Source organism: Quercus suber, unplaced genomic scaffold, assembly GCF_002906115.3.
Source record: "Quercus suber isolate HL8 unplaced genomic scaffold, Cork oak 2.0 scaffold_229, whole genome shotgun sequence".
Classification (NCBI taxonomy): domain Eukaryota; kingdom Viridiplantae; phylum Streptophyta; class Magnoliopsida; order Fagales; family Fagaceae; genus Quercus; species Quercus suber.
Genome location: NW_027069687.1, coordinates 614772 through 686860, shown reverse-complemented (window position 1 = coordinate 686860; position 72089 = coordinate 614772). Strand labels below are relative to the sequence as shown.

At 36.6% G+C, this 72089-nt stretch overlaps 3 protein-coding genes across 5 annotated transcripts in view; 1 reads left to right on the top strand and 2 right to left on the bottom strand.

Moving 5' to 3' along the window:
* Positions 1-6225: 6225 nt before the first annotated feature.
* LOC136070383 (uncharacterized) lies at positions 6226-7074 on the top strand. Its single transcript, XM_065780270.1, has one exon. The coding sequence runs from the start codon at positions 6226-6228 to the stop codon at positions 7072-7074; it is 849 nt and encodes a 282-aa protein (XP_065636342.1).
* A 13099-nt stretch (positions 7075-20173) lies between these two features.
* On the bottom strand, positions 20174-44938 carry LOC111999454 (MADS-box protein JOINTLESS). Of its 3 annotated transcripts, none has more exons than XM_065780253.1 (8): positions 44563-44938; positions 33095-33173; positions 22814-22878; positions 22652-22721; positions 22486-22527; positions 21651-21689; positions 21437-21564; positions 20174-20348 (listed from the first exon to the last, which is right to left on the bottom strand). In XM_065780253.1, exons 1-8 carry the CDS (start codon positions 44742-44744, stop codon positions 20327-20329), a joined length of 627 nt encoding a protein of 208 aa, XP_065636325.1. In that variant the 5' UTR covers positions 44745-44938; the 3' UTR covers positions 20174-20326. The 3 variants fall into 3 exon arrangements, with proteins under 3 accessions (XP_065636325.1, XP_065636324.1, XP_023887353.1); XM_065780252.1 differs by having other exon boundaries at positions 20177-20348; positions 22622-22721; positions 44563-44936; XM_024031585.2 differs by lacking the exon at positions 20174-20348 and adding an exon at positions 20657-21001 and having other exon boundaries at positions 22622-22721; positions 44563-44930.
* Positions 44939-66914: 21976 nt separating this feature from the next.
* Positions 66915-72089, bottom strand: part of LOC112000277 (MADS-box protein SVP) — a 5720-nt gene continuing 545 nt past the window's right edge. The window contains exons 1-6 of the mRNA XM_024032379.2: positions 69261-72089; positions 69070-69169; positions 68935-68976; positions 67931-67969; positions 67713-67840; positions 66915-67269 (exon numbers count right to left, since the gene is read on the bottom strand). The exon at positions 69261-72089 is cut by the window's right edge and continues 545 nt beyond it. Of these exons, the coding sequence (XP_023888147.1) occupies positions 67251-67269; positions 67713-67840; positions 67931-67969; positions 68935-68976; positions 69070-69169; positions 69261-69301 (369 nt within the window). The 5' untranslated portion in view covers positions 69302-72089 and the 3' untranslated portion in view covers positions 66915-67250. The remainder of the gene's footprint in view (positions 67270-67712; positions 67841-67930; positions 67970-68934; positions 68977-69069; positions 69170-69260) is intronic.

Sequence of the window (72089 nt, the reverse complement as noted above, 5' to 3'; positions counted from 1 at the left end):
TGCATGGTAGTTCTTAGATGAACGCGAACAATGATGCTCTTCGGCCTTTCTCTTGGGAACTTGCAGTTCTTATGACTTCCTTCCTGATTGGTTACAGTTGCTCCCCTCCTTTTTTTCTCCTTCCTTCCCTCTTCCAAGAAGGGTCCCTTACATTATATACTCCTTTCCCCATTGATCCTAGCCCTATATTTGTTGAGCAACTAGGCCACTACTTGAGTACCTGTCCCATCAGCCTCCTCCCCATGCTTTCTGTGGGTTGCAGCAACCAAGGCAACACTGTTCTGTAATCCCCTCCTCATTAATGCGGCCAAGACGTTAGTTGTGGGCATTTAATGTGGAGGTGACAGCTCGTCTTGGACTTGCTCCTCCGCCGTGCTCCCATTATTGAAGCGTGGCACTTGCTCTTTCCTCCTCGGATATTCAAGAAGATCCCCCTTGATGGTGTGCTGCTTGTGTACTTCAATGGTCTCGATGTCCGAGGATGGAGTCGTCCTCGGATCAGTTCCTTGGGGACTAGACTTCTTACTTTTATCCTTGGACACTACATGCATCCTCGGCATGGGCTTTTGGACCTGATTTGAAGTGGGCCGAGACTGCCTCACTTTCTGGCCCTACAACTATATATATTATTTAAGTTCCTTTATTTACTCTTTTTTTTTTTTTAAAAAAAGTTCCTTTATTTACATTTGAATCTAGTTTTCTTGTCATAAAATTTTTTTTTTTTTTTTAAAAAAATCTAGTTTTTCCATCTATCTCCATTTGATTATACCGTTAAGTCATATTTCTCTCCAATAGAAAAATTACGTCATTTTCTGGAAGAATTACATTGAAAGCATATATAATTTAAATGACTGAATTACAAAAAAAATTAAAACCATAAGAACAAAATTGAAAACTAGTTAAGTTTAGATGATGCAATTTGTATTTAGTCTTTTAAAAAGTTAGGTCAAGTCTTCAGGAGCCTTATGAGTAACTAATATTACCCAATTCTTTCATAGAGGAGAATTTAAATTCAAATCTCTCTCTCTCCCTCTCTCTCTCTCTCTCTCTCTCTCTCACACACACACACACACACACACACAGAGACACACACACATATATATAGGGTTGGGTTCAAGTTACAGAGTAGGTGTAATTTTAAGTAATGTTACACCATTCAATAACTTGTTAAGGAATTTATATTTTGAAAATTCTACTGTTAGATTACATGTTCTATATGTTCTAAACATACATGCCAATTTTCATACCACTCGAATATTATTTATCATTCGATCCATAAACTCGTCTTTTATACATTATTTTAAACTACAAAATCTTAAATTTATACAATTGATAGAGACATAACTATTAATCTTTGATCACCTTGAAATTTTGCAAGTATGAAAAATATACAAAGATAATATAGTCCAACAGTCGATTTGTCAAAATTCCCATCGAATTAAAAAATATTGATTGGTGTAACATTACTTAGAGTTATACTAGGTATAACTTGAAACAATATTACACCACTTAATATTTGCAAGTATGAAAAATATACAAAGATAATATAGTCCAACAATCGATTCGTCAAAATTCACATTTAATTAAAAAATATTGATTGGTGTAACATTGTTTAGAGTTATACTAGGTATAACTTGAAACAATGTTATACCACTTAATATTTTTTTATTAAATGCGAATTTTGACAAATCCACCGTTAGATTACATCATTTTTGTATATTCTCCATATTCACAAAATTTTAAGGTGATCAAAGATCAATAGACATATCATCAATCAAATGTTTAAATTCAAATTTTTGTAGTTTAAAATAGTACATAAAAAATAAGTTTATGGATCAAATGATAAATGACATCCAATTGATATGAAAATCGGCATGAATGTGAAAAACATATACAACATGTATTTCAAAGGTGGGATTTTCAAAATATAAATTTTATAACAAGTTATTGGGTGATATAACATTATTTAGAATTACAACAGGTGTAACTTACACATGGTATGGTATAACTTTAAAGAGTTATACTTTTTTTTTTAATACAAAATAGAATTTCTACTCTAGCCTAATCTAAATGTATATGTGTGTGAAACTCCCTCTTAGAGACTTGAACCTCGGCCCTTACCCCTCACACCCCACAAACACTTATACTTGTAGAGTGATCACCATACCAAAGATGCGCAGTGGTGAGTTACACTTTTTATAAACTATTGGATTTAAGTAGATCCAACAATAAATATATATATATATATATATAAAACACTCATTAATGCTAATATTTTGATTAGGATCTCATTTATTATTCTTTATTTATGACATTCCATGCCTATCTCTATTCCTAAAATAATTCTCTCTCTCTCTCCTCCACCGAATGATATGTAGAAGAACACTAAATTGATGGATACCAAAATGATCATCCCAATTATAGGTAGCACTGCACTAGTGCATAAAGTGGTCATGGTGATCATGTGAATGAGTTTTTATTTTACTATGTTGACAGCAAGGGAAAAACAAGATAGAGAATTCATTGTAATCCAATAATGCTTGGGATTTTTGCATATACATGTTCCATATATACAAGTTTTACTACAAGTTTTATGTCAAAAGTCAAAACTAATTAAAAAAAAATTATAGTCTATATTTAAATAATTTAAAATAAACAATAATTTTTTTGTAGTAATTTAATCTTATTGAAATCTAGGTAATAGAGTTTCGCTTAAAATTTAATTAGTTTATTTACTAAAAAGCTGTGACAGAGAAAGAGAAAGAGAGAGAAATAGAATGTCATAAATAAATTATATTAAATGAGTTCCTAATCAGAATATAAGTATTAATGAGTGTCTTTTTTTAAATCATAGGATCTATTTAAATCTAATAGTTTAAAAAATATGTAATTTGAACCCATTTATATATATATATATATATATAACTCTAGATAGGTGGTGTGCGATTGAATTTGAAAACTAGAGGGACTAAAATAAAGTTCAATACAAGGTTATTTAAAGCTAGACACAAAAAGGAAAGGCTTTTTATTTTTATTTACTTTTTATTTTATATGAAGAGGAGGCTAAATAAAGTTAAGAACAAATTAATACTGTTTCTAAATAATTTGTAGCTATTAGTTTCATCCTTGAACTACTTCTCAAAAAAGAAAAAAAAAATTCATTCTTGAACCAATGCTTGTGTTTACTTAATTATTCAATGTTGTTTCTAAAAAAACAATAATAACAATTAATCCCATGTTATAATTTTTCCACATTCCTTTTAAAAATTGAATCTAGTGTGACTTTCATTTTCATTATATTGCTTTACAAAAGCATAAACTAAAGAGTTCAAAAGAAATTGGAAAACTACCGTTTATGTATCTATGGTTTGGCTTTATTATAACTTAGGTCATAAACTTTTTATTGTTATATTCAACACCATATATTTGGACTAAAATGAAACCAATTAGCATTTTTTGATTAAATTATTTATTCCCTTTTGGTTTGCGTGTATTACAACTTAGTCTCACAAACTTTTCAATTACTATATTTTCACCCCTAATTTTTTTAAAATAAAATCTAAAACTCAAATTTGAATGGAATTCGATTGATTTCATTTTAGTCATCTAATGGGTAAAATGTAATAATTGAAAGATTGTAAAATTAAATTGTAATTGGACAACATCATAGGTGGATATTCTAGCAAAGGATCAAAGGGGCCGCCAAAATTTTTAAAACATCTTGAATTTTTTTTTTAATCCTTAAAAATTTTATCCAAAAAAAAAATCTTTTATATTAAAAATTTTATCCAAAAAAAAAAAAATCTTTCATACACACACACACATATATATATGAAATGGCAAAGTAGCTTGACTTCTAACATCCTAAATCTTAGTTAAAATGTTTAGATATCTATAAATAAAATTAATATTTTTTAAGTATATAATTTATTTAAGAAATTATAAGGTTATTTATATTTATTTAAATAGAATCACAATTTCATTAGGATTGGACATTTATAAATTATAGTGAACATGGTTATGAGAACAATTATCTCGAGTAATAATGAGAAAACAAACAAGGGTTTTGTTCTTACACTTTTGCAGACACCTAATATTATAATCTATATTTAACCTCATCTGGAAACAAAAGAGTAATTTTACATCTCGAAGGTAAAATTGTAACTTTTAACTGTAATTTCATTCACTTCATATAAAACAAATCTTGAAATCTTAATGTGGGGGGTAGAAACCCAGAGCTATTTCATGGGCCTGGGACTCCCTGTTAAGGACTATTATATTTTCGAGAAGCAATAGGTGGTTGGGACGGTCCATCTGAAGGCAGGAAGCCCAGAAGTAAAGGGGGAGTACCGTCCGAAGAGGTCACCACTGGTCCGAAGAGGTTACTCCTCGGCCACAAATAGCCTTGATCAAACAAACGTGTGGAAGGTCCGAATAATCTTCCTAACAATCCCAATGATAATGATAAGTTCTGGGTGGATCCAGAGATGATCAGAACTAAAAAATATCTAAAGGAAAAGCTGCTACAACCGTATTTAATGCACTGCAACAGCTTTTCTGGCCGCATTTATGTGGAGAAGACCCCTAAACAGTGTAACCTCGGCTACCGCCACTCACAAAGAACTAAAGTAGACGCATGACGTGACATGCACTTGATTAGATACGCAGATGAAGAACAGGTGGACGATGGAGATGATAGGAGAGGATGCTATATAAAGAGGAGGGGTCCCTGATAATAGGGGGACGGAAGAGAGAGAAAAAGAGAGAAAAGCTTTACTGTAGCTCTGAATGTTGTAATCACTGTTCACTTAATAAAACATCTCTTCGAACATTCATTCATGGAGTTGTTCAGGCATCATTTCACGTTATCATCACTGCAATTAACCTAGCCAACCATTGTTTACTTCATAACCAGCCTAGCTCTTTCGCCCACTCTCTACAAATTTATTGTCCTAGGTTCGTTGGGCCTTCAACCCATATCTTTTGGGCTTGGGTTACAAAAAGAGACCCTACAATTGGCGCCGTCTATGGGGAGAGCTTGTGCAGGGGTGGAGACAACAGTAGGTGATGGCTGGACACGGTCAACAAGAAGTGGAGTCTAGGGCATCTCAGCACGTTGACCCCTTTCTTAACCTAGAGGGGAGACAGGACCGCGAGGGTAGCGTGCACACCGTGCCCTCTGGTCAGAACCAATCACATGAGGGGAGTCACATGTCCCATGCAGAGAAGAACCGAGATTTACAGCGGGAGATTGAAAAGCTAAAAAGGGAGTTACGCCATGCAAAGAGGAAATGGGCTCCCTTGTACTCTAATGAGGACCCTGAGGACAAGTCGGACGTCACTTATCAACATAAATCCAGGACACCGGCCAGCGAGTCCTATACCTATGAAGAAGAATCTCATTGCAAGGTGCAACGCAGAAGTCCACCACATGGAGACGTGGGAAACCACGCCATGAGCAGGGCTCTAAACCAGATTTCTAGGTCACCCTTCACGCGCAGGATTGAAGAGGCGAGACTTCCTCAACGTTTTAATCAACCAACGTTCACCATCTACAACGGTAAAACAGACCCCGTGGAACATGTGAGTCATTTTAACCAAAGGATGACTGTCTACTCCAAGGACGAAGCGTTGATGTGTACGGTCTTCCCTTCCAGTCTTGGGCCAGTTGCCATGAGGTGGTTCGATGGGCTGAACCCAAATTCCATCAGCTCTTTCAAAGAGCTCACCCAAGCTTTTGGTTCACGATTTGTCACCTGCCGAAGAATGGCCCGACCTTTGTCTTCTCTACTGTCTTTGAGCATGCAGGAAGGAGAGACACTGAAGGTGTATTCGGACAGATATTGGGAGATGTTTAATGACATGGAGGGCAATTTTGATGCAATGGCCCTAGAAACGTTTAAGCTCGGCCTCCCTACTGATCATGGTTTAAGGACATCCTTATCTGGTAAACCCGTTACTAGCATGCGTCAGCTAATGAACCGCATTGAGAAGTATAAGAGAGTTGAAGAAGACCAACAACAAGGAAAAGGCAAGGAGAAGGTTATCCCCTAGGAGAGGAGGGATTTCAAGTCGGATCGATGCACCAACAGCAAACCGAAGAGAGATTTTCTTGCGCAGCTAGGAGCAGCCAATCCCTAGACTGTCAACACCGTATTCAGAGACTTGGTCCATCAAGTTTTAGAAAAAGTCAAGAACGAGCCGTTCTTCAAGTGGCCGAACAAGATGGCAGGGAATCCTGACAGACGTAATCGTAATCTCTACTGCCAATACCACCAGGATCATGGGCACACGACTAAGGACTGCAGGAACTTGTGGGTTCATTTGGAACAACTAGTCGGCAAAGGGAAACTGCGACATCTCCTACATCACACCGATGGCCGAGGAGGTCTGATGAGTGCGGAGTCCCGAAGGGACGATCCTCTAAAATCCCCTCTGGGAACTATCAATGTTATCTTTGCAGCCCCAGGGAGAACAGGATCCTGGCCATCCAAGGTCATGTCGGTGGATCAGTTACCTGCGGGGGAATCTGGCCCAGGTCCGAAGAGGTGCAAACTGGATGATCAACTAGTTTTAGGTTTCTCGAACGCAGACAAGGTGGGCACTGTCCAGCCTCATGATGATGCGTTAGTCGTCACCCTCAGAATTGGGGGGTATGATGTGAAACGGGTGATGGTTGACCAAGGTAGCGCTACAGAAATAATGTACCCTGATCTCTACAGAGGGCTGAACCTCAAACTTAGTGACTTGACACCATATACTTCTTCGCTGATCCGTTTCGAAGGAAGAGTTGTTACCCCAAAAGGCCAAATACGACTACCTGTGCAGACTGGCTCAGAGGTGGTGGAGGTGGATTTCATAGTTGTGGATGTCTTTTCACCTTATACGGCAATTGTAGCCAGACCTTGGCTTCATGCACTAGGGGCGATTTCTTCCACCTTGCATCAGAAAATCAAATACCCATCCGAAGGCCGGGTTTGCGAAATCCGAGGGGATCAATCCATAGCTAGACAATGCTTAGTGGCTGCCATTCAACATGAGCCAGGAGCCGAGTCGTCAACTAGGGGCTTATAGCAACCAAAGCACCAATCATCGCCCACTAAAGATCCAGACAAAGGCGCAGGGTGCGAAGATTTGACAAAAGTCATCATTGGGGATAATCTCGAAAAATTCTTTCAACTCGGATCCAAATTGCCGTTGCAAGAAAAAGAGGAGTTAGTGCAACTTCTCAAGGAAAACCTCGACGTATCCGCTTGGAACGCTTATGAAGCCCCTGGAGTGGATCTGAAATTTATATGCCACCATTTGAAAGTAAACCCCATGATCACCCATAAGAAGCAACCTCCTCGGCGTCTATCTAAGGAACACGCTGAAGCAGTCAGAGAAGAAGTAGCAAAGTTCAAACAAGCTGGGGCTATTAAAGAGGTTTTCTACCCAGAGTGGTTAGCAAATATTGTGGTGGTGAAGAAGAAGAGCGGGAAATGGCGAGTATGTGTGGACTTCACCGACTTAAATAAGGCATGCCCTAAAGATCCATTCCCCATGCCTAAAATCGATCGGCTAGTAGATGCCACCGTCCGACACCCCCGAATGAGCTTCTTGGATGCATTCCAAGGCTATCATCAGATACCCTTAGCCCTGGAAGACCAAGAGAAGACTGCTTTTGTGACTCCCACGGGTAACTACCACTATAAGGTGATGCCGTTCGATTTAAAAAATGCGAGTTCTACTTACCAAAGGATGATGACGAGGATGTTTGAACCACAGCTGGGAAGAAATATTGAGATTTATATAGATGACATGGTGGTGAAGAACAAAGTGGTGGCCGAGCACGTGAAGGACCTGGAAAGCACCTTTGAAGTTCTCAAGAGGTACAAGCTACGCTTGAACGCTGCTAAGTGCTCGTTTGGTGTGGGGTCAGGCAAGTTTATGGGATATATGATGACTCACAGGGGAATTAAGGTCAACCCTGATCAGATAAGGGCCATCAATGAGTTGCAAGCTCCTCGAAATCCCAAGGAGGTTCAGAAACTGACAGGGATGACGGCAGCCCTGAATCGATTTATCTTCGATCAGTGGATAGGTGTCGGCCCTTCTTTCCCCTGATTAACAAGTGGAAAGGGTTCGAGTGGATAGAAGAGTGTGCTGTGGCCTTCCAACAGTTGAAAGATTATCTAGCTCGACCACCAATCATGTCCAGCCCTGAGCCCGACGAGGTCTTGTTTGCGTATATCGCTGTAGCTACCCATGCTGTAAGCTTGGTACTGATCCGAACAGATGGCGGTGTGCAGAAACCCGTTTATTGTGTAAGCAAGTCGTTGCATGAAGCCGAGGTCCATTATTTACCGTTGGAAAATGCTATTTTAGCAGTGGTGCTCGGTACACGAAAGCTCCCACATTATTTCCAAGCCCATACGGTCGTCGTCCTCACCCAGCTTCCGCTCAGGGCTATACTCCGAAGTGCAGACTACACTGGAAGAATTGCAAAATGGGGGACGATCCTAGGGGCTTTTGATATCAAGTATATGCCACGCACCTCGGTCAAGGGCTAGGTGTTTGTTGATTTGGTAGCCGAGGTCACGGAGCCCCGACTAGAAGAAGTAAAGCTGACATCAGAAGTAGATGAAAAATCGGTTGGCATGATTTCCCAACAAGGCCCTTCCCATTGGGAGGCGTACATGGATGGTGCTGCAAATCAGAGAGGCTCTGGAATAGGGCTAGTGCTGATATCCCCCGAGGGAATCATTATTGAAAAAGCATTAAGGTTGGGCTTCTCAGCAACAAATAATGAGGCGGAATACGAAGCCCTATTGATGGGGATGAGTATGGTCCAAAAGATGAGGGGAAAAGCAGTAAAGGTATTCTCAGACCCAAGGCTGATCGTGGGTCAAGTACAGGGGGAGTTTGAGGCAAAGGACGATAGAATGCAGGGATACTTGAGCCGAGTCAAACATCTGCAGTCAGGGTTCGAGTCTTTCAACTTGCTGCATATTCCCAGGAATAATAACTCACACGCTAACTCCTTGGCCACTTTAGCCACCTCTTCGGCACAAGATTTGCCAAGAGTTATCCTCGTCAAGGACTTGCATAAACCTACCAAAGTAGGAAAAGAAGTAGTTCAAGTGCATCAGGTCAAGGCTGGACCCAGTTGGATGGACCCTTTAGTTAAGTTTCTAAAGGAAGATATCTTGCTTGAAGAGAAGGGAGAAGCCGATAAAATTCAGAGGAAAGCAGGCAGGTTCTGGTTGTTTGAGGATCAGAAACTATACAAACGTTCCTATTCAGGACCGTACTTGTTGTGTATGCATCCTGAAAAGGCTGAGTTGTTATTAGAGGAACTGCATGAAGGAATCTGTGGAAGCCACATTGGAGGTAGATCCTTGGCTCACCGAGCCATCACTCAAGGTTATTAGTGGCCAAACATGCAAAAAGAAGCCCTGGACTATGTTAAAAAATGTAATCAGTGTCAGCGATTTGCCCCACACATTCATCAGCCAAGGGGGACTCTCAACTCGCTATCCAGCCCATGGCCTTTCGCCCAATGGGGCTTGGATATTGTGGGACCATTCCCTAAGGCTGCAGGAAACAAGAAATATCTGCTGGTCGGTACTGACTACTTCACCAAGTGGGTCGAAGCAGAACCTCTTGCCAACATCCGAGACATAGACGTGCAAAGGTTTGTATGGAAGAGTATAGTTACTCGATTTGGAGTCTTAAATGCTCTCATCTCGGACAATGGCCTGCAGTTTGATAGCAAAGCATTTAAGAGCTATTCTAGCGAGCTGGGAATCATAAATAGGTACTCCACCCCAGCTTATCCCCAGGGCAATGGCCAGGCAGAAGCTGTCAACAAGGTCATTGTGAATGGCTCAAAAAAGAGATTAGATGACGCGAAGGGTAAATGAGTAGAAGAATTGCCACAAGTGCTTTGGGCTTACAGAACCACTCCACATAGGTCTACTGGAAAGACCCCCTTCTCAATGACTTACGGGGCTGAAGCTGTCATACCTTTGAAAACTGGATTCCTGACACTGAGAACTAGCTCGTTCAGTCCGACAGGTAACAAAGAACAGCTAGAGAAGAGTTTGGACCTAATTGATGAAAGGAGGGAGAATGCAATGGTCCGATTAACGCATTACCAACAAAAGTTTAGACAGGGTTACGACGCCAACGTAAGGCTCAGACCTCTAGAACCTAGTAATCTGGTACTAAGAAAGGTGGTTGGCACTGCAAAGAACCCAGTTTGGGGAAAATTAGGGCCTAATTGGGAAGGGCCATATCGTATTACTTCTGGAGCTGGCATTGGGGAATATTTCCTTGAAGACCTGGATAACCATGTGATACCACGCTCGTGGAATGTAAATAACCTTAAAATGTATTATTATTAATCAAACTTTTCTTTTAATCAGCATATCGATCTGTTACAGTTCCTTTAAGTGTTTAAACTTAAATCCATTCATGTCTGTAGTCCTCAGACCAGATGATATGGGTTAGTTAGCACTATGTTACGATTCCTTTATGTGTTTAAACTTAAATCCATTCATGCCTGTAGTTCTCGGACTAGATGATATGAGTTAGTTAGCACTCTATTACGATTCCTTTAAGTGTTTAAACTTAAATCCATTCATGCTTGTAGTCCTCGGACTAGATGATATGGGTTAGTTAGCACTCTGTTACGATTGCTTTAAGTGTTTAAACTTAAATCCATTCATGCCTGTAGTCTTCAGACCAGATGATATGGGTTAGTTAGCACTCTGTTACGATTCCTTTATGTGTTTAAACTTAAATCTATTCATGCCTGTAGTGCTCAGACCAAATGATATGGGTTAGTTAGCACTCTGTTATGATTCCTTTATGTGTTTAAACTTAAATCCATTCATGCCTGTAGTCCTCGGACCAGATGATGTGGGTTAGTTAGCACTCTGTTACGATTCCTTTAAGTGTTTAAACTTAAATCCATTCATGCCTGTAGTCCTCGGACCAGATGATATGGGTTAGTTAGCACTCTGTTACGATTTCTTTATGTGTTTAAACTTAAATCCATTCATGCCTGTAGTCCTTGGACCAGATGATATAGGTTAGTTAGCACTCTGTTACGATTCCTTTATGTGTTTAAAATTAAATCCATTCATGCCTGTAGTCCTCGGACTAGATGATATGGGTTAGTTAGCACTCTGTTACGATTCCTTTAAGTGTTTAAACTTAAATCCATTCATGCCTGTAGTCCTCGGACCAGATGATATGGGTTAGTTAGCACTCTGTTACGATTCCTTTAAGTGTTTAAACTTAAATCCATTCATGCCTGTAGTCCTCGCACTAGATGATATGGGTTAGTTAGCACTCTGTTACGATTCCTTTAAGTGCTTAAACTTAAATCCATTCATGCCTGTAGTCCTCGGACCAGATGATATGGGTTAGTTAGCACTCTGTTACGATTCCTTTAGGTGTTTAAACTTAAATCCATTCATGCCTGTAGTCCTCGCACTAGATGATATGGGTTAGTTAGCACTCTGTTACGATTCCTTTAAGTGCTTAAACTTAAATCCATTCATGCCTGTAGTCCTCGGACCAGATGATATGGGTTAGTTAGCACTCTGTTACGATTCCTTTAGGTGTTTAAACTTAAATCCATTCATGCCTGTAGTCCTCAGACCAGATGATATGGGTTAGTTAGCACTCTATTACAATTTCGTTAAGTGTTTAAATTTAAATCTAGTTATGACCGTAGTCCTTGGACCAGACGACTTGAGTAAGTTAACACTCTCTCACAGCTATCTGACTGCTTGAATCTAAATCCAATGTAACGGTTTCTATTGAAATATCACTCTCTGATGAGCCATGATTGAGATTCCCGAATGTGTTTAAATTAAACCTAACCTATATTGCCTCTTATTCTTTTGTGCACATTTGGAAAGGCTTGTGGAGCTTTTTACTATAACCCCTGTAGTTTTCGTTGTTTAGTAATAGTTCTCATACATTCTGCCCCTTTCTAATACCAATCTTAGTCATGCACGTTGTTAACATGATATCAGGATCACAATAAAGTTAAAGTACAGGACTTTAATAATAATAGTAAGTTGTATTACACGCAGCAAAGCAAATAAATGCGAAGGAGAAACTGCTTCATTAATAAAAAGAGTAGCTTACAACCTCTCATAAAAAGAAAAACACAAAAAAAAGGGGTCTTATGTATCTACTCTTGAGCTGAAGGGACCACAGGGTCAGCAACCTGGCCTGTCTGAGCAGCAGCTTCTAGGGCCTGGCTCTGGGACTCAGCAGGAGTCTTCTTTTTGTCCAACCCTTGACCTCTGTCTTTGGCTGGTTCAACTGGCTGACCAGCCTCTCTGGGTGCATCAAGGGCAGATGGGGAAGCTACACTAACTAAGCTTTGCTCCGTAGCCTCAAAAAGCTGTGGAGCAGGAGGAGGGTCAGTCTCTAGGAGCTCTCGAATCTCTGGATCATAGTATATGCTCTCAGGTAGCCTCAGGGGAGCGTCTGAAGGGACCCCAGCGACGTCCAGTGCCTTTTGCCAGGTTACGTCGCAGTACTCACTAGCAGCCGAAGCAAATTGCTCCGTAAGCAGCTTCCCAATCTCATCCACTCCCAGCTGATATGCCGCTTTTCTCTCAGTTTCAACTGACTCCTTGGCCAGTTGAACATCCTGCTCGGCTGCTCAGGCGCCCTCCCTGGCTTTTTGGAGTTTAGCCCTGAGACCCTTTACCAGCTCCCTTTCGGTCGCTAGGTTGATTTCTGACGCGCGCAATTGTTTACGCTGCTCCTCGGCCTGGTTCTCGGTGGTTTGGAGACCGGCCTTGTAGTTTTCCCTCTGCCTGGTCACGATTTTAAGCTGCTCGGACGCGCAAGTGTATTCCTCCTTCAGCTGGCCAAAAGCTTTCTTTGCCTCGGATTGAGACTGGACTGCTGCTTGAGCCTCGAGGTAGGACTTCCTGTTCCACTCCTCGGCCACGTAGATTTGCTGAGTAATCTGCATGACAACATTTTCGACATAGGATGGAGAAAGGGAGTAGAGCAAATTAAAAATAGAACCTAAATTAAGAGAATGAGTTTATTTACCATGGCTATATCCCTCTTAAGGGATAAGAAGAGCTCCTGCTGGTTGAAACGCCTGTAGGACTCCATATCATGAGGGAGGAGGAGTGGCTACTGTAGGGCCTCAGCAACATACCCTGCCCTTCCCCCATCATAGTTCGTGAGGGATGTATCCCAAGGAATAGAGGCGCCATCCAGCTCTAGCCTTGGGGACCAGATGCGAGGTCCCCCTCCTCGACGTACCTCAGCCCCGAGTACCTAGTCTCGGCTTTCGGTGGAAGTGGCCCTTTTTCCTCGAGGCTCTCTCACCGTCTTCTGTTGCTTATTCATTTTTGGTGGCATCCCCACCTCCCTCTCTTCAGGCTCAAAGGGCCTCTTCTTCTGTAGGCTCAGCATGGGCTTCAAGCCGAGTTCAGGAGCCTTGGGAGGCGCTGGAGGCAGGATCTCTACTGGTTAAGAGGTCCCAGCGCCTTTTTGCTCGGCTTTTTGGCCCCTATTCTTCATCAGGCATTTCAAATTCGCCATGTCGTCGTCTGAAGAGTCGTCGGGGAGGGCAGTCACCAAAAATGGGCGGACACTGGACTACCTGTCACCTTCTTCCTCAGCGTCTGAGACCTCTACCACTTGATTTGCCCCTGAAGCTTCCCCTCCGAAATGGAACTTGTCTATTTGTTCTTCTAGCGAGGAGGTGGAGGAACCAACCTTTTCGCCCTCAACCTCTGGTCCGAGGGTAACTTGCTGGAGTGGCTGTACGAGAGGGGGTATACCCTGGGGGTTTTGGTGTGGGACAGGCGGAAGGTCGTGCGGTGCCAAAAAACCCTTAAATGAAACGTCGATACGGTTGAGACATTTGTCTCCCTAGACTATTGCGTTGCCGACCGGTTGGAAGTCTTTTCGCTTTGCTTTGTACCCTAGGATGAGGGGAGCCGATCGGAGTTGTCCGTCCTCACTTACGAAGATCTTGGACCGTAGCAAAAAGTTAAGTGCGGCGAAGTTGGTGAGGCTGAGCCGAGGAGAGATGTTTCCTTTATCTGTTACAAGTCACAGCAGAGCTTTGTTAGAAACTGGAAAGCAGCAACATAAGAAGAATAAAAAACTGTTAAAAGATGAAGATCCTAAGCCTATGGTTAGTGTGCCTAAGTCTAACGTGTCCCACCTGGCTCTCCTGGTCTGGTCGGACAGTGAGGGCCGTCATGCCACGCGCTCGAGATGATCACGTAGTTATCCTTCATCCCTTTATTGGATTTGGGGAGGCAGGAAATGAGCCTAACAACGTCAGACCGGGATTTTAAATAATATCCCGCTCTTTGCTGGCTGTGGAACTCATACATGTGCACCACATCGAGCCAAGTGAGCCCCAATCCTAGGTGGCGGTTAAGGTCCTCAATTGCTCCTAGGATCCCAAACATATTAGGCGCGCACTGCCAAGGGGTAATCCTATGGTTTCGAAGGTAGCTAGTGGTGATAGGGCCCATAGGGATCGTCATTCCACCCCTAGGAAGGCGATGACAGGAATCACAACTTCCCCCATTTTCCGATCAGTTAATATTTTTTTCGGAGGGCAATACCTCACACCCACGTTTGGAGGTATGCAGTATGTGGCCCTAAACTTCTCCAACTGGGTAGGGCTGTCTACCAAATACTCGAGTTTACCCATCACTCAATGGAAAAATAGAGGTGCGACGTAGCAGTGAGGAAATGGTCACTCAAAGGGAAAAATGGACAGCCAAAGAGAAAACTGAAGAATTAGGATGATGAAAACTTACAGGAACTGGACTAGAGACCGATCTCTAAACTCGCAGAAGGATTCCTGAGGACTCTGGGAAGAAGCGAAATCGGCGATTGGAAGAGCTCGGAGCGTTTGTGTGCTTGTTCTTGTGGGATGGTCTGAAAGTTGCAAAGTAAAGGAGAAATGCCCACCTCTGAGATTTTATACGAGGTCACACGAAGGGGCAGAAGTTATTTCTCCCAAATCCCGAGGAAGGACCCTATCCGTTGGATCAATAGCCCACCGTTGGATGCAAAGGACAAGGCGCCCCCTAGAGTAATTAATGTAGCGCTTTGGGAATACGGAAAACAACAGCAGCAATGATGGAGCGCGCACATCTATACCTACACACGTGCCAGGCCGAATTTTTATCCGTTTTTCAAGCCTGAACTCCATGACAGGTCAAAATCCCATTTTTTCTCTTCGGATGCGAGGGAAAAATTAAGATTTTGAGGGGCTATTGTGGGGGGTAAAAACCCAGAGCTATTTAATGGGCCCGGGACACCCTGTTAAGGACTATTATATTTTCGAGGAGCAATAGGTGGTTGGGACGGCCCATCTGAAGGCAGGAAACCCAGAAGTAAAGGGGGAGTACCGTCCGAAGAGGTCACCACTGGTCCGAAGAGGTTACTTCTCGGCCACAAATAGCCTTGATCAAACAAACGTGTGGAAGGTCCAATTAATCTTCCTAACAATCCCAATGATAATGATAAGTTCTGGGTGGATTCGGAGATGATCAGAACTAAAAAATATCTAAAGGAAAAGCTGCTACCACCGTATTTAATGCACTGCAACAGCTTTTCTGGCCGCATTTATGTGGAGAAGACCCCTGAACAGTGTAACCTCGGCTACCGCCACTCACAAAGAACTAAAGTAGACGCATGACGTGACATGCACTTGAGTAGATACGCAGATGAAGAACAGGTGGACGATGGAGATGATAGGAAAGGATGCTATATAAAGAGGAGGGGTCCCTGATAATAGGGGGACGGAGGAGAGAGAAAAGCTTTACTGTAGCTCTGAATGTTGTAATCACTGTTCACTTAATAAAACATCTCTTTGGACATTCATTCATGGAGTTGTTCAGGCATCATTTCACGTTATCATCACTGCAATTAACCTAGCCAACCATTGTTTACTTCATAACCAGCCTAGCTCTTTTGTCCACTCTCTACAAATTTATTGTCCTGGGTTCGTTGGGCCTTCAACCCATATCTTTTGGGCTTGGGCTACAAAAAGAGACCCTACACTTAATAATCAAAACTAATCTTTATAATCAAAGCTACGGCTCACAGGCTTCAATCAAAACCATTGGATTAAAAGATATCATGAAATCAAGTTTTAACTACTAAAATGTATACATAAGGTTGAGTCCAATTAGGTATGATTATGAACAATTGATTGTAATTGGTACCATGAGTATTCAATTTAAAATCGGGGACACATCATAATCCTAATCGATTGAACTAAAAATAATTGCAAGGTTGCACACACTTGATTAATTTGATTATCAAATATTAATGATTTCTCAATTATTGTTGTAATTATCCTTTAAAAAGGGCAATTAGGCAAAATTAAGTGTTTTTAGGGCCCTAAGAAATGTGATCGGGTTAAAATGAAATTTGCTCACTCTTTTGTCAATATCCTTGAATCATTACTAATGATTTTTTTTTGAGGAACAATTACTAATGAAAAGTTAAAATGTATTGTTCCTTATTTTTTAAAAATGTATTATTGCTAGTTATTTAACCATAATAGGTTTAGACAAATGGTTTTACTATTTTATTTTTATTTTTATAATTCGATAATTGGAAGAAGAGTGTTTGCCAATTGAGCTACAATGCTCTTGGTAAAAGGTTTTATAATTTAATTGCACATCTTGTAAAAATAAGGAGATTTAAATGTTTGATAATATTCTTTGATATGTTTAAAAAAAAAAATTACTTAAGTTTTAGCCCCAAAAAATGTAAAAAGAAAACCAACAATACTACTAAATATATAAAAATGGAAATTTCATTTATATCATCTAATCTTACAAAGAGAGAAGTAGAAAAAGAGAAAGTTCTACTATATTCCTTTTTGGTAGAATTTACTTTGTAACCCTATGTCTTGGAAGGTGTCAATTTATTTTTGTTAGGTTTTAAGACTTTAAGAATTAAATGTATTAGAATTTCATTTTGTATATGTTGGCAAACCATGATCAAAACATTTAGCCTAGGTTTAGACTTGCTTAAAGTTTATTTTAATGTTAGTTTGGAATTGAGTAATTGCAAGAAATTACTGTTCAATTCTGCAAGGCTCGATTGATCGAAGAATAGACTCAATCATTCGAAAATCACAGATCAGAAATTTTCTGCCGTATTTGCAAATGTAGCCCAAGCCCATATGACGTGTAATGTTAAGTGTTTCACTCTAGTATAAAAGGAAAAACCTTAGCTGCGTTTTAGATGTCTTTGTTGTGTTGTATGTTTAATCTTTTGTGAGATTTGAGAAGTGTTTACCTTAGAACACACCTATAGTTCTACCAAGATCAAGATTCACATCAAGAATTGGTAGGCGATTCAGTTGCTGTATAAAGAACTTTCAAAGAACAACAAAACCTTTGAGAGATGTCTCAAAGTTACAAGTAGGAGAACTTGTGCTGATGCAGATTCAATAAAAGAAGTAGTCCGTGGACTCGAAACTGTCACATGGTCATGGTAGTAAGTTTTCTACACGAGGTAACATTAAAATGTTAGTGATTTTAGTCCTATTGTACAAACTTCAATTATTTCATAGTGGATCTGTTTTTACTTTAAGGATAGCTAGGTTAAATCATTTCCCAGTTTTTTACCAGTTTAGTTTTCCTGGGTCATCAGATCTTTGTGTTCTTTATTTTCCGCATGATATTTGTTTTGCTCACAATAGTTTAAGCTAGACTTGAATAACAAACTTGTTAATCAACTTAGCTTAATATTAGGTTAAACATATTGTGTTAAGGGGTCTAAAAACCTAACAATTTTCTTTATTGTATATAATATAATATAATGGAGAAAACATGTTTATAAAAAATAACAATAATAATAATAATGGAGAAATCACCGAGAGAGTAAGATGATACATATTCAGATAGAAAGAGTGAAAAAATAATGAAAATGTTGAAATGGGTATAATATATAATATTGGAATCAAATTAGTAAAATACTATTAGATTTAATGTGCGTTTGGATACTGCTTATTTTGCTGAAAACTAAAAATTTATTGTTGAAAATACTGTAGCAAATTATTTTTTATTACCAAAATTACTATTCATCCATTTTTTATCATTGGGCTGGTTCATGAACAATGCCATGAACCAGCCCAAAAAAAAAAAAATGCACTTTACACAAATGCAAATGCAACTGCTCTATACAGTATACACACGCACCCTAAGTTCCGACTTCCAGTAATAAAATGTAGGGACCAATGGAGAGGCCAACATTTAAACCTTTTCAACAAGAGATAAAGGGTCTAGACTTTTGAGGCCATGACTTTTTTAATTTTTTGCAGAAGCGGGCCCATGACTTAAATACAAAAATACAAAAATGGACCACAAGATGGTCCAGGAACCTTTTCAGATACAAAAATGGAACTATTTTATTTTATTTTTCCTGAATAAGATAATTTGATTGAGAAGAAGGAACAAAAATGGTCCAGTCTTAGCTCAAGCGAATAAATTGGCCAAGCACTCTTGACACGTGTCACTTGTTCTACTAGATGATTTTATGAAGGGCAAATGTTAATAATTATTGCGTGGTGCTTATTAAGATTAGACTAATGTAGATTTCATTTAATAAATAAATTGGATAACTAAAAGAAATAAATAAATAAATAAAACAAAAAGCTGGCCCTATAATCTATTTAAAAATTTTTTTTCTTTATGAACCTAGCTCCACAACCTATAAAACTGCAAAAAATGACATAAACTTGCAAAAATAAAAGACAAAAGGATGTTGTGAAGTACAAAAAGCTGTTTATGGTACCCGTTAACACAATCCATTTATATTGGAAAATTTTTTATTGGGTAAAATATCATTTTCGTCCCTAAACTATCACAAAAGTTCGTTTTTCGTCCCTAAACTTTCAAAAGTTCTATTTTCGTCCCTAAACTTTTCCAAATGTATTGATTTTCGTCCCTCCCACATCAGTGCTCTGTCAAAACCACGTTAGCACTCCGTCAGACGGAGGGGCAAAAATTAATATGTTTGGAAAAGTTTAGGGACGAAAATAGAACTTTTGAAAGTTTAGGGACGAAAAACAAACTTTTGTGATAGTTTAGGGACGAAAAACGAACTTTTGAAAGTTTAGGGACGAAAAATGAACTTTTGTGATAGTTTAGGGACGAAAATGATATTTTACCCTTTTTTATTTTATTCAAGTGTGGTCTACATCAAGTTCCAATAATTGTTAACTTTTTTTTGAGAGAGAGAGTTTCAACCGATAGCGTCCGCTCCTGATGATAGCTCTTTATCATCAAATCAAGACACCAATCAGTTTTTTGTGTAAGCAAAAATTGAACCCCAAATCTTTTATACAATCATTAGAGACTTTACCAGTTGAGCTAATTGGAACCCACAATAATTGTCAACCTCTAGTATAAAACGTCACATTCAACTAATTTGAAGTTAAGATTTTTTTTTTTTTTTTGGGTAACAATAAATAGGATACCACTATACATATCACTCATGTTAAGAGACTAGATGTTTGAAGTAGTTTTATTTGTTTTTTGATTCATAAGTTTAATTAATTCAAATTGTTTTTAAAGTACCTACTTTAGATATATATATATATATATATATATCAAGATTTAACAATTCTGAAATTGGGATTGAAAAATATATAAATTAATGGATGTGACCATATGTACTATATATGATTAGTAAATTAAACTATACAAAGATAGAAGTGGTAAGTGTAATTATTAATTTCAGAATGTTTAATATATTCATGTTTTCTTCTAATACCAAAAATAAATAAGTTTGGTAAGATTTCCAATTGTAAACCTACTAGAATTACTTGAGGAGATCATCAATTACTTGAAGAGTCACACACATCAAGGAGATAATCAATTACTTGAGAAGTTTTACTTTTAGATATTCACATTAGCACCCCCAAAATAACAAACAAACAAACAAACAAAGAAAAAGAAAAGAAGAGTGACATTTGATTTTTATTCATCTTAATTAGCCCTAACATGTTAAATGTTTTGTTTTGTTTTTTTTTTTTTGATGAGTTTACTTCATGGTGATTGGTGAATACCAAATTATATACTGATGCAATTTTGACCCAAAAAAACACATAATTTAAAATCTTGCTTTATTTTATTTACTTATATATATATATATATAGAGAGAGAGAGAGAGAGAGAGAGAGAGAGAGAGAGAGAGAGAGAGAGAGAGAGAGAGCGAGAGAGAGAGAGAGAACCAAGACAAGATCTAGTTATATATCAACGAAACCTGTGAAGTGCTAATCTTGAGTTGCCAAGGAAGACTAGGAACTAGAACAATCCAACCTAGAAAAATTCAAATTTTCAAATTAAAAACCAAAAAAGAAGAAAAAAAAACAAAAAGAAAACACTAGGAGCAAATTAATATTACGAATTATGATATCACTCTTCTCAAGTTGGTGCAAGAATCTAGATTGCAAAATCATAGGAAGCTCACAGAAGTCTTATTGCAAGCAAGATTGACTTGAAAACATTTTTAGACCATAAAGCTTAAACCAAAGTGTACTCAAAAGCACCATTCTTGATAAAGAAATGTTGCGGAAAATATGTAATACTGGCAATCACGCAAAGAAAAAAAAAAAAAAAAAAACCAATTGCAGAATTGTGAATCAATTTATCAATAGTATGACTTGCCATTAGTCTCAACCCTACACTCAACCTTTTCCAACATCCTCTACTTCATTTTCCATTGTAACAAATTGACCCTTTATTCATCCATAAAAATGACTAAGCATCCAAAATCTACCGTATACACAAGCAGACTCTCTTAGAATCAGCTGGTGGAAACAAATTGGTCTTACAGAAAGTTAATTACAGCTCTGAGCTAGGATTTGTATTTACTTAAACATGGCCTTCTTTCTTTTATATTTGAGAAAAGAGAATCCATGTATTGCTTCTTGATCTTCACTAGACTTCAAATTCATTTAGGAAAAGGTAGCCTGCAAGACACAGAACGATGCACTAAGGCAAATAGTTTCTCTATAGTAGCAGCATGCATTTCTAAGCATGCAGTCAATGATGATAGTTAAGTTGCTACACAAACAGAAGAATTGCTCATTGACGAGTTGAAAGTGACATCAACCTGTGGTTGCAACCATTAATTTCACCAACAAATTTATCTTTTAGTACCATATAAGCCCATATAGAACTGTAAATTAGAATATAGTACATATTGTAATGCTAAATCCAGAGAAATAACTAAACCTAAGGAAAAATTTATCAGTTTGGTCAAGTTCCTCTATTGAAACTACAACTATATGCTATATGGCCCCAAAATACTGAGGTTTGATGCAAATATCCTTTGATTGAATCCTGAATATTATTTCATACTTCATCTAGAAAACTAAAATTTTTTAAGAATTTCACAAACTTACCCCAACTTGAGAGATATGTTTGAACTGTCATTGTCTTGAGGATCAGATGAGCTGCAAATATTGGTGATTGACTCAGATGACTGAACTTGTTCAAGTACATGTGTTTGAGTGCTAAACAGATTCTCCATCTGTGGAAGAGACATTTTTTATAACTGAGATAGGAAGAAAGGAGGAAGAACTTTATATATATATATATATATAAAAGACCTATTACCTGTTTTAGTCGTTGGTTTTCTTCCATCAGTTGGGCTCCCTGCATTAAAAGAATAAGATGAGCAGAGAGCCATTACTAAGAATTCTTAGCCTTAAATACAAAATATAATTTAATTAATATGGTATATTTACCTAACTTCTTATATAAGAAATCGATGCATTATGAATTGGTATAGGTCAGGTGATAGGATAAACAATATAACATTCAGTTTTGAATTTATGTTGACAATGGTTTCAACTAAATATTCAATGGTGGTTGTTACTTCTTGTTAGCCATGTGAACTTTTCCTTTCTCTACCCATTGAGCTAGCCAGTGCACACAAAGACCACCATTTTTATTAACTTGCACCAACTAGCATTAACATTATGACAAAGTTTTACAGCTGACATTTGCTAAAGATGGATTTAGGGGTTAAGCACATAACATTACAGTAGTCCTAATTGTACACAGTACTAACTATATTACTGCAATCCTAGGGTTAACACAGAGTTAGTCTACTACATATTCCCTTAAATAAGTACACTATTATACACAAAATTCAATAATAAATATGTAGTTGTTTAAAACTTTCTACTGTTCACGTAGGACTCCATGACAAAACCACCTTAATTCCTTGTGTTTTTTCAACTTCACTTTGTTTCTTCTTTCCACCTAATATTTCAAGATTTTACCATGATATCATTATGGAGCGGATCATCACTAAAGTACGAAACTGTTATACATTGAAACCATATGAACTTTGGCTCTAGGGCACTGATCTGTTCCGGAAATGTCTTGCAGACATTATAATAATTTTATGAAATGTCCCGCAAAGATTTAAAGTTTGGAACATGACCTTTTGCTGAAGGGCAGTGATCTCTTCCAGAAATCTTTCACCCTGCAAGACAAAAGTTTCTTATATTAAGATAAAGTGCATAATTTCAACACTCCATTATAATGCCCGCAAACAGAGATAAAAAAGAGAGACAAGCCTTTGTTTCTAAAACACGGCTCAGGCCTACTTCAAGCTCTTTCTCCAGTCTCTGTAATTCTTCTATATCCATTCCAGGGAGCTCTTCTCCTCTGATCTTCCTGTGTTAGGTGTGAACATTTCTCAACATTAATTTATTGTGGTATATATATGTCTTTACAGTAACAAGATGATAGTGATGTAGCTATAATACCTCAGCGCATGTGTCTTCTCCTCAATTTCCTTGCTCAACATGGCGTAGGAGGTACCGTTCTCAAGCTAATATAAACAATTGCCGTTCATGAAGATGATGGGAATCAAGATCAATTGATTGAGAACTTGAACGAGAATTGCATTAAAATTAAGAATTAAAGCTGGAATTACAGAGAAACTGGAGAAACAAGTTTCTGCTACAAGCCCAAGTCAATTACAAGTATACCAAATACAACTTGTAATAGGAAACCACAAGTCCAAGTCGGTCGTAGCAGTTGACCAATACAATAGATACAAAGAATCCTATATTGCCGACTTAAGCATAGCAATATATAAGTGCTAGTGTGTGGCAATTATAAGAGACAATTTCTAAAACCAAGGAGCAGCCAAATAAGAAGAAGAATAGAGTTTTGTTGTCTTGTGGGTGAGAGATAGAGTTAGGGTGTATTGGGATTTGAGTTTTTATAGAGTGTTATTGTGCACTATTATATCTTCCTATTTTTATAGTGAAATTTCTCCATTATCGTCATGTAGGCAGGCAATTTGCCGAACCACGTAAATTCTTATGTTCTTTGTGTGTGCTTGTTATTTAATTTCTACTTATTAACTGTTATTGATTTGTGTCCTGGGATGTTATTTGCATAACAAGTAGAATCAGAGCCAAATTAGGATTCAATCTTTTGAATTCAGTAAAGATGTCAAGCACAAAGTATGACGTAGAAAAGTTTTGTGGTACGGAAAATTTTTCCCTTTGGCAAAGGCAGATGAAAGATCTCCTAATTCAACAAAGAGTTCATAAGGTCTTGCTTGGGAAGGAGAAGAAACCTGAAACGATGAAGGATGAAAAATGGGTAGAGATGGATGAGAAAGTAGTTAGTGCTATTCTTCTCAACCTAGATGATGAGGTCATTCACAACATCCTAGAAGCAAAGACCACAAAAGAAGTTTGGGTCAAACTAAAAAGTCTTTATATAAGAAAGAATCTGACGAACAAGTTGTACGTGAAGAAACAACTTTACAGTTTGCATATGAAGGAGGATTCAGATCTGTTGGAGCATCTCAACACTTTTAACATGTTGAACACCCAATTGTCAAGTTTTGGGGTGAATTATAAGGATGAAGATAAAACGTTTATCTTATTAGCATCGCTGCCTACACATTTTGATCATCTAATGACTATGTTGATGTACTGGAAAGAGACTGTAGTACTCGATAAGATGACTAGTGCTCTGTTGTCACACGTAAAGATGAAGCTAGATGATGATGGTTCTCAGGCTGATAGACTTATTGTAAAGTCAGAGTCAAGTAATCGGAGTAGAAGTGAGTCAAAATCCAATGGGAAGAGATCTCAGTCTAGACCACGTACAAAGAAAGGTGTAGAGTGTTTTTATTGTCACAAGAAAGGGCGCTACAAGAATCAGTGTAAAGAGTTGAAAGAGCATTTAGAGGAGAAGAGGAATGGAAAAAAGCCCCTAGAATCAGCTAGTGTTGTTGAAGAAACATCAGATGAAAGTGAGGTTGGTGCAAATTTACTTTCAATCTCATTCAAGTAATAATATTCTACTGGAATCTTGGGTTTTAGATTTAGCATGCTCATATCATATTACTCCAAAGAAAGATTGGTTTGACATGTATAAGCCTTACAATGGTGGTATGGTCCAAATGGGTAATGATGCTACATGCCCGGTTATTGGGATTGGTACTATAAAGATCAAGATGTTTGATGGAGCTGTAAGAGTTCTTAATAATGTCAGACATATCTTAGGAAGAATTTAATTTTTTTAGGAGTATTGGATGATTTGGGGTACTCATAATCATCAAAGGGTGGAATCATGAAGATTATCAAAGGTGCTTTGATGGTGATGAAGGGATAGAAAGTAACCACGCTTTACAGATTGATTAGGAACACAATTGTAGGAAGAGTTGCAGTCATCATTCCAATAGAGTCCAGCACTGATGACACAAAATTATGGCATATGTGACTTGGCCATATTGGCGAACGTGGTGTGTCAGATGTAACACCCCAAAATTTTGACACCAATTTAATTATTATACATAAATTATAAGGAGGCCTACAATTAAATGGATTAAATTGAATTGGGCCTAAGATATTAAAAATAGAATAAATACTATGGATTATGAAACCCAAGTGAAGTGGCATAAGTAAATATATGGGCCTTGATAACCCTAGCCTTTTACCTTTTAAGTTACACGTGTAAGTACATAAAGAAGTTCCTTTTTGTTTTTAGCCGCAACACATGTTTGAGCTGTTTCCTTTCTTCTCTACGGCTGTGCAAAGTATCTCAGGTTCTAATTCTACTGAATTGTTGTGACTCAAGGGTGATTGATTCCTTTTATTTTACAATTAAGAGGTAAGTGGTGTTGACTAATTTTGGGGGTTTTCCCAAAACAATGTCAATTGTTAAAGTATTTTATATTAAAGAAATATGTTAATATTCTATGTATAAATTGATATTTTATAAATGGTTGATGTGCACGTTTACTATTCGTTTCATGAAAAACTTGTGGTACAACCTAAATTTAGTTAAACTTGTATGTGTGTATGTACATATCTTTATATTTTTGAGAATTATGAATAGATTATTTTTGTGAGCATATTGAAATGTGTTTTAGAAACCTATGGCAAGTCGTGAATAGAAGCTCAGTATGGTATCTAGTCCTTAGCAAGAGACAATCATACCGCAGCTAGTCCTTAGCAAGGAACAGTCCTAAAAAAGGGGACAATGCACATTTGATAGCTCCTTAGTAAGGGAGAATACTATTAAGGATCCAAAAGGGAAGCTCCTTAGCAAGGGAGTGCACCTTTAGGTTCCAAGGGAACCATCCTTAAGAAAGGAGATGAAAAGGAGGTTCTAGTCCCAAAAAGGGGATAGCACAACCCTGTCAACGGGGCGTAAACGTTGACCACGAGAAAAGCCTAGGAAATTGTTTATGTGATTGTATTGATATATGTATTATGATGGCTCACAATATAAAGATATTTTCTTTTTATATATGAAGTATTTGATGATGAATATTGATGAGTTACAAGTTATGAAATTGTTGTAAAAAAAAAATTATTTATTTGAAAGGTTTGTTCCCACACCCCAATGTTAGTGAATTCCACTTATTGAGTTATCTCACCCCCCCCTTTTTATTTCCCATTACAGATACATTAGAGGGATTATTGGAGTAGAGATTTTTGGCAGACAGTAGTTACGAGCTATTTTGTTGAATTTGAGGATTTTATCGTTATTTGATGGCATTGAACATTGTATTGGAGAATTATTTTGAGGATGTTTGTATTTGGTGAATTAGAGCTCTGACATTTGTGATGACATTTTAGATTGCTGGTTTCTTTCATTTAATATTTTTATGGATTATTCAGATTAAATTGACTTTTAATGCTTATGATTTTGGGGCGTTACAAAGATGGTATCAGAGCCATGCCCTAGCTGGAAGTGTGGGCCCCACACGCGAGGACGCGTGTGCCCGTAAGGGGGGTGGATTGTAGTGACCCAAAAAGAGGGTCTTGCATTCCATAGAATCCCACATCGCCTAGGGAAGCACATGGGAATGTGTTTATAAGAAATGACCTCCCTTCAATATGTAGAGGCCTTTTCCCTAATGCAACCTGGGGAAAAACAAAACCGTGAGGGTATGAGTCCCAAAACGGACAATATCTACACAGTTGGGGCGGGGTCGTTACATCAGAGTTACATAAGAGAAATTTATTGAAGGGGGTGAAGACATGCAAGCTAGACTTTTATGAGTATTGTGTGTATGGGAAGCAGCATAGAGTCAGTTTCAAGATAGGCTCTCATTCAAGTAAAGGTGTTCTTGATTATGTTCATTCAGATGTATGGAGTCCAGTTTCAGTTTCTTCTCATAGCAATGCTCAGTACTTTGTCAGTTTCATTGATGACCCCTCTAGAAGGGTATGGATTTATTTTATGAGGCATATGTCTGATGTGTTTGGCATATTTAAAAAGTGAAAAGCACAAGTTGAAAATTAGACTGGCAGGAAAATAAAATACTTCAGAACAGATAATGGACTAGAGTATAGAGAAAAAAAAATTATAAGATTTTGTGAGTTAGAAGGTATTACTCATCACTTCACAATTAAAGAACTCCACAACAGAATGGGGTTGCAGAGAGAATGAACAGAGCCTTAGCAGAAAGAGCCAAATGCATGAGATTAAATACGGTTGCCTAAGGTGTTCTCAATAGAGATGGTTAACACAGTAAGCTTCATTATTAATAGATCTCCATCATCGGTCATTGATTTCAAGATTCCAGAAGAGGTTTGGCCAGGTAGACCAGTTGATTATTTGAGTCTAAAAATCTTTGGTTGTCCAACTTATGTACATGTGCAGAGTGGAGAGCATTCTAAATTGGATTTGAAGTCAAGAAAAAGCATATTTCTTGGTTTTCAAAAAGGTGTTAAGAGCATCTCCAATAGGCTTTCCAAAGCCAAATATGTAGAGTAAACACACAAAAAAACCCCTCTAACAACTTCTCCATCTCCAATTTTTTTTTTTTAGATTTGCTACAGTAGCTCCCTCAACATGGATAGCACTGTAGCAATTACTGTAGCACCTCTAAACAATATTCTCCCTTAAAATAATACCCGGTTGAATAAAAAAATAATTCTTTCTCTCTCATTCCTTTTCTCTTTCGTTCTTTACTCTCTCGTGCTTCTCTGTCTTAATGGTTACAAATTAAAACATACCACAATCAAATCAAAAACACAAAACCCAATCGAAAGATTTGAAACACAAACAATCTTTCTCATAAGCCTAATGAAATCTTAACAATAAAATAAAATTAATCAAACCAGAACCAAAAAGAAAAAAGTAGAACGTCAATCTCCACTTCTTTGCCGGTGATCTATGTGTGTGAGAGAGAATTTGTTTGTGTGAGATAGAGAGAGAGAAATTTGTGTGTGTGTGTGTGTAAGAGAAAGAGAAAGAAAGAGAAAGGGAGAAGTGGAGATATGTTCTGGAGTTCAGAGATCAAGAACTACAAAAACAAAAAGTCAAAAAAAGAGTGAAGATAGATATAGGGGTAGGCGTACGTGTGTGGAGGAGAAAAAGCAAGAGAAAAAAAGAAAGAAAAAACATATGGATGAAAAAAAAAAAAAGGAAAAATAATATAAGAAATCAAAATTGAGTAACATTACTACGATATTTTTACAATACTTTCACAATAAATTTTAAGTGACAGATTGTTAGTAGTTGATATTGGTGAGTGAAAAAATAATTTAAATGGTGTGTTCAAATTAGAACTAGTAACAACTTACCATATAAGATTTTGTTTTGAAAGTATTGCGAAAAAATATTATAGACACAACATTTCTCATTAAAAAAAAAATATAATTGTTAATGTTGTTTGGAATTTGAAAAATATAGATGAATTAAGAAATATTAAAAAAAGAATAAAGAAATAATGAAGAAATAATATTTTAATAGAATAGAGAAAAAGATGGAGAGTCTGTTGGAAAATGTATTTGAAAAAGCGAGTAGATAAAAGGAAAAGTCACTGTTCATTCTCCAAACAGTACAAAAATTTAGAGAGACAGTTGGAGATTCTCTAAAGGCTATAGGCTTTGGGATCCAATCTCAAAGAAAATGGTGACCAGCAGAGATGTTATATTTGATGAAGCCTTTATGTTAAAATAGAATGAAGCAAAGACATGATGATAGTTCATAGGAGAAATTAACTGTTGAGGTGGAGTTTGACGAGAATAGTTCACCCAGTGATAAGGGTAATGATAATGATATTGATCCACAAATACAATAAGAAGAGCCATATTCAATTGCTAAAGGTAGAGAGAAGCGGGTTCACAAAGCACCATAGAGAAGACGTGATGATAGTTCATAGGAGAAATTAACTGTTGAGGTGGAGTTTGACGAGAATAGTTCACCCAGTGATAAGGGTAATGATAATGATATTGATCCACAACTACAACAAGAAGAGCCATATTCAATTGCTAAAGGTAGAGAGAAGCGGGTTCACAAAGCACCATAGAGATATGACTTTGAAGATATGGTTAGCTTTGCTCTCATAACCAACAGTGGAGATCCATCATCTTATGGGAATGTAGAAGAGATGGGGTCAATATAGAAGAATAAGACTTGGGAATCATTGAAATTGTCCAGGGGAAAGAAGACTATTGGTTGCAAGTGGGTATACCGCAAGAAAGAAGCATTATCATAAATTGAAGGTGAATAATTCAAGGCACAGTTAGTGGCTAAGGATTACTCACAGAAAGAGGAAGATAATGCATCTAGTATATTAACAAATCTAGTTTCAACAGAAAAGTTCAAGAGTTGCTTGAACTTGATTGGTGTTTGCAACTTTTGAGCCCTTAAGGTCTAAGATGATGGCGATGGAGGAATTTGTTAGTGTAGCTTGATCAATTCAAGCTAAGGAGGAGATTTGTTGAAGTGGGCCCGCGTGTGTGGCTTGAATTGCCACAAGCCCAAGTCAATTACAAATAAACCAAATATAACTTGTAATAGGAAACCACAAGTCTAAGTCGGTCATAGTAGTTGACCGAATACAATTGATACAAGGAATCCTACATTGCCGACTTAAGTATAGCAATATATAAGTGCTAGTGTGCGGCAATTACAAGAGACAATTCCTAAAACCTAGCAGCAGCCGCATAAGAAGAAGAAGAATAGAGTTTTCTTGTATTGTGGCTGAGAGAGAGTTAGGGTGTATTGGGATTTAGGTTTCTAAAGAGTGTTATTATGCACTATTATATCTCCCTATTTTATAGTGAAATTTCTTTGTCGTTGTCGTGGAGGAAGGTAATTTGTCAAACCACGTAAATTCTTGTGTTCTTTGTGCGTACTTGTTATTTAATTTCTACTTATTTACGGTAGTAGGATTTTCAATAAAATGCAAATTTCAAAGTTTTCATGAAAATTTCAAGAGAGAGTGCATCAAGAAATAATCCAGAGTCATGTTTCTGGAGGAAGTGGATTAAGGCTTACATTTCTACTGTTCGATTCTCAGTTCTTGTGAATGGTTCCCCAGCAGGCTTTTTTGGAAGCTCTCGTGGGTTGAGACAAGGAAATCCTTTGTCCCCTCTTCTTTTCCTCTTGGTTATGGAAGTTTTATCTCAGATCCTTAAGAAAACCGAGGATAGTGGTCTGCTTCGTGGCCTTCATGTGGGACCTGCGAACTCTATTGGGGTTCGCATATCTCATCTGCTTTTTGCAGACGATACTATTCTGTTCTGTGATGCTTCCAGAGATCAGTTGTTGGCTATTAGACTAGCTTTGTCTTGCTTCCAAGCCGTAACTGGTTTAAAGGTCAATGTGGGGAAGAGTGAGATTGTCCCGGTGGGGGAGGTTGGTAATATTGATGCTTTGGCTAATATTCTCAGTTGTAGGGTGGGTAGCCTGCCCATGAAATATTTGGGCATGCCTTTGGGCACCTCATACAAGTCTGCATCCATTTGGAACCCAATTTTGGAGAAGATGGAGAAGAAGTTGGCTGGTTGGAAGCGTCTATATTTGTCTAAGGGTGGTAGGCTTACTCTCTTGAAGAGTACCCTCTCTAGTCTTCCCACATACTATCTTTCCTTATTTACCATCCCTGTAGCTGTGGCTAACAGATTGGAGCGTATTCAGAGGAAATTCTTGTGGAGGTCTTCAGATGAGTGTTTTAAACATTCTTTGGTGGCTTGGGAGAAGGTGTGTTCACCTCTAGAGATGGGTAGTTTGGGGGTTAGAAAGTTAGGTCACTTCAACCAAGCTCTTTTAGGTAAATGGTTATGGAGGTTTGGCCAAGAAGGAACTAGTCTTTGACGGAGGGTTATTGCCACCAAATCTGGGGTGGATCAAGGGGGGTGGAATACTAAAGATTGTATAAGGGCACACGGGTGTGGCCTTTGGCATGGTATTAATGTCGGTTGGGAGAGGCTCTCCAAACACCTAGCTTTTGTGGTGGTGATGGTTCTCGTATTCGTTTTTGGCATGATAGGTGGGTTGGGGGTTTCTCTCTTAAAATGCTCTATCCTCAATTATTTGCATGTTCTAGTGACAAGGAAGCCTGTATTTCTGACTTGTTGGATCATCAGGAGGATGGGAGTAGTAGATGTTGGAATGTGAGATTTTATAAGAACTTTCATGAGAGGGAATTTGAGACTGCCTTCTCTTTCCTAGAACTCATTCAATCTCGGATCCCACGAGGTTTTGGGTGGGATAGACCCTTTTGGTGTCTTAGTAGGAATGGTAAGTTTGATACTCAGTCTTTCTATCATAAGATCAGGGGTACAACTCCTTCTTACTTCCAATGGAAGGGGATTTGGAAAGTCAAGGTGCCTAAAAGGGTGGCTTTCTTCTTGTGGACTGCGGCACATGGCCGGATCCTTACTTTGGATAATCTTCGGGGCCTCCATTTGGCGAATAGGTGCTATATGTGCCGCTGTTTAGCGGAAACTGTGGACCATCTTCTCATTCACTGTCCGGTAACTTATGCTTTGTGGGTGCAAATGTTACAAGCTTTTGGGATTCAATGGGTCATGCCAGGCTCTGTGGTGAGTTTGGTGTCTTGTTGGAGTAATTGGTTGGGAAAATATGCTTCAAACGTATGGAATATGGTTCCTGGGTGTTTGATGTGGGTTGTTTGGTTGGAAAGGAACCGGCGCTCTTTTGAGGATCTGGAGAGAACGCTTGATCAGCTACAAGCACTCAGCCAAAATACTCTTTTTGAATGGGCTAAGTGCTGGGGTTATTCAAACTGTTCTTCTGCTGTGGATTTCTTTTCTACCCTTAGTAGTGCCACTTAAGTTGTTCCTCTTATTCTGTTTTTTGTTGTTTTGTTTGCTATTGTTTTGTGTTCACCTTCATGAACACTTGTAATGGCTGTTTGTGTTTTTATTGTTGAATATAAGTCATATTACTTATAAAAAAAAAAAAAGATGAAAACATTGGAAAAAACTTTGAGAGTTATATATCATTTTCATTATTTATGGTAAGTTTAAGTTATGACCAAGATCTACACTACTTTTCAGATAAATTCCTTCATTTAGGCAATCATTTAATTATTTAATCATTTTTGGTATTTATGGTATGTGCTTTACTGTAATCAAGTTGGTAGCAATGACTATAAGATGTGAGCACCTTTTATTTTATCAATGATTCTAAAACATGTAAGCAATTCCAATCCTGCCTTCGATAAGAAATTTTTTGGTTGCCGAAATGTTAGGGCCACAACAAGTCCTCTTAAGTGTTCCAAAAAATGATACCTAGCTTTTCTTATGGTGGTACGATTTTCAATAAAATGTAAGTCTCAAAATTTCCATGAAAATTTCGTGAGCTATCTGATTAAGAAATAATCCTGTCAGGTTTCCTTGTGACAATGATAAAATTGTGTATCAACATTAAAATGAAAACATTGGAAATAAGAATATTAAGATGGATAGATGAAAATACACGTAAAGATAGAATTTAAAATAAGGAAATCTGCTTGAATTTTGGGGTGACCCTATTGATAAAGTTAGAGGTGGTCACGTTTAGAAGAGAGTGATTAATGCACCAATAAGAAAGAACAAGTTGATTCAAGTTGATGTAATGAAAAATGGTAAAGGACGAAAAAAACATTAGTAGAAGTAATCAAAAGGACTTGTCAAGTAAGGAAGTAACAAAGACTATGAATTCAGATAGAACAGAATTAAAGAAAAATACATGTGGCCGACTAAACTATTGAAAATTCATAATTAACACGACAATTTTTTGGGACTAAGACTTCATTGCTGTTGTATGGTAATTTTAAGTTATGGCCATGACCTATGCCACTTTTGGACAAATTCCTCCATTTAGGCATTCGTTTAGTAATTTTTGCTATTTACGGAAAGTTTTTTTAACTTTCAATTTAGAATTCAAAATAAAATCCCATTTGTTTTGAAATGTTTCCTAAGGTTTATAGGATTTGATTTTGTAAATTTTATAATTTTGATGTTTTTGGCGATTTTCATATCTCTAGCCTCATTTTTTGCTTAACGGGTGTTTTGTGGTCTACTAGCCTCTCTATGATTTCTTTTCCATTTAAATGCATAGTAGCCTCCAAGGTAATTCAAAATTTTGTTAATATAAATTTCTAAAAGTTTTTTCTCCATTCCTTTTGGTGGACGTCAAATTTCTCCTTGTGAATTAAAGAACCTCTTATGGATTCAAGAGTTATTATCTCAAAGTAGATGTAATTTGTTTCTTATGACTTTCCACCTCACTTATTTACCTAACTAAAAAACTTTAAAACATCATACCTGTAGCTCAAGAGATAGTTGGTCCATTTTGCCAAGATTCTCTGGACATAGATTACGCCTTTCAATTACTTGCTGCATACTTCAGACAACAAAAGGATAACACATTCAATTCTTTTACCTCTCTCTCATTTTAGTAAATTGAAAGCGCGGACGAACTTATAAACTACTGGTATGTATTTCTGACACATATCTAAGGAAATAAAACTTGAGCTAGTGACTAAAGAATTAATTATTTATCTCATGCTGGCATACCACATATCTGCCATTGTCTGCAAGCCAATTGTGTTCCCAATTAAAATGTGAAGCACAAGTGATATTTATATTGATTGGCACAATCTATGAGCAAACTTCTAATTTGGTCAAACTATAAAGGTAAACATCTATATGAACCCCTAAATTATTTATATTGATTGACACAATGGGTACATTATGATGCAAGGAGCAGTAAAATTATCTAAGATTTCATTTTTTAATGTAATTTTTTTTTTATTTAAATTTTAAATTGAGTTTTAATGTTGAGGGTTTTAAATGATTTGACTAGGCATTTTCTATATTGGTGCAATCCCTAAACCCTATTAAACTAGTGCTCTTGTAATCATGAAAGGCAATACAATTCGAATTAGAATAATTTGATGATTTGAGAGTGATGACTTTCTCTTTATTTGGTAGTGGTGCCGAATATCCTTAGGTGGTGATGCATAGGGCTTGGAAGTAGATTTTAGAAGGTGGAGCCTAATGTTTGTCCTATTTATCCTTTTATTCTCCTTTTATCTTTATTTTCCTATTTTATTCTACATCAACTTGGTATAAGAATGTTTGATCCCCTCCACCCAATTCAAGTCAGTCCCCAAAAAAAAAAAAAAAAAAAAAAACCTACACCCGTTAGCCCAATTTTCAAAAGAAGAAGTGAGATTAGCCCATTAAACCCAAAAGCCAACCCATGCATATCAAGTTCTTTGCTTTTAGCAATGGGTAGAGTTTTAGTCTTTGTATTTTTTGGCTAAAAATGACTTCCTTTGATAGAGACTTTGAGAAGCAGCTTAAAAAGGATGGGAATTGGGAAAAGCCTCCTTAACTCTTATTCCTCAATTGATAACCTCCTCACTCTTATTAATAAAGTCAAAAATTTGTTAGAAAATGTGGATTTTGCATCAAATAAATCAATGCATGATGCACTTTAACCCTCAATTAAGGCATTGGTCACTAATGAACTTTTCAGTTGCATCTTGCATCACTGAGATTACGAGGATAACAACACCAAATGCCCCATATGATGATGAGCAAATGAAGGAAATATTTTGGCTGATTGTAGCTACATTTGAAAATTTGTCTATTTGTCTCATGTGACCAATTGTTACTATACGAAGGAGGCTTCAAATCTTGACACTATTGCAAAGGTCCGATCATGCTTGGTGATGCTGGACCTTGAGTGTGATGCATTGATTGCTGAGATGTTTCAAATTTTCTTTAAAATAATTAGGTCCATCTATTCACTTGTTGTAATTTTGGCCATGGAAACAATTATGTCTCTGGACATATATAAAGAAATTCCCTTGAATCTTCTCAGTCCACTTTTAGCTAGTGTAAGAAAGGAAATTCAAAAAGTTTCACCTATTTTGTTAAAATTGGGGTAGCAAGTAATTACTAAAATTAATGCCTAACAAGACAAAATAATGGCATCCACTCAAAAACTAATCAACAAACTTGAGGGTAAAGCTTTACACATGAGAGATAGTAACATTGAGGCACCAAAAATTGGTTATGCAAAGGAGATGCACGTTGAGGCACCAAAATTATTTTTGAATGTGAAAATAATATTGTTTTTGACTTTAAATTTTGAATTTGGTTTTAATGCGGAGGGTTTTAAGAGATTTGATTAGGCATTTTTCATATTGGTGTAATACCTAAACCCTATTAAACTAGTACTTTTGTAGCCATGAAAGGTAGTACAATATGAATAAGAATAATTTGAGAATTTGCAAATGATGGATTTCTCTTTGTTTGGTGGTGAATGGTGATGTCTAGGGCTTGTAGGAAAATTCTAGGTGGTAAATCCTAGTATTTGTCTTGTTTATTCTCTCATTCTTATTTTCCGACTGTGTTGTACATCATATTAATTTCTTACTTATTTAGTAAATTTCTAATTTTTGCAGGCATCAAATAAAATGAATTAAGACTTTTGGATTTGGTTCAAGCTATTGCATTAAAATGTTACATAATTACTACTTGCAGGATAAATATCATAAAGTAAATACTGTTTTAGTTTTGGAAAGTTTAAAGATTGAAAAGATACTCTAAAATTCAAAGTAAGACTTCAAAAAACTCGTCATATTAGTTTTCCATGACAGTTCATCATGAAACCCTACAGAATCCTAGACATCTAGGTATGCAATTCTTGTTATTTAAATTAATGTTGCTGTAAATTTTATCATTAACTACATTGAAATTCCTTTTGAAAATGCTTTATCTGGTTAATTGAAATTCTTAACAACCACAATCATAGACAAGTTGATAAGTCCCACTAATGCACTGTAAAGAGCACAATTATGATGGAAAAGACCACGTTATTATCATGATCCTGATTAATGTGACTATAAGATCAATACTAAAACTAACATAGTACTTATCAAATTTGAAAGAAATCTAGTTAATTGACTAAGTTATGCTACTTATTTTCACTATAGTTTAATTAGTAATTAGAGATTCTTATTCAAAGTCAAGTCACTCATGACATCATTTCGCATGAGTATGTCTTCCTAATCTTATTCTTTCTACTTGTTGGCTTACTAAAGCTAGTCTTGCCAATCAGATATCTTCACAGCTAGGTTATTCCAACATTTGCCAGTCATGGAGTTATCATCAATTGAAACTTAAGTGGTTATCCGGTCTGTTTGTAGTCCTTCATTAAGAATTGTGTAACTAGCCTTGCTTAGATGGTAAAGTCTCCTATATTTAGGAACATGTAAACGTAATTCTTTTTTTCATTTTTAAAATAAACGAGAAAACACTTTTGTCCTCTCTTGATGTTACCATTTTCTTATCTGTAATGCTTGTTAGAATGGTAGAATTCTGTGTCACCTTTGATGTGATACTAGGGGTAAGATCTCCAATTTGCCAGTTTGTGGTTTTGTATCACTGAATGGTAATTTCAGTTCATTTTAAGTACCGCATCTCAAAAGGCTAAACTAGAGTACTCTATATCTTTCCCTATGATGTCCTACATAGGTCTTGTTTTGAACATACATGGCTACAGTACCCCATTGAGATTTCAAGCAGACATACCATGCTAATGAATAAATATTTTCTATGAGATCCTGACTTGTCCACTGCTTGTGCAGCCTCATTTCAAAGAATTTGGTTATGTACTCTCCTTATAAATATATGCTTCATCCATATCCTAGAACTTTCTTTTTGAAGTCTCAAATTGCAATCTTTGAGGGAGGGTTTGGCGTGGTTAGCTTATGAAGGGTTTAACCTTGGAGGAGAGAGACATTTAACCACACTATCCAACCAAGGAGGAAAAGGTTATTCCTAACAAGCTCGCAATAACATGAAAAATATAAAAGGTGACACAGAAAAACTACCTTCTAACTGCCAATTAAAGTTTAAGTGATTTTCTGAGAGTTATCCTTCAAACTCAAGTTGAATTGTGTATAGTCAAAATCCTATTACCCTTCAAAACAAAAATCATATTATTGCTATTGACATGAAATTACTGCTTACTACTAATCATTGTGGTGGAGATAATGAGGAAAGAGTAAAGTATATAAAATTGCTACTCATAATTTTAGTGGAGACATTGAGGACAGAGTAAAATATATAAAGAAGTTGCATGAAAATGTTCAAGACTGATTTCTCAAACAAATTCAGAAGTACCAAAAAGTAAGCCAACAAACATAGAAAACCAGCAACTTGTAAGGAAGGTGATTTGGTGGGGATTCATCTTGAGGAGAATGCTTTCTAGTCGGATATCTTGCTAACTTTTGCCTAGAGTTGATAGTCCTTTCAAAGTACTTCAATGTTTTAGCAAAAATATATACAAACTATATAAAGTCAAGTGAATAGGTCTTGTTAGCTGTTTTTTAAATATTTGGTTAAACCTTTACTTTGTATAGTTTGTATTGAAATGTAAGTTATTTCTTATGCATGGAGAGTTGTTACAAGTAAATCCTGTTTAAGTCCTAGATCATGAATGAAATTAAAAGAGAGTATTATTTTGAATTGAAAATTGGCCTTTGGCTTTTCTTATATCTCTTTGCAGCAAACCTTCTACCTAAGAAAATTTTTGTAGACAACTTATCCGAAAATACCTAACAACACAGGATAAACAAAGTCCTTCCTGCCCATTGTTTGCCAAAATAATTGCATTATTGATAAAATTTCTCTATATGAACAATCAATACCCAAAACCATTTTTTTCAGTAAACAGTCAAATAAATATCCAAATTTTCATAAGATTTACTGAATGAAGGGGAAACTAAGATTGTGAACCAAATCTTCTAATTTTCTATTACATATAATTTTTTATATTCTCTCTTTCTTTTTTCCCCCCCTAAAATCAAAATCTATTGATCTCTTCTCACATTTCTTGCTATTTTCTAAATGTGTTATTTTTTCCTTCTTTATGGGTATTTAGCATGGAAATTCTAAAATGGAGTTTAAAGTTAATTCTATTTCCCCAAATTTGAGTGAACAATACTAACAAAATAATGGAGCACCCTTATATGATATATGATATATCATGCCAATTTACAAATAATGGAGCACCCCTGTATGATTTCATATAAGATGACTTCAAACTTATGTGGCACAAAAAATTTAATTTGATTTCAAGCAAAAAATGATAATTTTATTTTATCATTAAACCCTAAAAGTCTCTTCAATATAATAATTAAAGCTGAAAAAAATTAAGATGAAATTAAAAAAAATTGAGATACTTTCATTAGGCCATCCTTTCAGGTACTATGTTTAGGCATATCTAATGCTATTAATATAGAATCTCAAAATTGTGGGTAATTTTTTTTTTTTTTTGAAAGGAAATTTTGTGGGTTGCCTATATACCAGTAACCCAACTTTTAGTGACTTTGGATATCAGTATATATTTTAGGTAATAAATGCAAATCTTCCTTTATCATCTTTTAAAAAAAATGATTTTCTTTTATCTTTTTTTTTTTTTCGCCAAACACGAAATCTAATAATCTAGACAATTATTAATAGGAATTTGCTATGATCACGTTTGTATATGGAACTATTTATACTATTATTTAAAGAAAATATAATGTGGCAAGATTCTAATGAAGGATTTTAATGTAGAATAGAATTTAAAATCAATTAAAAATATAAATTACAATAATGATGTTAGAATTGTAAGGACTCAAAAACTTATGTGATAAAATTTTATGAGGTCAACCAAAAGTTAAACTCCTCTAAAATGCACATGAAAATATATATAATATTTTTTCTCTATCTTACTTCCTATTTATAATGAAAATATGAAATATGAAAATTATGATAGTTATTAACTAGCATTTATTATGATTTTGTTTGTGTATAGAACTATATTTTAGAATTAGATATTTATTGTGATTATATTCGTATAGGAATTAAATATTCTATCATTTAAAGAGAATGACCAAGTTTGGCTACAATCTTAGTTGCATCCTTATGCTTCAACTTCCTCCAAGACACTAACATGTGTTATGGTTTACACATGACTCACTTAATCACACTTAACCCAACCAATACTTGTCATGTGCATTGCACACATGCATGTTAGTTTCTTAGAAGAAGTTGAAGCATAAGGTTGCAACTAAATTTGTAGCCAAACTTTTTCCAAAAGAGAATATGATTACAAAATATAATTCAAATTTAATTAAAAATATATATTAAAATAATAACATATAAAATTGTAAGGCCTCATAAACTTATGGCACAATATTACAAAGTCAACCAAAAGTCAAATTTCAGTTTAATATACAAAATAGATTATTGAAAACATTAACAATTTTTTTTTTCTTTCTTTTATTTTTTTTTTAAATATAAAATTTGAGAATTATGGTAATTATTAATAAGCATGGTCAATGGCCAAATTGGTCATCTAGCTAACTAATGTCCAAAGAAAAGGGTAGATGTGTATGTGACTTTTGGACAAAGATAATGGCAAAGAGTTTGTTGATGATGTTGTTCAACTTGTATTTAATGATAATGGGTTATGCAAAGTAGGGAGATTGAATTGAAGAAGGTGATTGCTAAGTGATCCATTGAATACTTTCAAGTGCACATGCAAGTCCAATGTTAAGGTATATTCCATTAATATTGATGGAAAAGTTTTTGAGAACATTATTTCACAAGAAATGGTGGACAAGATTAAGTTAAGATTGACCCCATGTAAAGCCTTAATGAACAGAAAGGTTTAAGAAAGGTAAAGAGGTAAAGGTAACTAGAAGATATCTTGTTTCTTTTGAAATGGGAAATAATTGTAAACATGAAATTTGGTGTGATATTGTTGCCATGGATGTTAGTCTTTCCTCCTTTGCTGTAGCCTTGGCAATATGATGGGCATGCTATTCATGATGGCCATAGAAATACATATACCTTTAAAATTAGAAAGTTTGAATTTGTCCGTTTGCCAATTTTGAAGGAAAGAACTCCTAAACCTTTCAAAGAGGAGGGCAGTAATTTTCTTATTTTTCCCAATTGTAATATAAGATAAAATTACTAGAGTGGTGTACATGTTGGTGGCTAAAGAAAAAAAGGAAGCTTGTTAGTGTATTCTATAGCCTACCTAACAAAGTGCACCATCTAATCAATCTAAAGGAGCATGAAGAATTTAATAGGTAAGTTATGGTCCTCGTGGAGATTTTGAAGAAGGGATATATTAGAGAAAACATGACTCCTTGTGTAGTACCGACCTTACTCATGCAAAAGAAGAATGACACTTGAGAGATGTGTGTTAATAGACACACCATGAACCAAATTATTATCAAATTATCTAGTCATATTCCAAGAATTGATGACTAAAAACATACTGAAGAGCAAGAGAATGCCTAAAGAACTTTAGACTACAGCTATAAATTATGCAGTCTATTTTTCCAATCGTTTCCCACCTTCATGTGTTTGGGAGCATAGCATATCCACATGTACTAGATCAAGAGAGGTCCAAGCTAGATAACAAGAGCAAAAATTATGTCTTCATTGGCTATGATCCAAGCTTTAAAGGCTATAAGCTTAAAAATCCGAACATTGAAAAATTAATTGTTAGTCAAGATGTGGAATTCGATGAAGAAGTTATGAGAAATTGGAGCACCCAAGAAGAAGAGAAGTATGATCTCTTTCCTTTACTTGAAGAGGAAGAGCATTTGAATAAAGTTCAAGAAGAGCCTGACGCTCCACCTCCATCACCAAAATCTCCCATTTATGAAAGTCCATCCTTGTAATCATCGCCAGAAGGAAGTAACCAAGAAGAATGAGAAGTCTATAGGATCTCTATGATTCACCGGAGAATATAGATGATCTAATGCTCTTTTATCTGTTTGCTGATTTTGAACATACAAGAATTAAAGAAGTTGTGTGAGATAAGAAATGGATATATTCAATGGATGAAGAGATCAAGGTAATAAAGAAGAATGATACATGAGAGCTAGCAACTCTTCCACATGGAAAGAAGGCAATTTGTGTAAAATGGATGTACAAGATCAAGAATAATGCAAAAAGGAGAGGTGGAGAGATACAAAGCAAAACTGGTGGTGGAAGGCTATTGTTAAGAAGGTATTGATTATGACGAAATACTTGCCCCAATTGCTCATTTGGAAACTATATATTTGCTAATTTCTTTAGCAGCTCAAAACAAATGGAGAATTTATCAAATGGATGTAAAATCTTCTTTTTTAATGTTCAAATTGAAGAATAAGTTTATATTGAGTAGCCTATAGGCTATGTTGTCAAAAAGAAGGAAAACAAAGCTTTGTAGTTTAAGAAATCTCTATATAGCTTGAAACAGGCACCTAGAGCTTGAAACAGGCTCCTAATTGACAAATATTTTCAAGAGAAAGATTCTATAAATACACACATGAACATGAATTATATTGTAAGGTGTAGAAAAAATGGAGGTATCTTGATTTTTTATTTGTATATAAATGATTTGATTTTTATAAGAAACAATCCAAGTAAGTTTGAAGACTTCAAGAAAACAATGACGAAGGAGTTCGAAATGACAGATATTTGGCTTATGGCCTATTATCTGGGCATTGGGATGAAGAAAATGGAAGATGAGATATTCATTTCCAAAGCAGGAAATGCTAAGGAGATGTTAGGAACTTGTTGGTTGCTAAAGGGGATGGGTGGGAAGTGTTTGAAAATGGATGTGGATTGTAAGTGAATAGACTTAAAGGCATAGAAAAATATTTAGAGAGAAAGGAAATGCAATAAGGAAGAGCTAAATGCTTACAATTCACATCCATTTTCATACATGGCTTCATCATAACCCATGGCTTTATCCTTTTGCTTACTAATTAAGCATGCACTCTCACCAACTGTGTGATTATAGTGTTACATGTGCCAATAGCTCTAACTAACTCTATCCTAATCCCAACATGTGTTAACTAACTAACTAACTCTATCCTATCTTAGGACTAACTTTTAATTGAATGAATGGAACTTCAAGAAGTATTAGCATATTACAACAAATATGAGATTCCTAACATTCCCCTCCCTTTCAAAATAGCCCACACTGTGTTGTTATGGTTGGCATCATCATCAAAGGAAATCTTCCAAAGGACCAGTATCTTAGTGACATCTTGATCACCATATTCATAAACTTCTCTTTGATTAGTGGTCTCGTGTACTTTCAAAATCCGTTTAAATTCTTGGACCTTGGAACGTTCTTAGATCCTCGAGCCCTCATTTGATTCTTGAACCATTGGAATTGTTGGCTCTTGCAGCTTTGATTCTTGAGTCACTGAAACTTGGATTTCAAATTCTTGAATCGTGAACTCTTGAGTGGCAGCCTATATTGGTGCATTAAGAATTGGTTCTTAGACCTACAACATGAAATTCATGGGATTTTGCATCTTGGATTCTCAGGTGATAATCTCCATTGATGCATCAAGTATCAGTATTCAAAACCGGTCTTGTCGTGCATATGAAATCCAATCAATTTGTGCATAACCTTGATGCTTGCATATCTTGAAAATATTCCCATGCCTCTCCTTACATTTAATAAGAGTCAATGAAAAACACGAGATGTGGTGGCGTTTTTTCTAGAGAAAAGAATTCATAGAGCTTGAGAAGCCGCCAAAAAGGATCTCTACCTTTGAATGTAAACTCAATGAAAACTTGATGAGTTGCAACAGATTCGGTCATTTCAAGATCGACGGCTCTGATACCATTTGTTAGGAACCTGATGGTTCCTAAGGGGGATTGGTGGGAAGTGTATGGAAATGGATACAAAATGTCAGTGAGTTTACTTAATTCGAGTTAGTCTCCCTCCATAAAGAAATATTAAGAGAGAAAGAAAATGCACTAAGCAAGAAATTGGTTTATTCTTTAATGTTACAAATTAAGGTTACATGCAAGTATTTATAAAACCCAAGTTCTTATTTTGTTGGCCACACATGGCTTTATCCTATTGGCTTATTAATATAGCATGTGCCCTCACCAATTAATCCATATGACTATAGTGTTACATATGCCAAGAGATCTAACTAACTCTATTCTAATCCCAACATGTGTAACTAACTAACTAACTAACTCAATCCTATCTTGGGACTAAATACTAATTGAAGGGATGGAAATATAAGAAGTATTAGGATATTAGAACAAATATGAGATTCCTAACAGGAGATCCACAAGAAATTAAGATGTCAAATTACAAACTAGTTAGTACTCCTGTGGAATGTGGAGTGAAGTTGTCAAAGCATGACGATAGAGAGAGGGTAAATCAAACATTCTTCAAGAATTTGGTTGAAAGTCTGAGGTACCTAGTATGCACAAGACCGAACATTCTCTTTGGCGTTGGACTTCTTAGTTGCAACATAGAAGTACAAACCATGAATCATTTGATGACAGCCAAGAGAAATCTTCGCTATATGAAAGGTACACTAAATTTTGAACTATTATATTCACCCTCAAAAGAGTTTAAACTTGTTGGCTATAGCGATAGTGATTGGGCTGGGGACACCGATGATAGAAAGAGTGATAGCGGGTTTGTATTCTATATGGGTGATATTGCATTTGCATGGACATCCAAGAAGCAACCAATTGTGACTGTATGTTGCTACTACCTCTAGTATTTGTCATGCAATTTGGCTTAGAAATTTGTTGAAGGAGTTGCAAATGTTGCAAGAAAAAGCTACGAATTTTTGGACAATAAGTTAACACTGGCTCTTGTAAAGCACATTGATACCTAGTATCATTTTATTTGAGGATGTATTGCTAAGAAAAAAAAAATCACTTGAGTTTGTGAGGTCACATGATTAGGGCGCAGATATCTTCACCAAGCCACTAAACTGTGACACCTTCTACAATATGTAAGCCTAATTTGTGGTGATCAAAAATTAAGTTTAAGAGGAGGTGTTGAAAGTTAAACTTAATTTATAATATGAAATGAGTTAGTTGAATAGTTATGATACATAAAATAATGAGGCAAGTTTATGTAATGAATGTATAAAGAGTTTTTTTTGGAGTTATATAATAAACACAAGGAAAGTTATGGTTGGACATGGAGTTTATATACCTCATGCATCCCACAATTTTAAAAAAGTGTGAAAGAAGAGAAATACAATTATTTAATAGTTTTCTTACTCTTCTTAAAGGAAGTTAGAAAGCAAACATTAAAGGCAGAGTTGAAGCAGCTAATTGAAGCTATACAATATGCAAGTGCAACTCTAAAATTCAGGGAAAATAAAAAATTAGATTATACGCTAATTAATAGGCGATAATTAGCAATATACAAAGACAAAATAACCCGCTTATAGAACTTCAAAACAAGTAGCAGCTACACATATGCGTTAAACCCTTCAAGGTAAGAATTGAAAACTGTTTATTTGGTTTACCCAAAAAAAAAAAAAAACTGTCTATTTGTCTTTTTTCTTTTTTTCTTTTTCCATACCCTTTTCTTTAGACAGAAACCATAAGATTTTGCAGTACTTTTTCATTTCTTTATTTGATGCTACATAGTACTATTTTTAAAATTATTTTCTCTTTATTTTATGCCACATAGTACTATTTTTTAAATCACTTATTTGGTTTGTTCAGTAAAGGATCTTTATTTTGAGCAGTTGGGTCTCTCACTCTCACACACACAGACCTTAGAAATCATAAAATCATAGTGAATGCATGAACAAAACGATCAAGGAATGGACAATGACATATTTTTCTATAGATAGAAAAAAGGGTTTTCTCTAGTCAGAAAATGAGAAACTAAAAAGGGATTTTCTATAAGTAGAAAGAATTGCAGGAGAGATTGAAACCTTGAGCTGGCGTATTCAAAGAGCTTTCCTGTAGCAGAAAAGACCATGAGACCAATTTCAGCATCGCAGAGAGTTGAGAGCTCGTAAGCTTTCTTAAAAAGTCCTCTCCTCCTCTTTGAGAATGTCACCTGCCTTGCCGTCGTGCTGTCAATCTTCTTAATCTGAATTTTCCTCCTCGTCATTTTCCCAGATAATAGTTTATCAGACCCTCTTTTTTTTTTTTTTTTTTTTTTTTTTTTTCTGCGTAGGTTATCAGACCCTTTACTTCAAAGTTCTATTTCTATCCAAATTATCAGCCCAACCTAGTATTCCAGATATAGAAAGTTAGAAACTAGTTGCATATAAAGTTGAGAGAGAGAGAAGAAAAGAGACATGTAGAGAATAGTACCAAAGGAAATTACTCAACCAATAAAGTAAATGTTACGGTTTCGGAATGGTAAAAGAGAAATAAAATGAAAGCTGTGTATTATTGTACGGAAGAGGAATATTGTCTTTGATAGAAGTTTAACCAAAGTATCAGATAAAAAATATAACAAATCAAACTGCACTGGCTTTTTTCCTTTTTTTTTTCTTTTTTCTTTTTTTTTTTTGTGAAAAAAACTGCACTTATCAACCAATAATATATATATATATGGAAAAATAAAATAAAATCTGAGCAAGGGGTGTACCCTTTTTTTTGTTGGTAAATAGGGGTGTACCCTTACATAGCCGACATAACTAACAAAACTGTTGTTTCTCAACCAAAAAAAAAAAAAACTGTTGTGTAGCATGAAACCACACTAGCTTAATTTTAATATTGAATTTATTATTATCATAAATTATATATTAAAGATATTTTCTTAATTCTTTTTAATGTTACATCGTAATTTCAAGATGGACACAACCATTATAAAAGTTAAATTATAAGTTCCTTTATTTACATTTGAATCTAGTATTTCCATCTATCCCCATCCGATTGCACTGTTAAATCCTATCTCTCTCCAACAGCAAAATTACGTCATTTTTTGCAAGGATTACATTGAAAACATATATAATTTAAATGACTGAATTGAAAAAGAAAAATTAAAACTATTGGAACAAAATTTAAAACTAGTTAAGATTAGATAATGCATTTTGTATTTAGTCTTCTAAAAAGCTAGGCTAAGAGCCTTGTGAATAGGTAATATTACCCAATTCTTTCATAGAGGAGAACTTGAATTCAAATCACGTGAAAAAAAAAAAAAAAAAAAAAATCTACTTTGGTGATGTGCAGTTAAATTTGAAGACTAGACTAAAATAAAGTTCAAGACAACGCTATTTAAAGATAGAGATAAAAAGAAAAGTTTTTTTTTTTATATGAAAAGGAGGCTAAATAAAGTTAATAACAAATTAATATTGTTTCTAAATAATTTGTAGGTTTTATTTCCATCCTTGAACTAAATTCTCAAAAACAAAAAAAAAAAAAAAGTTTCATCCTTGAACCAATGCTTGTATTAACTTAATTATTCAATGTTGTTTCCTAAAAAAAACAATAATAACAATTAATTCAATGTTACACTTGTTCCACATTCCTTTTAAAAATTGAATGTAGAGTGATTTTCATTTTCATGAAATTGCTTTACAAAGGCATGAGACTAGAAAGTTCAAAAGAAATTGGAAAACTATCATTTAATTATATACTCTAAAACTCTAATTTGGTTGGGATTCAGTTGATTTCATTTTAGTCATCTTATGGGTAAAATGTAATAATTGAAAGATTGTAAAATTAAATTGTAATCAGACAATATCATAGGTGGATATAGTGGCAGAGGATCAAAGGAGCCGGGGTGGGGGTGGGGTGGGGACGGTAACCTAATTTTTTTTTTTTTTTAAATCTTGAATATTTCTTTCTTTATTATTTTTTAATCCTTACAAATTTTATCCAAAAAAAAAATCTTATATATGATGGCAAAGTAGCATGACTTCTAACATCCTAAATATTAGTTAAAATTTTTAGATATCTATAAATAAAATTATTATTTTAAAGTATATAATTTGTAGGGTTAGGATTTGTGGCCCAAGCCCAAAACAATGAATTTGTAGAGCGTGGATGATAGAACTAGGTAAGTTATGGAATTAACAACGACTGGTTAAAACCTCCAAGTATAAACTAGCTGAAAGATACAGAAAAACAAAATGAATTGGAGTCCGAAGAGGTTTTATGATAAATTCAGTAGTGATTACAGTTCTCCGAACTACAATAAAGCTTCTCACTCTCCCTCTTTCTTTTTCTTTCTTATTAGGAGTCCTTCTTTATATAGCGTCCTTCCCCATCATCCCATCATCCCCATCGTCCACTTGTTCTTCATTTAGGTCCCTACTTGAGTGCATGTTATGTCATGTCATGTATCTTCCTCAGCTTTTTGTGAGTAGCGGTAGCTGAGGTTATACTGTTCAGGAGTCTTCTCCACATAAATGCGGCAAGAAAAGTTGCTGCAGTGCATTTAATACGGTGGTGGCAGCTTTTCCTTTTAGATATTTCTCCATTTTTATTATCTCCAGGCGTATCCAAAGCTTATCTAGAATGCTGAAGTCATTAGTAAACTCATTCGAACCCCCCAGATATTTATATGACCAAGAATCTTACATCCGAGGAGAATGATCTCTTCGGAACACTGATGCTCTCTTCGGACGGATCTTCTTCGCTCCCAAATATCCTTCTTTTGTGTGAAGTACCCCTCAACAATTTTAGCCTCTTCGAACATACAATAACCTTTACATTGGGCTTTAGGCCCACTACGTATGGTTGGGCTTTTCCCTCCACAATAGCCCCTCAAAATTTTAATTTTTCCTTTGTATCTGAAGAGAAAAAATAAGATTTTGATTTGCTACAAAACAAAAATAAAAAATGCAAAAATATCTTAGTTCACACGTGTAGGAGCATGGATTGGCGCGCTTCATAATTGTTGCTGCCGTTTCAAGGTTTCCAAAGCGCTATTAATTACTCCAGGTGGTGTTCTATCTTTGCCATCCAACGGTGTACTAATGATCCAACGGACGTGATCCTTCCTCAGAATTTGGGCGGGATCACTCCTTCTCCTTCGCTTGTCTCTATATAAAGCCCTAGAGGAGGCTTTTCCTCCTTTACTTTACACATTTTCAGACTTTCCAGCAAACAGAGGCACTCAAATCGACCAAACTCTACAATCATCAAATCCAAAATCTACAAGCATCTCCACGAGTTCAGATATCATTTTTCGATCCGGTTCGTGTAAGTCTTCATATATTCGTCTTTAATCTTCTCCTCGGACACCTTTTTTGACCTTCGAGTAGTCGCCCCCTAGTTATTGCGTTTAGAGTTCCTCCTTTCTCGCTTGTTTAAGATGGGTAGATACTAGTATCTGGTGGACAGTCCTACTCAGATGGAGAAGTTTAGTGCCTCATACCGCATACCTGAAGATGTGGGTTTGAGATATAGCCCCCTAGAAAAAGTCCTAACAGATTGGAAAGTGGGTGAAGTGATAATCGCCATCATTGCCTTCCTGGAAGGAGGAATGACAATTCCTATGGGCCCCATCACCACTAACTATCTTTGAAACCATAGGCTTAGCCCCGAGCAGTATGTGCCCAATGTCTTTAGGGTTTTAAGAGCCATCGATGATCTGAACCGCCATCTAGGCTTGGGACTCACTTGGCGGGACGTGGTACATATGTACGAGTGCCACAGTTAGAAAGGAGTGGGATATTATTTGAAATCCCGATCCGACGCTGTTAGGCTCGTCTTTTGCCTTCCCAAGTCTAACAAGGGGATGAAAGACGATTATCTAATCATCTCGGGCGCCTGGCATGATGGTCTTCACTGCCCAACCACACTAGGAGAGCTAGGTGGGGGCATCTTAGATTTAGGCTTGCTAACATTAGATTTAGGATTGACCTTTCTTTGCAACTTAGTCTTTTCAGTCTTGCTGTTGTCAAGTTTCTGATTAAATTTTGCTGTGATGTTGACAAATATAAGCCTTGTTTATCCTCGGCTGAGCCTTACCAACACCACCGCACTCAACTACTTGTTACGATCGGAGATTTTTGTGAGTGAAGACAGGCAACTCCGGTCGGTTTCCCTCATTCTCGGTTATACGCCTATCGAAAACGCAATAAGACAAGGAGACTATCGCCTCAACTGAATCGACGTTGGTCGGAAGGATTTTTTGGCTCCATTCGATCTTCCTCCGGTGCCACATCCAAACCCGCAGGGTGTACCACTACTCGTCCAGCCGGTTCAACAAGTCCCCCTTGAACCGGTGGTTGTAGGTGAAAGGGTTGGCTCCTTGTCCTCTTCACTAGAGGAGCAAATAGACAAGTTTAAGTTCGAAGGGGAAACTTTAGGAGGGATTCAAGTGATACCATCCTCAGACTCCGAGAAGGAAATTGATAGGCAATCCAGTGTCCATCTTCCCATTCTGATAACTGCTCTTCCGGAAGACTCTTCGGAGGAGGAAAACATGTTAGACTTGAAGGCATTAATGAGGAACAGGGGCAAGAAGGTTGAGCCAAAAGGCACTAGTACTTTCCAACATGTGGTGAGTCTGCCTCCACCACCACCACCACCACCTCAGGTTCCTGATCTTGGTTTAAAACCCTTGCCGAACCTGAAAAATAAGAGGCCCCTTGAAACTGAGGAGAGAGAGGTGGTGGTGCCACCAAAAACAACCAAGTAACAGAAGGTGGCGAAAGACCACAGAAGCAAGAGGGCCTCATCTACCGAGAGCCGAGATGACCCTCACATTGCCAATGTGCGCAGAGGGCCACGCACATGGTCTCCCAAGTTGGAGTTGGACGGCGCTCCTATTTCTTGGGACACTTCCCTCAAAAACTATGATGGGGGAAGAGCAGGACTGGTAGTTGAGGCCTTGGAGCAACCATTGCTCCTTCCTCGAGATATGGAGTCATACAAGCTCTTTAGTCAGTATGAACTCTTCATGTCCCTGAAGAGGGATTTGGCCATGGTAAGTGAGTTAATCCAGCTCTTCAGTTTGGCATGTTAATTTTTCGTTTGTTTCATGCTAACTCTCTCACTTTATTATGCAGATTACCCAGCAAGTCTTCGTGGCCGAAGAGTGGAATAAAAAGGCATACGTTGAAGCTCAAGCAGAGGCCCACTCTCGGTCCAAGGCAGAGAAATTTTTGGGCAGCTTGAAAGAGGAGTTTTCTTAACTCTCCAAGCAGCTTAAAGAGGTAACTAACGAAAGAAATAGTCTCAATGCTGGCCTGTAAAATGCTGAGAGTCAGGCCAAAGCCCAACGCAAGTTGCTAAATGAGACTCAAACCAATTTGGTAGCTGAGAAAGCGCTTCTGAAGGAACTTCGCGCCGAACTCCAAAAGGCCAGGGAAACTGCCAAGCTGGCTCAAAGGAATGCTCAACTGGCCAAGGAGGTGACCGAGGTTGAAAAGAAAGCAGCATACCAACTGGGGGCGGAGGAGACTGAAAAAGGCCTTATTGAGCAGTTTGCCACGGTCAGCCGCGACTACTGCGATATAACGTGGGGCAAGGCACTAGATGCTGCTGGGGTGCCTGCGGACTCGAAACTGAGGCTGCCTGGGAGCATATATTACGATCTTGACATCCGAGAGCTCCCAGGGTCTGATCCCCATCCCCCAACACAACTCCAGGAGGCCTCGGAGCAACCCTTGGTCAGTCAAGTTCCTCCAATCACCCTTAAGACCTCCAAGGAATCTGGTCAGCCTGGTGATCAGAGCAAACCAGCTGAGCCACCCAAGGATAAGGGTGAGGGCTTGGAGAAAAAGAAAACCTCTTCAGAGCTTAAGGATCAAGCCCCAGAAGCTGCTGCTACTCGGACAAGCCAAGCTGCCGACCCTTTGGTCCCTCAAGCGAGACTTAGATACTTAGGTTTTTTTATTTTTTTTTTATTTTTTTTTTTAATTTGTATTTGTACTTGTACTTGTTTTTCTTTTATGTAAGGGATTGTAAGCTATCTTCTTTTGATCAATGAAACGGTTTTCCTTTTACTTCTGGTGTTTGCATATCTTATGTCTTACTTCTGCTACAAATAACTGTACTTTGTAATTATGGTAACGTAGGTAAACATAACCATTATATCATGCTGACAATGTACATAACCAAAAATTGGTACTGAAAAAAGCAGTTTGTATAAGAATTACTACTAAATAATGAATGCAACGTGTGTTATAAAAGCTTCACAGGTCTTTTCGAATATGCACAAAGAAGGTTATTATAAGCTAGAGTTAATTTACATACATTCGAGAATTTCAGACAAGACTCATTACAAAGTTGAACTTCAATAACGATAACTGTACAGAGGTGTTGACTAACCCATACCATCTGATTTGAGGATTGCAAGCACGCAAAGGGCTGTTAACTAACCAAAATCATCTAGTCCGAGGACTACATGTATGATTGGATTTAAGTTTAAACACTTAGAGAACTGATAAGGATGGCGAATTGTCATGGTGGTTGAAGAGAAAATTCGATTAATAATAGTACCTTTTGAGGTTATTTACATTCCAAGGGCACGGTATTACATGACTATCTAGGTCTTCTAGAAAATATGCCCCAATGCCAGCCCCTGAAGTGATACAATACGACCCTTCCCAATTAGGTCCTAGTTTCCCCCAAGTTGGGTTTTTTGCAGTGCCCACAACTTTCCTGAGTACCAAATCACCAGGTTCTAGAGGCCTTAACTTCACGTTGGCATCATAGCCTTGCCTAAGCTTTTGTTGGTAATGTGCTAATCGAACCATTGCATTTTCTCTCCTTTCCTCAATCAAATCCAAACTCCTTTCTAGCAGCTTATTGTTGCTAATTGGACTGAATGAGCTGGTTTTCAGAGTTGGGAAGCCAGTCTCCAAAAGGATGATAGCTTCAGCCCCATAGGTTATCGAGAAGGGGGTTTCTCCAGTAGATCTGCGAGGCGTAGTTTTGTAAGCCTAAAGTACATGTGGCAATTCTTCCATCCACTTACCCTTCGCATCGTCTAACCTCTTTTTTAATCTATTAATTATGACTTTGTTAACTGCTTCTGCTTGTCCATTCCCCTAGGGATAGGCAGGGGTAGAGTATCTGTTTATGATTCTCAGTTCGCTACAATAATTCTGGAATGCTTTACTATCGAACTGTAGGCCATTGTCCGAGATGAGAGTATGAGGCACTCCGAAACAAGTAATAATATTCTTCCATACAAATCTCTGCACATCTACGTCTCGGCTGTTGGCCAGAGGTTCAGCTTCAACCCATTTGGTGAAATAGTCTGTGCCGACCAGAAGGTACTTCCTGTTTCCTGCGGTTTTTGGGAATGGACCTACTATATCTAAGCCCCATTGAACAAACGACCATGGACTAGATAGTGGGTTGAGGACTCCACCTGGTTGGTGTATGTTCAGCGCAAATCGTTAACATTGATCGCACTTCTTAACATACTCATGGGCTTCTTTTTACATGTTCGACCACCAATAACCTTGAGTAATGACTTGATGAGCTAAAGACCTACCTCCAGTATGACTCCCACAAATTCTTTTATGCAATTCCTCTAGTAGCAACTCAGCCGCTTCAGGATGCATACATAACAGGTACGGTCTTGAATAGGAGCGTTTGTATAATTTCTAGTCCTTGGATAACCAGAATCTGGTTGCCTTCCTTCGAATTTTGTCAGCTTCCCCTTTTTCTTCGGGCAGGATATCTTCTTTCAAGAATTTGACTATAGGGTCCATCCAGCAAAGCTCGGTTCTGATTTGGTGAACTTGGATTGCATCTCTTCTTGCCTCAGTAGGCCCATGCAAGTCCTCAACGAGGATAACTCTCGGTAAATTTTGCACCGAAGAGGTAGCGAGGGTGGCCAGAGAATCAGCATGTGCGTTTCCACTTCTGGGAATATGCAGCAAGCTGAAAAATTTGAATTTCGACTGCAGACGTTTAACTCGATTCAGGTATCCCTGCATCCTCTCGTCCTTTGCCTCAAAATCACTTTGTACTTGACCCACGACTAACCTTGAGTCCGAGAACAACTCCACTGTCTTTCCTCCCATTCTTTGGACTATAGCCATTTCCNTTTTTGTTGTTTTTTTTTTTTTTTTTTTTTTTTTTTTTTTTTTTTTTTTTTTTTCAATTTAAAAAAAAAAATTATAGGCTATCCAGGCTGCCCACAGAGTTGAGGAGATAGTTATAAGCTCTCACAGGCTAGCCAGGGATGAGGAGGGTAGGCAGGTTGCCACCGTGAAGGCCTTTAAGATAGCAGAAAAGAAGTCTCAAGACCTCACGACAAAGCTAGCAGAGGTCAACCATGTCAAGAAAAGCATCGAGGCTACTTTAGACGTGGTGGAGAGGCAGGCTGAGGGTCAAAGGGTACTCCTCCGTCAGGCTGTGGAATAATTGGCTGCCTCCAAAGAACAAGTTATTGCCTTAAAGAAGAAGCTGGAGGAGACAGAGAAAGCACGAGACCAAGTTGAGTAGGAGGGCTATGACATAGGAGTGGCCGAGACCGAGGAGACCTTAAGGGTTGAGGTCGCGAGGGTATGCAAGCACTACTACTCCTAAATGTGGGATGAGGCCTTCAACTAGGCTGGGCTTGAGGCCTCTTCTGCTTTTAAAAGAGCAGAAAATGTGTATTAACCCCCGGCCATACGCACCTCAATCTCCTCGGGCTCTAAGGCCAACCCGGTCTCCTAGGAAGTAGGTGAAGGTCAAAGCAGCTCACTTAAGGCTCCTTCTATAGCCAGCATTTCTCCCCAGGAAGCAGAGCAGGCTGAGGACACTGCAAAGTCAGAAGATATCAATAAAGAAGTCCAAGGTGCTACCCTACCTCCAATTGCCCCCAAAGACCCCTCAAAGGAAAAAGAGGCTTCTCAAAGCATGGAACTGGTGCTAGCCACTCTTCCCATACCCCCAAAGGAAGAGCCCAAAGGCAAGGCCCAAGTGTCCACCATGGCAGCATCTACCCAGCCTCCTAAGAATCCAAAAGATAAACTTGTAATAAAAATGAAGCAATAAGTTGTCTTTTTTTTTTTTTCTTTTTTTTCTTTTTTTGAGGTCTGTAATTATGTCAAGCTTTTTTAATCTACTTGCCTTCTTAGAGACTCAATATTAATGAAAATTGCAAGTCTTTCCCTTATGATTTTGATGTTAATACTGGTCCAAACTTAACCTTTGCTTAATTCCCTTATGCCTGCAAATGCTTTAAAGGATGCTCATGAGCATCCACTTGAGCCTTAAATATGTAGTCCAAAAGGTATGAAATAGCTAAGGTTTTGCCCTGTCACATGGCAAAATGATAGGAAGCATTAATTTACCTAAAGTATGTGGTCCGAGGAGTCAGGTATGATCAAAATTCTGTTTAATACTTAGATAGATAATTAAAAGATATCAATTTGCCCAAGGTATGTGGTCCGAGGAGCCAGACATGACCAATATTCTGTTTAATACTTAGATTAATGTCAAGAAGTATTAACTTACCCAAAATATATGGTCCGAGAGCCAAGCATGACCAAGATTTTGTTTAATATTTAGATAGATGTCAGGAAATATTAATTTATCCAAGGTATATCGTTTAAGGAGTTAGGCATGACCAAGATTCTGTTTAATACTTAGATTGATGTCAGGAAATATTAATTTACCCAAGGTATGTGGTCTGAGGAATCAGATATGACCAAGATTCTGTTTAATACTTAAATAGATGTTAGAAGGTATTAATTTACCCAATGTATGTGATTCGAGGAGCCAAACATGATCAAGGTTCTATTTAATACTTAGATTGATACCACAAAGTATTAATTTACCCAAGGTATGTGGTCCAAGGAGCTAGGCATGACCAATATTCTGTTTAATACTTAGATTGATAGTAGAACACATGACACGCAATAAAACAAACCTAAATATGGTGAAGAAAGTTTTCATTAGTAGTAATACATTCTCAAGTTATTTACATTCCAGGGGCATGGTACATCTTTTTCCTCTAATCTCCAAGTGCCAGTAGCCTTAGCTTTACGTTGGCATCATACTCTTACTTGAGTTTGTGTTAATAATAGGCCAATTGGACCATGACATTTTCTCTTTGTTATTCAATTAAGTCTAAACTCTTCTCTAATAGTCCATCATTGCTGCTTAGAGTGAAAGAACTCGTTCTCAGCATGGAAAATCCAGTCTCCAAAGGAATGACAGCCTCGGCCCCATAAGTCATTAAAAATGGCGTCTCTCCAGTGAACCTACGAGGTGTAGTCTGGAATGTCCAAAAGACGTGTGGCAATTCTTCCACCCATTTCCCCTTTGCGTCATCTAGCCTTTTTTTAAGTCCGCTCACAATGACCTTATTGGCAGTTTCAGCCTGTCCATTCCCATGTGGATATGCTTGGGTGGAATATCTATTTGTTATACCTAGGTCACAGGAATATCTTCTAAAGGCTTTACTGTCGAACTGAAGTCCATTGTCTAAGATGAGTGTATGAGGGATTCCAAACCAAGTACCAATATTTTTCCAAACAAATCTTTTGGTATCCACGTCCCTGATATTTACCAGTGATTCAGCTTTAACCCATTTGGTGAAGTAATCCGTGCCGACCAATAAATATCTCTTATTCCCTACTACCTTGGGGAAAAGACCTACAATGTCCAAGCCCCATTAAGCAAAAGACTAAGGATTGGATAGAGGATTAAGGATTTCTCCCGGTTGATGAATATTTGGTTCAAATCTATAGCATTGAACGCACTTTTTCATGTACTCTTGTGCTTCCCTCTATATGTTTGGCCACCAATATCCTTAAATGAGGGCCCTGTAAGACAAGGATCTGCCCCCTGTGTGGCTTTCACAAATTTCTTCATGTAACTCTTCCAAGAGTAGCTCAATTGTTTTAGGGTGTATACATAACAAATATGGGTCAGAAAAAAATCTTTTATACAGTTTTTAATCTTGGACGGCCAAAACCGAGGAGCCTTTCTTCGCACCTTGTCAACTTCTGACTTTTCCTCAGGTAGGATATCCTCTTTCAAGAATAACACTATGGAGTCCATCCAGCTAGGTCCCACTCTAATTTGATGAATATGAGCCACGTTTCTCCCTACCACAGTAGGCTTACACAAGTCCTCCATAAGGATCACTCGAGATAAACTTTGTGCCGAGAAGGTTGCTAGAGTGGCAAGAGAGAGTCAACATGTGTATTTCTATTTCTAGGGATTTATGACAAATTAAAGGATTCAAATCCAAATTGTAAAAATCTAACCTGGTTCAAGTATTCCTACATTCTGAGATCACTAGCTTCCAACTCACCTTGAACTTGGCCCACAACCAGCCTTGAATCAGAGAATATTTTCACTGCTTTTCTACCCATTTTCTAAACCATAGTCATTCTTGCCAGTAGAGCTTCATACTCAGTTTCATTGTTTGTGGCCGAAAAGCCCAATCTCAGGTATTCTCAATTATAATCCTCTCGGGAGACATCAGAACTAACCCCACTCCAGATCCTCTATGGTTCGTCGCACCATCAATGTATACCTTCTAGGACAAAGGTTCTTGTAAGCAGATTGCACTAACCGATTTTTCACCTATGTTTTGCTTCTCTACTCTTTCTTCTAATGGTGTTTCAGCAACTCAGCCACCAGATCGATAAAGACCTGACCATTGATAGAGGTGCGAGGTATGTATTTGATATTAAAAGCCCCTAGAATTGTATCCCACTTTGCAATCCTCCCTGTGTAATCAACGTTTTAAAGTAGAGATCTGAGCAGGAGTTGGGTTAAGACAACAATTGTGTGTGATTAGAAATAGTGAGGGAGCTTATGTGTAGCATGCATCACTGCTAGAATAGCCTTCTCCAATGGTAGGTAACGGACCTCGGCCTCATGTAGTAACTTGCTCACGTAATAAACTAGCATTTGTACACTACTATCAACTCATATCAACACCAAGCTCATTGTGTGGGAGGCCACTGTAATGTAGGTAAACAAAACCCCATCCACCACGGGTCTAAACATAATGGGTGGCCGAGAAAGATACTCTTTCAATTATTGAAAAGTCAGGACACATTCCTCGATCCATTCAAATCCCTTCCACCTATTCAACAACTAAAAGAAAGGTCTACACCTGTCTGCTAACCGAGAGATGAATCGATTTAGAGTAGCGGTCATCCCTGTTAGCTTCTAGACCTCTTTGAGATTTTGGAGTGGTTGTAGATTGTTAATTGCCTTAATCTAGTTAGGGTTGACTTCAATTCCTCAATGCGTAACCATGTACCCTAAGAATTTTCCTGATCCGATGCCAAAAGAACATTTAGAAGCGTTAAGTCGTAGTTTGTGTTTTCTTAGGATCTCAAAGATATTCCCGAGGCCATTAACGTGCTCAGATTCTAACTTGTTCTTGACAGCCATGTTGCCTATGTAAACCTCAATATTTCTCCCCAGCTGCGACTTAAATATCCTAGTTATCATCTTCTGATAGGTAGACCCCGCATTTTTTAGACCAAAAGGCATCACCTTATAGTGGTAATTTCCAGTAAAAGTGACAAAAGTTGTTTTCTCCTAATCGTCCAAGGCTAGAGGCATGTAATGGTACCCTTGAAAGGCATCCAAAAAGCTCATCCGAGGATGGGCTATTATTGCATCCACTAGCTGATCTATCCAAGGCATAGGGAAGGGGTCCTTTGGACGAGTTTTGTTCAAGTCTATAAAGTCCACACACGCGCACTACTTCCAACTCTTCTTTTTCACCGCCACTGTATTAGCCAGTCATTCAGAGTAGAACACTTCTTTAATAACCACAACCTGCTTAAGCTTGTTCACATCTTCCTTGACAGCATTAAAATGCTTATTCAATGAGCACCGAGGTGGTTGCTTCCTAGGAAGGACAGTCGAGTTAACATTCAAATGATGGCAAATGAATTTTGGATCTACCCTAGGAGCTTCATAGGCATTCCAGACAAACGCATCAATGTTCCTCTTAAGAAATGCTAACAGTTCTTCCTTCTCCCAAGGAGGCAACTGAACTCTGACCTGGAAAAACTTCTCCAGATCACCATCTATGGCAATTTTCTCCAATCGCTCACACTTTACCTCCCTCGACACCACATCTAAAGATAGGATCGGAATCCTTGATTACTACGAGCCTCGCTCAGCAGAGGCCGAGGACTCAGCTACAGGCTGTTGCATAATTGCAGCCATAAGGCACTACCTAGCCATGGATTAACTCCCCACAAGCTCTTCAATTCGGTCCCCTAACGAATACTTCACCTTCAAATGCAGAGTTGACGAAATAGCCCTTAGAGCATGAAGTCAGGGTCTGGCCACAATGGCCGCGTAGAGAGAGTATGCATCCACCACAATGAAGTCTACTTCAACTACCTTTGAACCTGCTTGCACGGGTAACCTAATGTAGCCCCTTGGGATGACAACTTTTCCATCGAAACTCACCAAAGGTGAATCATAAGCTGCCAGATCCTCAGGCTTTAAGTTCAGCCCTCTGTACAAGTCAGGGTACATAATCTCAACACCATTGCCATAGTCTACCATTACCCTCTTCACATCATACTCTCATATTCTGAAGGTGACCACCAAAGCATCATCGTATGGCTAGATGGTTCCCATCTTGTCCTCGTTCGAAAAACTCAAAGCCAATCAGATCTTCACTCTAGCCTTCTTAGGCTCAAAATTAGAGTCCTCGGTTGACAGCCGAGCTACAGTCATTACCCTGGAAGGATGAGAACCAGTTCTCCCAGGTACAGCAAATATGACATTAATTGTACCTAACGAGGGCCTTGAAGAAGCGTTCCCCTGAGCCGCTGCCCCTGATTAGTCTCTTTGCCCGTTGGGTCGATACAAAAACTGCTGTAACCTTCCCTCTTTGACCAGTTGTTTTAGATGGCTTCATAGAGTTCTACAGTCCTTAGTGGTATGCCCCCGCTCCTTGTGGTATTGGCAATGAAGGCTCTAATTGTGCCTCAAAGGGTCTCCATTCATCTTATTCGGCCAGTTGAAGTATGGCTGGTTCTTGATCTTCTCCAAAACTTGATGCATTGGTTCTCGAAATACCATGTTAACCACTTGAGGAGCAGTAGGTCCAGATCGCCCAGCAAAATTCCTTCGAGGTCTGTTATTATTGTAGCAGTCCGATCTGAAATCCCTCATCTCCTGAGGGATAACCTTACCATTTCCCTTGCCCTACTGTTGATTCTCTTCAACCATTTTATACTTATTAATCTGATCCATGAGCTGGCATAATCTGGTAACGGGTTTCCCAATCAAATACTTCCTCAAGCCATGCTCGGTAGGTAGGCCAACCTTGAAAGTCCTTATAGCTATGTCATTAAAGTCACCATCTATCTCATTGAACATCTCCCAGTATTTGTCCGAATATGTTTTCAGGATCTCCCATTCTTTCATGGATAGGGACAATAAGGAATCTAAGGGCCGAGGAACCCTGCTACACGTAATAAAGCGGGATCCAAACACTTGAGTGAGCTCCTTAAAGGAATCAATGGAACTTGCACCCAGACCATCAAATCACCTTATCGCTACAAGCCCCAAGTTGGATGGGAATACTTTGCACATCAAGGCCTCATTCTTGGAGTGCATAGCCATTCTTTGATTGAAGTGGCTAACATGCTCCACAGGGTCTATTCGACCATTATACATGGTGAACGTGGGTTGAGTGAACCGCCGAGGAAGTCTTCTACCCTCAATTTTGCTTGTGAAAGGTGATTCGAAAATTTGGTTGAGTGCTCTACTCATAGCATCATTTCCCAGGCTTCTCGAAGATGAATTTCTGTTTCTGCCCTCATAATGGTAGTCCTCCTCATAGAGAAAGACTCGCTATGAGGGGTTCTTGATCTGCGCTTATAGCTACCATCCTTTTCATCGTCGGAAGAGAAGTCAGAATTGGAAGGATCTTGCTTTCGCCGTTCGTGGTGCAAGCTTCTCTTCAAGTAATCAATCTACAGTTGCATGGCTTTGGTATTTTTCTCATGAGAGAGATGGCTACCACTCCGAGGATGGCTCTTACTAGTATGGGTAATGTGCACACTCCCGTCCCGATCCCTCATTTGTTCAAGATCATAGAAGTGATCTTGATGTTGAGATCCTATAGATTCCGCCTGGTTTGAACCTGAACCTACCATCATTGAACGTTGGACTCACTATCACACCAGTAATTCCCACAGACGACATTAATTGTAAGGACCAGATTTGAGTTTCTAGCCCAAAAGGTGGATAGACTTTGGCCCAAAAATCCCAAAATAATGAATTTGTAGAAAGTATGTTGGAAAACTGGGCTAAAATGAGTTGAACCACAAATAAGGTATTCAAATGACAAGAAAATGAAGATGGACAAGTTTTAATTACAGAAAATCATCATCGACACGGTCCGCGGAGATTAGTTCTTATATACTGCTCTTAAGTTTTATTACAAATTTGGTTCCTGATTGTTATAGTGTTTCTTTCTTGATTTCTTGATCTCATTCTCCTATTGCTCCCTTCTTTTTTTATACTCTCTCCCCTTTTCATCTTTATCCTCCACGTGTAGGCCAAATGGTTGGTATTGATACTTGTCCTATCAACACTTTTCATAAGTCTTTATGTAGTAATTGTACGGCTGAAAACTACTGTTCAGGCATCACCTCCATATTAATGTAGCCAGAGAGTTAGCTACAGAGCATTTAATGCGATGGTAGCAACTTCCTCCTTAGATATTTTAAGACTTCTCCATGTCCTATATTTTTGCAATGCCTATCCATACCAACAGAATTTCCTGGAATGTCCCTTAAACGGTAGACCACCTCTTCTAACCTTGGCTTTGGTTAGCCGAAGAGGCATTCATCCTTGGCCCACCCTCCTAGGTCATTATGACCAAAACTAACTTCTTCATTTACTAACACGAACTCCCTTGACAATGTTTACTCCTCTTCGGACGACCTCTAGTCCTCAGCTTGAGCCTCAGGCCCAATATCTACATAGATAATGAGCTCTTGGCCCAATACCCCTACATTGACCATAATAGGTTTAGACAAATGGTTTTATCATTTTATTTTTATTTTTATAATTCGATAGTTGGAAGAAGAGTATTTGTCAATTGAGATACAATGCTCTTGGCAAAAGGTTTTATAATAATGGCACATCTTGTAAAAATGAGGAGATTTAAATGTTTGATAATATCCTTTGATATGTTATAAAAAAAAATTTACTTAAGTTTTAGGCCCAAAAAATGTAAAAAGAAAACCAACAAACTGCTAAATATATCAAAATGGAAATTTCATTTATATCAGCTAAAACTTACAAAGAGAGAAATAGAAAAAGAGAAAGCTCTACTTTATTTTTGTTTGGCAAAATTTACTTTGTAACCCTATGTTTTGGAAGGTGTCAATTTGTTTTCTTCATTATATATAATATAATATAATAGACAAAACCCATTTATAAAATAATAATAATAATAATAACTAGTTGCTAAACCGTGCTATGCACAGGAATCTACTTGTTTGTATGATAGATTAAAATGATTTTATAAAATTTTAAATTGATTAAGAAACTACATCGTTGCATGAATTGCTCTTATACAACTTCAATTTGTGTTACAATTCGAAGAAGAAGTCATTGTTTGAACGTGCAATGACTTATGAAAAATATTAAAGAAATAATACATGACTATAAGCCTATACCGATTGAAAAGAATCAAAAGATTAAGAACTTACAAATTATAGAAAATATATTTGTGTGTGACTACATAATAGAGAAATATAAAAGAAAAATTTGTTACAGTCAAAATAATAATTCATGGCTATAGTCATTGAAATTTTCCCGATAGTTTTAGATATTACTAAAATATAACTCAAAAAGTCAGATGTTAAAACTTCCGAAAGGCCAAAAAATATTAAGAAATCATAAGATTTACATCCTATAAATTATTGAAACAAAACTATATATATATATATATGATTATATAATAAAGAAATATATAAGAAAAATTGATTACCTTCAAAAGAATAATACATGGTATAGTTGTTGAAACCTACTAAAAATGTTTAAATATTGCAAAAACTAACACAAAAATTCAGAAGTGAAAACTTCCAAAATGCCAAAAATATATGACTACTTAAAAGAGAAAAATAAGAAGAAGAAAAAAGTACATGAACCCATAAAGTAGTAAGTTTTAAATTTTAATGGTTCTAAACTTTAAACAATGAAAAAAAAAAATCACATGTTAGGTTGTGTTCCTGGCAACCCTGAAAGAAAAAGTAAAGGGGAAAAAAACCATGAAATACCATCAAGCAACAAGTTTTAATGGGTTTAAACTATAAACTTTGAAAAAAATAATCATAAACAATCATAGGTGCAGGGTTTGGTTACCAAGATCAAATGGTTGTAAAACACAACCTTTCAACATTGATTTAGGGTTATGCAGAAGGCAACCTGAATGACAAAAAATTGTTTTTACGTTGTCTGCCATGCCAACCATCTAAATATATTAATTCCAAAAAATATTAAATAAACAAAATTCATAGAATTATATGAGATAATTAAGAAGAACATCAAGCCCTTGCGTGGATGTTATTTGTGGACGACTGTCCATCACTACAATTCATAGACTTTGTTTTTAATAAGACAATTGAGTTCAAAATTAAAAGCGATTAGGTGGCCTTTGTACAACAGGATTTGTTCTCGTTGAGAAATCAATATTTCGTCACCAAAGATGTACCAATTGGTGATGAAATCAATATTTTGTCACCAAAGATGTACAAATTGGTGATGAAATATTTATTTCGTCACTATAGGTCATGAAAAAAATGCAAACCTAGGGTGATGAAATATTCATGTCACAAAAGACTTTCTAGAGGTGACGAAATAAATTTTTGTCACCTATTGTTTGACCAAAGACTAGCTAGAGGTGACAAAATTCCAAATTCATTTTTATAATTTCGGGCTATTTTGGTCATTTTTTAGGTTTATGGGGTATTTTGGTTATTTTATAAGTTATAGGGTATTTTGGTCATTCTTTAAGGTTTTGAGGGTATTTTCAGTTATTTTTTAGGCTTAGAGGGTATTTTGGTAATTTTCATATTGCGAGGGTATTTTGGTTATTTATAGGTTTTGTATTTTGGTCATTTTTAGGTTTTGGGATTATTTTGGTCATTTCTTAGGTTTAGGACGTATTTTTGTCATTTTTAAGTTTTGGGGGGGTATTTTGGTCATTTTAAAGGTTTCGGGGGTATTTTGGTTACTTTTTAGGTTTAGGAGATATTTCAATATTTTTCTTTTAGTTTCTGGGGATATTTTTGGTAATGATTTAAGTTTTAGGGGTATTTTGGTAATTTTATGATTTTAGAGGTATTTCGGTCATTTTTTAGGTTTAGGATGCATTTCGGCAATTTTAGAGGATTTTAGGAGTACTTTGTAAATTACATCCGATTGGTATGAAAATTGGCATGTATGTTAAGAACATACAGAACATGTAATCCAATTGTTGAATTTTCAAAACATATATTCAATAATAAGTTATTGGTAGTGCAACATTTTTTAGAGTTACAATAGGTGTAACTTGAACGTAACCCTATATTTCTTAATTCAATGTGTATTTTGATAAATCTATTATTAGATTACATTATCTTCATATATTTTTCATGCTTACAAAATTTCGAGGTGATAAAAGATTAATAGGCATGTCATCAATCAATTGTCTAAATTCAAGTTTTTGTATTTTAAAATAACGCATAAAATATGAGTTTAAAGATCAAATGGTAAATTACATCCGATTGGCATAAAAATTGGCAAGCATGTTAAGAACATATAGAACATGTAATTCAACGGTTGGATTTTCAAGATATGCATTCAATAATAAGTTATTGGGTAGTGTAACATTTTATAGAACTACAATAGGTGTAACTTGAACCCAACCTTAAATTTCTTAATTCATTGTGAATTTTGACAAATTTACCGTTATATTACGTTATCTTCATATATTTTTTATGATTACAAAATTTCAAGGTGATCAAATATTTATAGGCATATCATCAATCAATTGTCTAAATTCAAGTTTTTGTCGTTTAAAATAACGCTTAAAATATGAGTTTAACGATTAAATAGTAAATTACATCTGATTAGCATGAAAATTGACATGCATGTTAAGAACATATAGAACATGCAATCTAATGGTTGGATTTTTAAAATACGCATTCAACAATAAGCTATTAGGTGGTGTAACATTTTATAGAGTTACATCAGGTGTAATTTGAACCCAACCCTATATTTCATAATTCATTGTGAATTATGACAAATCTACCACTAGATTACATTATCTTTATATATTTTTCATGATTACAAAATTTCAAAGTGATTAAAGATTAATAGGCATGTCATCAATCAATTGTCTTAATTCAAGTTTTTGTAGTTTAAAATAACGGCTAAAAGATGAGTTTAAAGATCAAATGGTAAATTACATTCGATTGACATGAAAATTGGCATGCATGTTAAGAACATGTAATCTAATGGTTGGATTTTCAAAATACGCATTCAACAATAAGTTATTGAGTGGTGTAACATTTTATAGAGTTACATCATGTGTAACTTAAACCTAACCCTATATTTCTCAATTAATTGTGAATTTTGACAAATCTACCGCTAGATTCCATTATCTTCATATATTTTTCATGATTACAAAATTTCAAAGTGATCAAAGATTAATAGGCATGTCATCAATCAATTGTCTTAATTCAAGTTTTTGTAGTTTAAAATAACGGCTGAAAGATGAGTTTAAAGATCAAATGGTAAATTACATTCGATTGGCATGAAAATTGGCATGCATGTTAAAAACATATAGAACATGTAATCCAACAGTTGGATTTTTAAAATATGCATCTAATAATAAGTTATTGGGTGGTGTAACATTTTTTAGAGTCACATCAGATGTAACTGAACCTAATCATATATTTCTTAATTCATTGTGAATTTTGACAAATCTACTGCTAGATTACATTATCTACATATATTTTTCATGATTACAAAATTTCAAAGTCATCAAAGATTAATAAATATGTCATCAATTAATTGTTTAAATTCAAATTTTTGTAGTTTAAAATAACGCATAAAAGATAGGTTTAAAGATTAAATGGTAAATTACATCCGATTGGTATGAAAATTGACATACATGTTAAGAACATATAAATTCAAAATATACATTCAATAATAATTTATTGGGTGGTGTAACATTTTTTTAAGTTACTTCAGGTGTAATTTGAGTCCAATCTTATATTTCTTAATTTGACGTGAATTTTGATAAATCTACCATTAGATTACATTATCTTAATGACTTAACATGATGACTGGGTTTTTTGTTTATGGTAGTGGTTAAGTTTTTGTGTAAATGGCGATGACCGTGTTTTTTGTTTAATGGTGGTGATTGGTTTTTTGTTTATGTTGGTGGTTGTGGTTTTTGTTTAACGATGGTGGCTAGTTTTTTATTATTTATTTTAATAGAGTTGGCTAGATTTCTTATTCGTTGTGGTGGTTGGGTTTTTGTTTATGATGGTGGCTAAGTTTTTGTTTTCATTTTCACTTTATTTATTTTGTTTAAAATTGTGATTTTTCTGCTTTCTTTATGATTTCTCCATGGTTTGTAATGTAGGTTTGGTTTTTATTTGATGAGAATATTGTGGGTCTTCTTTCTTTGATTGTTTGGCTTCATATTATGTTACATTATGATTATTTTGTCTAGTTTGTTATTGGGTATTTTGTGGACATTTTCTGCATTGTCTTACTAATAATAATATATTTTTTTTGGTAGTACATCTTATCAAGGATATAGGTTTACAATTTAGTTTGTTATTGATGTATTTTTCTTTATACTTGTGCAGATATAAGATTTGTGGTAAAAAGATAGCTTTTGTGGAATTACTTGAACTCAAATAATTTTCTGTAAAGTTTGGAAGCTAAGACATCATTTGTATATAAATAATTGTAACTACTTTGTGAACATCTTTATTGCATTTTCAGATTGAATGGATTTGTTTTTTTTTTTTTAATTTTTTTTTATGGATTTGCTTAGAAATGAATGAATTTTTTTTTTATATATTATGGATTTGGTTAAAAATGAATAGGTTAATGTTATGGCAAGTAAATGTAAAGAATATTAATAAAAAAAATAAAATTGGTGACGATAATTTTCATCGCCATATTTGACTATAAGAAGAAATTGGTGATGAAATAATTCATCACCTGATCTTTTGAAATTTATTTAAAAAAAAAAAAAAGACAGTCGGTGACGCAAAACTTCATCACCTAATCTATTGAAATTAGAAAAAAAAAAAAAAAAAAAAAAACATTTGGTAACGAAATATTCCATCACTGAAAATAAGGTTTAGTGACAAAAATATTAGGTGACGAAAAACTTTTATCATCTATCATTTTTTATTGGCGACAAAAAAATTGTCACCTATCATTTTTTTATTGGTGACGAAACATTTTCGTCACCAATACATTCTGTGACAGAGCTTAAGTGACGAATGTTGTTTCATCACCATATGTATTCGATAACGAAATAAAGACATATTGTGACGAAAGATTTCGTCAAATTTGTTGTAGTGAAATATCACTTCTCCAAAAAGTAGAAACACATGAAAATTATTGAGTATGCTATTGGTTGCTATTTTTAGTAAAGTGAGAAAAAAGGACTAAAAAGAGTCATTCACAATTGATTAATCAGTTGCTTGCTTGAAGAGTCATAAACACATCTAGGAGATAATCAATTACTAGAAGAGTTCTAGCACCCCCAAAACAAAACGATAAAAAAAAGAAGCTAAAAAGAAAAGAAAAGAAAGGAATGACATTTAATTTATTCGTCTTAACTACCCCTAAGATTTTAAAAGTTTATTGATGATTTTGCTTTATGGTGATCGGTGAATACCAAACTATATTCATATGATGCAGTTTTGACAACAACAAAAAACATATAATTTAAAATCTTGCTTTATTATATATATATATATAGAGAGAGAGAGAGAGAGAGAGAGAGAGAGAGAGAGAGAGAGAGAGAGCGAGCCAAGACAAGATCTAGTTAAATATGGATGAAACCTGTGAAGTGCTAATCTTGAATTGCCAAGGAAGACTAGGAAATAGAACAATCCAACCTAGAAAAATTCAAAATTCAAAATAAAAAACAAAACAAAAAAGAAAAAAAGAAAACAGTGGGAGCAAATTAATATTATGAATTATAATATACTTTTCTCAAGTTGGTGGAAGAATCTGGATTGCAAAATCAAAGGAAGCTCACAAAAGTCATTGCAAGTAAGATTGACTTGAAAACATTTTTAGACCTTAAGGCTCAAAACAAGTGAACTCAAAAGCTCCATTCTTGATAAAGAAATGTTGCGGCAAATATGTAATATTGGCAATCACGCAAAGATAAACAAAACCTATTGCAAAATTGTGAATCAATTTATCAATAGTGTGACTTGCCATTAGTCTTAAACCTACACTCGACCTTTTCCAACACCCTCTACTTCATTTTCCATTGTAACAAATTGACCTTTGATTCATCCAATAAAAATGATTAAGCATCCAAAATTTACCATATACACATGCAGACACATAGAATCAGCTGGAGGAAACAAATTGGTCTTACAAAAAATTAATTACAACTTTGAGCTAGGATTTGTATTTACTTAGCCATGGCCTTTTTCTTTTGTATTTGAGAAAAGAGAATCCATGTATGCTTCTTGATCTTCACTATACTTCAAATTCATTTAGGAAAAGGTAGCCTGCAAGACATAGAAAGATGCACTAAGGCCGGCAAAGAGTTTCTCTATAGTAGCAGCATGCATTTCTAGGCATGCAGTTGATGATGATTGTTAAGTTGCTACACAAACAAAAACATTGCTCATTGATGAGTTGAAAGTGACATCAACCTATGGTTGCAACCATTAATTTCACCAACAAATTTATCTTTCAATACCAGATAAGCCCATATAGAACTGTAAATCAGAATATAGTGCATATTGTAATGCTAAATCCAGAGAAATAACTAAACCTAAGGACAAATTTATCTGTTTGGTCAAGTTCCTCTATTGAAACTACAACTATATGCTATATGGCCCCTAAATATTGAGGTTTGATGCAAATGCATGTCCTTGGATTGAATCCTGAATATTATCTCATACTTCATCCAGAAAACTAAAATTTTTTAAGAATTTTACAAACTTACCCCAACTTGAGAGATATGTCTGAACTGTCATTGTCTTGACGATCAGATGAGCTGCAAATATTGGTAATTGACTCAAATGACTGACCTTGTTCAAGTACATGCGTTTGAGTGCTAAACAGATTCTCCATCTGTGGAAGAGACATTTTTTATACCTGAGATAGGACGAGAGGACAGAGGAGGAAGAAGTTTTTCTTAAAAAAAAAAAAAAGACTTATTACCTGTTTTAATTGTTGGTTTTCTTCCATCAGTTGGGCTCCCTGCATAAAAAGAATAAGATGAGCTGAGAGCCACTACTAAGACTTCTTAGCCTTAAATACAAAATATAATTTAATTACTATGGCATATTTACCTAACAACTTATATAAGAAATCGATACGTTTTTTTGGGGGGACAAAATTGATATAGCTCAGGTGATACGATAAACAATACGACATTCAGTTCTGAATTTATGTCGACAATGGTTTCAACTAAAGGTTCAATGGTGGTTGTTACTTGTTACTTCTTGTTAGCCATGTGAACTCCTCCTTTCTCTACCCATTGAGCTAGCCAGTGCACAAAAAGACCACGATTTTTATGAATTTGCACCAACTTGCATTAACATTATGACAAAGTTTTACAGTTATTTTCTGACATTTGCTAAATATATGGATTTAGAGTTTAAGCTTATTACATTATAGTAGTCCTAATTGTACAGTCCTAACTATATTACTGTAATCCTAGGGTTAACACAGAGTTAGTCTAGTACATATTCCCTTAAATAAGTACACTATTATACACATAATTCAGTAATAAAGATTTGTTTAAGACTTTCTGCTGTTAACGTAGACCTCTAAGACAAAACCACCTTAATTCCTTGTGTTCTTTCAACTTCTCTTAGTTTCTTCTTGCCACCTAATATTTCAAGATTTTACCATGATATCATTATGGAGCGGATCATCACTAAAGTACGAAGATGCTTTTCATTGAAACCATATGACCTTTTGCTTAAGGGCACTGATCTGTTCTGGAACTGTCTTGCAAACATTATAATAATTGTATGAAATGGCTTGCAAGGATTTATGGTCCGTTTGGATTGAGGGAAAGGAAGGGGGAGTAGAGTACAGTAGAGTATAGCAGATCTAGCACAAAATTAGCTTATTTTTAGCCAACTCTATTCTACTCCTCTCCACTCCGCCTCCTTCCCCCCTTTATCCAAACAAGCCATTAAAGTTTGGAACATGACCTTTTTCTGAAGTGCAGTGATCTCTTCCAGAAATCTTTCACCCTGAAAGACGAGTTTTTTATATTTAGAGAGAGTACATAAATTTCAACACTCCATTGTAATGCCGGCAAACAGAGATAAAAAAGAGAGATGTGCCTTTGTTTTTGTAACACGGCTCAGGCCTACTTCAAGCACTTTCTCTAGTTTCTGTAATTCTTCTAAATCCATTCCATGAAGCTCTTCTCCCTTAATCTTCCTGTTAGGTGTAAACAATTTCTCAACATTAATTCATTGTGGTATATACATGTCTTTAAAGTAACAAGATGATAGTGACGTAGTTATAATACCTCAGTTCATGTGTCTTGTCCTCAATTTCCTTGCTGAACATGGCGTAGGAGGCACCGTTCTCAAGCTAACATAATTAATTGCCGTTCATGAAGATTTTTGTAATGTGATTTGTACAGAGCACTTTTAATATAACAATGGTTCTAAAATTTGTAAGCATTTCGTGCCTTAAATAAGAAATTTTTAGGGCAGACCTAAATTTTAGGGTCATCATTCTGGGAGTGCTACAAGTAGTCTTCTAAGTAGTTCCAAAAAACATAGCATTTCTTATGGTGGTAGGATTTTCAATCAAACGTAATTTTCAAAGCATTCATGAAAATTTCATGAGAAAGATTCAGAGTCATGTTTCCTTATGACAATGATAAAATCACCTGCATTAACGTTAAGATGAAAACATTGGAAGAAACTTGAGAGGTTCAAATCATTATTGCTATTTATGGTAATTTTAAGTTATGACCAGATCTACACTACTTTTAGGGTAAATTCCTTTTTTTAGGAAATTATTTAATCATTTTTGGTATTTATGGTATGTGGCTATGTGCATGTCCTTACTGTAACAAGTTGATTGCAATGTAGTTATAATACCCCAGTTCATGCGTCTTCTCTTCAATTTCCTTTCTCAAAATGGTGTAGGGTAGGTACTTTTCGCAAGCTAACATAAAGGACTGCCGTTCATGAAGATTTGTGTTATAAGATATGAGCGCCATTTATATTATCAACATGTAAGCAGTTCCAATCCTGCCTTCTATAAGTAATTTTTAGGGTTGGCCGAAATGTTAGGGTCATCATTCTGAGAGTGCTACAAGTAGTCCTCTAAGAGAACTAGCATTTGGGGTGTAAACACCCCCCAAGTGCTATTTTACAACCAAAACCACTAAAAACATACTCCATCCAGGTTGGTATTTGTAAAAAATTATACCATCTGTGAACAGTAAGTTTCTACATATACAACCCACTGTTCACAGTCGTAAACTTAAAAATATAATATTTTATTCTCTCTCTCCCTCTTTTCTCTTTTCTCTGACTCTCCCTCTTTTTTGTCTATCTCCACTCCTCTGTCTATCTCTCTCTTTCTCTATCTCTCCCTATTTTCTCTATATTTGATTTTTTTTCTCTCCTATATCTCTTTCTCGGCTGTTTTTGGTTGGGTTGAATCGTGTTTGGGTTTCAGTTCTGGTCATTTGTTCTTGGGTATGATTTTTGTTTGTGGGTATAGGTCACTGTGGAGATCGGGTCTGAGCCGTGGGTTTTGTTCTTGGGTATGGATCATGTTTTGTTTCGGTCGGTTGTTCTTGGATATGCATTTTGTTCTTGGGTATGGGTCATGTTGGAGATCTGGTTTGGGTTTCAATTCTGACTCTCCCTCGATCGTTTGGGTTTCAGTTCTGGTGGTGGTCGGTGTGGAGAGTGGTGGATCCGTGGAGCCATGGAGATCAGATTGGGGCTTGGCTGGTTAATCAGAGGTTTCAATGGCTAAGGCTTCGGTGAATAAGGCTGGAATCGGTTGCAAGCGAGCCTGTGGTGGCAGTGGGTATTTGAGATTGGTTGCAAGTGATGGGTATTTTGGCTGTGATTTGTTCTGTGGGTTCAGATTTGGCTGGATTAGGATTTAGGATTTTAGTTTGGTGTTCCAATGGTGGGTTTGGGGGTTTGGTTTGGTGTTTCAGAGGTGGTGGTGGTGTTGTTGTTTGGTTGGTTTGGTGTTTCTTGGTGGTTGGTTCGGTGGTGCTGGTGTTTCAGTGAATTTGGTTGTTGAAGAGAGAGACAAAGATGAAGAGATGGGAGATAAATCAATAATTTTTTATAGTATTTGTTTTGTAGTTTATATTATTTTATGGACAAAGTGTAGCTACAAAACCAATTATAGCCTAAGGCTACAAACTACTCTAATAAAATGGCATGTGTAAAAAATAGCATGTGCATTGCACATGATTACTTAAGTAAACTTAACCCAACTAACCATAGTTAACTGCACCATCTATTAAAAAAATAAAAAATAAAATAAAAACTAAAATCCCCAAAAAAGTCAATACGTAATTTATGATCTCCTTCTCTCATGGACTTCTCTCTCTGTAAAATGTAACCCAAAACCTAGCTCCAACCGATCACCCATAGCCTCCTATCTCCACTGCCGGCTGGCCAACCCAAATCCTCCTGTCTCCACCACTGGCCGGCCAACCCATAGCCTCCTATGTGGAATCGTTTCTTGTGGAATCGTTTGTAGTTCACAAAGTAGTCTGGGAGCTTCATTTTCTGTCAGTGCTTCATCAAGCTCTACGGCAGTGGAGATCCTTAATTCTGATATAGTTCCTGCTCCGTCAGGGTACCAACAAGGTTCTTCCAAAGAACATGACAGACTTGAAGATGATTTGAAATTGACAGGTGCAACCCAAAATTTTGGGGAAGGAACAAGGGTTGAGAATGAGAGGGTACAGAAAGGAGTGGCTAAAGGGAGAAGTTGCTCTAGTGCCTTCAGGAATGATGGAGGGGAAGAGGAACTTGAGCTTACTGGATTTGAGGTTGTGGGCTAGCGGTGGAGACAGTACAGGATTTGAGGTGGTGGGCCGATAGTGGAGACAGTACAGGATTTGAGGTTGGCCGGCGGTGGAGACAGAGGGTTTGGGATGGCCGGCCGGCGGTGGAGACAAGAGGGTTTGGGACCGGTGGGAGCTGGTTTTCTTTGTTGATTTTGGAGCTCCTCAGCAGCTTATCTCTAATAATTGACCCAATGTCTGGGTTTCTTCATTGAGAGAGAGATGTTTTGGTGGTTTTGGTTTTTTAGGTTTTTAGTTTTTATTTTTTATTTTTTTAATAGATGGTGCAGTAAACTA

Coding starts and splice junctions, on each gene's coding strand:
- LOC136070383 (XM_065780270.1), top strand. CDS start 6,226: ATGGCAGGGAATCCTGACAGACGTAATCGTAATCTCTACTGCCAATAC.
- LOC111999454 (XM_065780252.1), bottom strand. CDS start 44,744: ATGACGAGGAGGAAAATTCAGATTAAGAAGATTGACAGCACGACGGCA. Junction 22,528..22,621: donor GCCGTGTTTTAGAAACAAAG/GCTTGTCTCTCT, acceptor TTTGTCTTGCAG/GGTGAAAGATTTCTGGAAGA. Junction 21,690..22,485: donor TCACTGCCCTTCAGCAAAAG/GTCATGTTCCAA, acceptor CTTTTAATGCAG/GGAGCCCAACTGATGGAAGA.